The 69,477-nt window shown below is 54.2% G+C and overlaps 2 protein-coding genes across 4 annotated transcripts; one reads left to right on the top strand and one right to left on the bottom strand.

Moving 5' to 3' along the window:
- The first annotated feature begins 14,442 nt into the window (after window positions 1-14,442).
- Window positions 14,443-37,906, top strand: FAM131C (family with sequence similarity 131 member C). 2 transcript variants are annotated; one of them, XM_074933851.1, is made up of 7 exons: window positions 14,443-14,581; window positions 25,546-25,664; window positions 29,452-29,487; window positions 30,562-30,655; window positions 34,965-35,147; window positions 35,762-35,872; window positions 36,393-37,906. In XM_074933851.1, exons 1-7 carry the CDS (start codon window positions 14,557-14,559, stop codon window positions 36,740-36,742), a joined length of 918 nt encoding a protein of 305 aa, XP_074789952.1. In that variant the 5' UTR covers window positions 14,443-14,556; the 3' UTR covers window positions 36,743-37,906. The 2 variants fall into 2 exon arrangements, with proteins under 2 accessions (XP_074789952.1, XP_074789953.1); XM_074933852.1 differs by lacking the exon at window positions 14,443-14,581 and adding an exon at window positions 26,374-26,488 and having other exon boundaries at window positions 25,554-25,664.
- LOC141974284 (chloride channel protein ClC-Kb-like) lies at window positions 34,582-65,189 on the bottom strand. 2 transcript variants are annotated; one of them, XM_074933849.1, is made up of 20 exons: window positions 65,085-65,189; window positions 57,259-57,472; window positions 56,035-56,163; window positions 53,706-53,834; window positions 52,598-52,737; window positions 51,818-51,895; window positions 51,556-51,634; window positions 47,841-47,966; window positions 45,589-45,673; window positions 45,060-45,161; window positions 44,429-44,513; window positions 43,707-43,880; window positions 42,634-42,703; window positions 42,141-42,251; window positions 41,563-41,776; window positions 41,031-41,164; window positions 40,440-40,540; window positions 39,665-39,748; window positions 39,409-39,495; window positions 34,582-39,201 (listed from the first exon to the last, which is right to left on the bottom strand). In XM_074933849.1, the coding sequence occupies exons 2-20, from the start codon at window positions 57,377-57,379 to the stop codon at window positions 39,154-39,156; spliced, it is 2,097 nt and encodes a 698-aa protein (XP_074789950.1). In that variant the 5' UTR covers window positions 57,380-57,472; window positions 65,085-65,189; the 3' UTR covers window positions 34,582-39,153. The 2 variants fall into 2 exon arrangements, with proteins under 2 accessions (XP_074789950.1, XP_074789951.1); XM_074933850.1 differs by having other exon boundaries at window positions 38,213-39,201; window positions 57,259-57,416; window positions 65,085-65,176.
- Between the last annotated feature and the right edge of the window lie 4,288 nt (window positions 65,190-69,477).

Raw genomic sequence — 69,477 nt, 5'->3', positions numbered from 1 at the left:
CAGACCGGAGTAGCAGGGGGGATATGGGTCAGCACTGAGGGGTAGCGGCAGGGCTGGGGCGGTGGGGTCCCCAGACCGGAGTATCAGGGGGGGATATGAGTCAGCACTGAGGGGCAGGGGCAGGGCTGGCACGGTGGGGTCCCCAGACCGGAGTAGCAGGGGGGGATATGGGTCAGCACTGAGGGGCTGGGGCAGGGGCAGGGCTGGCGCGGTGGGGTCCCCAGACCGGAATAGCAGGGTGGCATATGGGTCAGCACTGAGGGGCAGGGGCAGGGGCAGGGCTGGCACGGTGCGGTCCCCAGACCGGAGTAGCAGGGAGGATATGGGTCAGCACTGAGGGGCAGGGGCAGGGCTGGCACAGTGGGGTCCCCAGACTGGAGTAGCAGGGGGGGATATGGGTCAGCACTGAGGGGCAGGGGCAAGGCTGGCGCGGTGGGGTCCCCAGACTGGAGTAGCAGGGGGGGATATGGGTCAGCACTGAGGGGCAGAGCTGCCGCGGTGGGTCCCCAGACCGGAGTAGCAGGGGGGATATGGGTCAGCACTGAGGGGCAGGGGCAGGGCTGGGGCGGTGGGGTCCCCAGACCGGAGTAGCAGGGGGGATATGGGTCAGCACTGAGGGGCAGCGCAGGGCTGGCGTGGTGGGGTCCCCAGACCGGAGTAGCAGGGGGGGATATGGGTCAGCACTGAGGGGCAGGGGCAGGGCTGGCGCGGTGGGGTCCCCAGTCCGGAGTAGCAGGGGGGATATGGGTCAGCACTGAGGGGCAGCGCAGGGCTGGCGTGGTGGGGTCCCCAGACCGGAGTAGCAGGGGGGGATATGGGTCAGCACTGAGGGGCAGGGGCAGGGCTGGCGCGGTGGGGTCCCCAGTCCGGAGTAGCAGGGGGGATATGGGTCAGCACTGAGGCCCCTAGACCTTGCTGAGACGTCTACCCACCCCCCTGCCCGCCGACCAGCTGGAGTTCAGAGTCCTCATGGCACGGCAGGGCAGGCTTTGTTGCTCGCTGCAGATTAGAGCCGTGTTCCCACTGCAGACCGGGAGGTGGGGGGGGGGCGGGGGGGGGCAGGGGGCAGCGCTCCAGCCAGAGGCCTGACCTTCGAAGCTGCTTTTTCAAAAGACGAAAAGGGCAAAGGGCCAGAGTGCTCCAGCGAAGAGCGAGGCTGGGGAGGGAGAAGCCAGAGTAGGAAAGACCCAAGACACTGAGCCGCTCTCCAGGCACTACAGCCAGGCCACGCCTGGGCATCTGCTCAGCTTTGTTTCCCAGAATCTTTTCCTAGCCCAGAGGGGACTGAGCTGCGGACTCACCGACCCTGCCCTGGCCTGCAGGATACCTGTCATTCCAGCCCTGGCATCCTCACCCACACAGCCCTGCCGGTGCCCCTCAGTCCCGCCCCGCAGCCCCCTGGCTCTCGCAGCCCTGCCGGGGCCCCTCGATCCTGCCCCATGGCCCCCTGGCGCTCACAGCTCTGCCGGCACCCCTTGGTCCCACCCTGCAGCCCCCCTGCCACTCCACCCCATTCGCTGTCCTCCTCTTCCCTCCCAGAGGCATTCGCACTCGTGTGCTAGCACAAAAATCTGCACCATGTCCTGGCTGCTGCATAAGGGTCAGTGACGCTGGGCTCCTTTTCGTGGGCCACTATCCAGCTGCCATTGTCCTCCCCTTTTCCAAAGAGCCCTGTCAGCATTGCTCACATTCCTCACCAAGGATCAGCTAACAAGGCCCATCTCCAGGCTTTGATGTTGCAACCCGAGCCAGTTAATAGCATCCCTGTTTACATCTCACTGGGCCCAGACGGTGTAATTACCCTATTAGCCAGCCCTCCCTGAACCAAGCACTCCCTGCCCTTACACAGCCACCCCTGGACACAAACCAGCACCAGCAGTGCACAGATCCACCCTGCCTGCAATCACTGCAAGCTCCTCTTGCTTGGATTCACTAGACTCCATCTAGCCTGCCCCAGAGCCTTCCGCCTGTAGTCTTTCCTCCAACACTGTGGTTCGCAGGAGGGAGATGATACTCCCAAAGTCCCTCCCACCACCAGATTCCTGGTCCCTCTTCCATCTTTCTTTTAACATGGCTGTGTAACATACCGGCACCATGTGCATTAGATTCCAGTTTAGTGTCTGGGCCACTGGAAGATAACAGCTTACTACTGCAGCTGGTTAATGGAGTTACTCCTGTAGCTCAAACAGGAGAGGTCTGTGGTAATGATCCCAGGGTTCAGGCCCAGCTGCTGACCCAGGTGGGGATTGGTCACACGTGCACCACGGTTTATACCTAGAACACACTGACCACCAATGGGGCCCTGGGCAGCTGCTCTGGAGGAGAGCAGAGAGCAGACCCTGCCTTGGTTAAGGGCCAGACTCTTACTAGAGATGAATAGTATCTTAGTAGGGCTATCTGTGTGCTGACATCAATGGACTAAGGTGTATCACAGTCCAACCCTAGGATGGGGGTTTCAGAAGCACCTTAAGGAGTCAGATGCCCAGCTCCCACTGGCATTCAATGGGATCTGGGTGCCCAACTCCCTTAGGCACCGTTGAAAATGCCACCCAAAGGCTCCCATTTCTGAATGGGTTTTAGGCCCATGTTGCAGCAGTTTGGACCCTGGAATCGGAGTTGTTTGGGTCTGAGATGTTGGCTTGGACCCATCTCTGGTTTCAGGCCTAGCATGAGCAGGGCAGAAGCAGAGTCCCAGCCCTGAGTCAAGACAGGGTAAAGCTTTGGGTAATGGGGGGAAGGCACGGCATGGGGGGGAATATTTCACCCAGCAGGAAAAGAAAGAGCAGCTGAATTGTCTTCACTGGGACCCACCCCTAGTTGGCCCAGCCTCCCAGCCAAGCAGCCAGGGTCAGACAGAGACCATGCCAATCAAAATCAGACCTGAAATGGCTTAAAACAAAATCAAATCCCATCGTGAATCAAATAGCAAGGCCAGAACCGGGACGCACTGCTCCTTAGTGTTTGCTCTTCTGCTGTTAATGTGACTTTGGCACCACTTCTAGTCAAAGAGGGGGAGCGGAGAATTTTGCACATCGGTAAATCTGGCTAAGCCCCTACCACCAGCCGCGGGCTTCCACATTCTGCAGGAGTTTTGCAGCTCTGTGTGTTGCACTCTATGTGGCATTCCCACAGTGCCTTCTAGCAGAGGATCATTAGCACTTCAACGCTATGGCAATGGGCTCAAAAAGGCTGCTAAAACTAAGCAACAGAGTAGATGCACTGGTTTCATTTAAACTAGTTTAGTTAATCCAGTGCAATGTTTGGGTGCAAACTCTCCTACTGGTTTAAAACCGGTTTTCCTCAATAAATCTCCTAGTGCAAGCTAATGTGATAAGAGAATCCACCTACAAAGCTGCACCAATTATAAAAATCTCACCTTTAGCTCAGCTGGTACAACTTTGCACCCGCACCAGTCTACAATGGAACTGCAAAGGACTATACAAATGCTAATGAAATAAGCCTCAACCCAAGCCGTGAAATGGTATCACCTTAGGACAGGTGGGGACTTTCTGATTAGCCAAAAAATGCCATTTGAGGGGCAACCCGAAACTATTTCTCACCCCTCTCTGATGCTCTGGATTTGCCAGCAAACCAAAAAAATCAGCTATTTGCACAGCTCTGCTGCAGAACAGAAACTGTCCGTGACTTAGTTTCTCTCCCCTGGAAAGCTGTGAGGACACTGCTGGGATCTGAACCCTGTGACTGGGTGGCATCCACTCCCGAGGCCCTAATCTCGCTTTCCTTTCTCCCGTCACTCTGTTAAACCTTCTGAAGGACAGAGCCCAGGAATAACCAGCCAGCAGCACAAAGGAAGGATGCTCTCAACGGACCATGGCAGAGAAGTGAATTTAATGGGGGGCAGACTGGGGCCCGGAATCCTAGTGCTCTGGACACGAGCGTGTTTGGGGCTGATCATTTCAAACACTAACACACACGTTCTCTTCCTCTCCAGCCTGGCCTTCGCCCCCGGGGGGCACGAGACAGCAGTGGGGTTGAGCAGTCACCCCCCGGGAATAGAGGCTGCCAGGACAGTCACAGCAAACCCCTTTACCACAAGGGTCATTTCTTTAGTGCAACAGCACCCCCTGCTGGTGAAATCCAGGGACTGGCTGGCATTCAGGGCACTCCCCTTGGTGAGGCTGGGTCAGGAGAAGCTTGCAGAGAGGCTGAGTTTTGCAAGGCCCCAAAGGGCAGAGGGGCAGTGTTATCTAGCAGCTAGAGCAGGACACCTGGGTTCTACTCCTGGCTCAGACATTGAGACAGGGCCAGAGGAAGCCACTTGCTCAAGATTCAGGTTTCCCCATCTGTGTAAGGGGAATCCTGCCAGTGCAGGCTGAGCGTTAACCCATTAATGACTGTCAAAGAAAAGTTCCTATTATTGCCCGGTCAGTGTGGGAGTGTTTCCTACAGCGTGTGCCCCAGCAGTTAGGGCCTGGGCCATGCCCACAAGTCCCCTGCTATGTCCCATCACTGCGTGTGTAGGTCTGGCTTGGCCACCTGGCTGGAAGGTTCCTGCCTCCAAGAGGAGGGCAGGGTTTCAGTGGGAACAGATGGGCGAAGGCTAGTTTTGGATCATGCTCAGAGATCTCAGAAAGGGCCAAGCTCAGGTTTGCTGATAAATCAATTCTGCGGTAGGTCGGGCCAGAGCCTTGGAAACTTACAGCCCCCATGGCACTCCTTAGAGAGAGGGACACAATCAGCTGCATGCAGCGGGGCTAGAGTGGAAAGCAGGTTCTGACCTTAGCAAGAGCCTCCACCTCTGGCAAACACTACAGGGCAGATTCTCAGGTGCATCAGGAGGGGACCAGCAGGAAGCTGGTTACAGCTCCTGGATTCTCTGCCTCAGAGCAGGTTAAAGGTCCTCAAAGAATCAATCCTGAAGCACTTACATGAGAGGAAAGTGATCAGGAACAGTCAGCATGGATTCACCAAGGGAAGGTCATGCCTGACTAATCTAATCGCCTTTTATGATGAGATTACTGGTTCTGTGGATGAAGGGAAAGCAGTGGATGTATTGTTTCTTGACTTTAGCAAAGCTTTTGACACGGTCTCCCACAGTATTCTTGTCAGCAAGTTAAGGAAGTATGGGCTAGATGAATGCACTATAAGGTGGGTAGAAAGCTGGCTAGATTGTCGGGCTCAACGGGTAGTGATCAATGGCTCCATGTCTAGTTGGCAGCCGGTGTCAAGTGGAGTGCCCCAGGGGTCGGTCCTGGGGCCGGTTTTGTTCAATATCTTCATAAATGATCTGGAGGATGGTGTGGATTGCACTCTCAGCAAATTTGCAGATGATACTAAACTGGGAGGAGTGGTAGATACGCTGGAGGGGAGGGATAGGATACAGAAGGACCTAGACAAATTGGAGGATTGGGCCAAAAGAAATCTGATGAGGTTCAATAAGGATAAGTGCAGGGTCCTGCACTTAGGATGGAAGAATCCAATGCACCGCTACAGACTAGGGACCGAATGGCTAGGCAGCAGTTCTGCGGAAAAGGACCTAGGGGTGACAGTGGACGAGAAGCTGGATATGAGTCAACAGTGTGCCCTTGTTGCCAAGAAGGCCAATGGCATTTTGGGATGTATAAGTAGGGGCATAGCCAGCAGATCGAGGGACGTGATCATTCCCCTCTGTTCGACACTGGTGAGGCCTCATCTGGAGTACTGTGTCCAGTTTTGGGCCCCACACTACAAGAAGGATGTGGATAAATTGGAGAGAGTCCAGCGAAGGGCAACAAAAATGATTAGGGGTCTAGAGCACATGACTTATGAGGAGAGGCTGAGGGAGCTGGGATTGTTTAGTCTGCAGAAGAGAAGAATGAGGGGGGATTTGATAGCTGCTTTCAACTACCTGAAAGGGGGTTCCAAAGAGGATGGCTCTAGACTGTTCTCAATGGTAGCAGATGACAGAACGAGGAGTAATGGTCTCAAGTTGCAATGGGGGAGGTTTAGATTGGATATTAGGAAAAACTTTTTCACTAAGAGGGTGGTGAAACACTGGAATGCGTTACCTAGGGAGGTGGTAGAATCTCCTTCCTTAGAGGTTTTTAAGGTCAGGCTTGACAAAGCCCTGGCTGGGATGATTTAACTGGGAATTGGTCCTGCTTCGAGCAGGGGGTTGGACTAGATGACCTTCTGGGGTCCCTTCCAACCCTGATATTCTATGATTCTATGAAAGCAGCCAGGGGTCCCTGTTTTAACGGGTCTCAGTTGGTTATGGTCCCTTAGTGACCATTTGCCAGCTGGGCATTGCCAGAGCATGCTGTGCTCCAACCATGCCCCCTCTCCACCCTGGCGTGCCCTACACCAGGGGAGGTGCTGGTTCCAGAGAAATGCCAAGCAAGGGGCTTGCAAGTAGTTTCCGCTTTCTTGGCATCACTCTGGTCCTGTGTCATTACCCCTTGGGTGAGGCTGGTGCTTTACAGAGCTATAAGAGACGTGAGGCTCGCCCCAAGGAGCTGATCACATAAAGCCCCAATCCTGCAACCAGACCTAATAGCCCAGGCCCCTGCAACCCTCGATTGCTGGATCAGGGCCACAGCCTGAGGTGACCCAAGGATACATGGGGAAGACTATGCTGGAAAGGCCCACGTCTATTCGCTCCCAAAGACACCAGGGAAGGAGCATTTTCTCTCGTAAACAGGCTTCCAACCCAGCGATGCTTCTCTTCCCAGACCGACGATGATTCAGGTGGGGTCTGCGTGGGTGGGTGCTTGGCCGGCTGGCTAGGTGTGGCACAGCTGGTGCTAGGAAAGGAACAAGACACTGTTATTTCCCTAGCAATTTACTCAGGCCCAAACGAGGAATTGCCTCAGGCTGGTTTATCCTGAAGTATAACTATACAGGTGACACCCACTGGGCTAGGGGAGTCACTGCCAGGGCTACAGCTGGGGTTTCTGGCCACTTCCTGCCTAGGCTAATGTCAGAGTTTCTTTAGGGTTACCATATTTGAACATTCAAAAAAAGAGGACACTCCACCGGGGGGGAGGGGGGTGGATTTGCTCCTGCCCCCCCATCCCCGGCCCTGCCCCAAGTCCACCCCTTCCCCATCCCCATCCCAACTCTTTCCCCAAAGTCTCCGCCCCAACTCTGCCCCATTGGGCCCTTCCCCAAATCCCTGCCCTGGTCCCGCCTCCTCCCCTGAGCGTGTCGAGTTCCCCCTCCGCCCCCTTCCCTCCCAGCCACGCAAGACAGCTATTTTGCGGCGCAAGCGCTGGGAGCTAGGGGGAAAAAGTGGGCACTCTCTTGAGTGATCATCATTCACTCTCTTTCTTGAACGATCAATTCTTCTTTGGGGAAAAAATAATAATGGCAAAATCCTGGACGTTTTTAGATATTTAAAAATTCCTCCCAGACACTGATTTAAGAACCAAAAAGCCAGACAGGTCCTAGAAAGTACGGACGTATGGTAACCCTAATCAACTTGTATTTTCATAGTTGTGGCAAATTATGTGGGGGTCATACCATGGCGCGGGGGTGGGGGACGACGATGACAGAATTCAGACTTATTGACAATAGACATTGATATTCAAAGAGTTACAGCTTTGTAACCATTATACACAAATTGCAGGCAGTGGCATTGTAGCCATGTTGGTCCCACACTATCAGAGCGGTCAGGAGAACCTGACAAAGAGCTCTGCGTAAGCTCGTCTCTCTCACCAACAGAACGTGGTAAGTAAGAACGGTAAGGGATTACCTCACTCACCTTGTCTCTCTAAAGAGCACAAATTATCAGCAGCACAGGTCAAAATATACAAAGTAAATATCCTGAAATCAAGTCCTAATAAATTCTCAAGCATCAGTTTTCTTACTTTGCCTTTCTGTAAATTTCGATGATCGATGGAAATATTTTCTCATCGTTTGTGTGCGTGGTGAAATCAACGTTTACCAACACAAATCTAATCCTGCCAAGCCAAGGTACAGAACAGGCTATGGGAACGGTCATGTCTCTGGCTGTCTGCACGTATAGGAGGGAGTGCATTTCTCACTGTGTATTTGTGCATCTGTTTGTGGGAGATGGGGTGCTTAGATCTGTGTGCTCTGATGGCTGTGTTTGTGCGAGTTTGCCCCTGAGAGCGTGTGCATCTCTCCTTGTGAATGGGATAAACGCCATCCCATTCCCACTGCACTAAATCTGGGCCAGACCCTGCTTCTCACCACATGGAGGCACTGGTGAGCACATCGTGGAAATCCCACGCCTTAGTGCCAATGGGCTTGTCCCCAGAGAGTTTTATACTTCAGTGTGATTTTAGCACAGACGGAAGGTGCCAGACAGACAGCCCTAGAGAGCAGAGGCCTCAACTTCCACTGCTGCCCCTGCTCTGTGTTTATGCCCCCCCACCCCGAGGCATGATGGGAGATCAAGCTCTGTGGCCCAATAACTCCTTGATCTCTTCCTGGCGCTGCCAGCAAAGGGGCCAGTTAACGCACGTGGGGTTGGAGGCTCTGTCTGGTAGCCACTAGACTCCAACAACTTTCGGTCACGACCGGGGCTGGATCTGAACCTGTGGCCTAGCAGCCACAGGCTCCACTTCCATTTCCAGGCCATGCAGAGGGCTTTGCGAAGGGATGCGCACATGCCCGGGGCCTAGGGCTGCCTCTAGTTTCTGGTGTGGCGTCCAACCTGGCTTGACATGACCCAAGAGATGGCCCCTCAGCCACTGCTCTCAGGCCATTATCCCTTACACCCTACCTGCCAAAGCCAGACCCCTCACCTTTGGGACACGCGGTGTGCCAGCCTCAGCCCCCTCCCTAAGTCTAAGCCCAGTGCCCACAGCCAGAGGCAGATTCGGGGAAGAGAGGGAGCTCCTGGTGACAGGGAGCGATACCATCAGGCTCAGCAGCTCCATTGGGAAACCCCCTCGTCCCCGCTGTGCCGGTGCCAGGCTCCTCGTGCCAATGCGTTTCGTCCAAGCTGCTTGCCAGAGGGAGGGTCTGCTCACCATCACCAGCCACACCACCGGGTCTGCCCCCCTCGCCAGGGCCACAGGGAAAGCGACGCTGGGTCGCCTCTCGCTATTTGAGGACTGACACAGCAGAAGAGACAGAGCAAACTATTGTTCTCCTGGTGAGGAGAGAGAGAGAGAGAGACTTTACCTCCCCCTAGGTACAATCCAAAGACAGGATTCAAGCCTCATGAGCTCTAACGGACCATGACAAGCATGCAATAAATTAGCATTCATGAACGTCCCACCTGAGATCAGGGCCCCGTTGTGGTCTGCGTTACACAAACAGTGAGAGAAAGTCGCTGTCCCCTGGAGATCACAGGCTGTAGAAGGGAAACATGCACAGACTGGAGAAGTAACTTGCCTGAGGAGGTCCCAGAGCAGAGCAAGGAATAAACTCCAGGTCTCCTCCCGCCAACGTGTGCTCGATCCACTAGGCCAAACTGCCTCTAAACCATGCTAGATTCAGATCCAGTCTGGCAGAGTAGCCCAGGGGATCTCACTCTCCCCAGCCCGGAGCACACCTTGCCACTGTGCGGCTGAAACTGGCAGCTTTAAGTTGTTGGACACTGTAACAGGTCACAGACACCGCCACAGCGCCTTCTGCTGGTCATCTGGGACTTAGCTCGATTCCAGCACTTGGAGCGCCACCTGCTGGCCAGTGTCTCTCCTGCCTCAGGCCCCGTGTCCCTCCCAGACCCCAGTGCCCTTTACCTCAGGGCTCTGCCCACAGCAGTACCCCCCACACTCTGGGTCTCCCCTCCCCAGGGGAACCCCCAACCTTCTAAGCCCACCTTGTCTCAGTGGCTACTGCCAATCATCATCTAGCCCCCTTTCTCTGGGGCAGGTGCAGTCTGTAATGGCCACTCATTATCAGCAAGGGGGTTGGAAGTGCCGCCTTTCTTGGCCCAGCTGCCTCCCTGCAGCCCCAGTACCTCCTTTGGCCTTCAGCAAGGCCTCAACCTGGGGACTCACCAAGCCAGAGCCCCCAGCTCTGCTCTGTTCCAGGTACCCTGTGCTCCCAGACAACTAGGTCCTTCCCACTCCAGCCCTGGAGTGAGACTCTGTCACCTGGCTCACAGCCCTTTTATCAGGGCCAGCCGTGGCCTGATTGAGCTAGCCACACCTGGGGCCAGCTAGCCAGCCAGCCTCCCTCAGCTGCTCTGAATCTCTTTTCTAATTGGGTCCCCACCACAGCCCTCTCCAAGGGCTGCTTTTAACCCCTGCTCTCCTGGAGTGGGGAGCCGCCCCACTACAGACACCAAGTAATTCTATTTTAAAAGTTACTAAAAATATTTAGAGGAACAAGGAATGGTAGGCTGGCTTTAACCGGCTCTTGCTCACTGCCAGCTCAGGGGTGCGGCTTTCCCTGTCCAGTCACAGGAGTTACCCGAGGGCCACCATGACCAAACAAATGTCACATTTATTAACTGGGGCTATTTTCGTACGAAAGAGAGCAGGGGAGCCAATCAAACACAAGCCGACAGAATACAGGCGCTGGAGTGGAGACTTCCGTTACAATCTCAGCTGTCTCTCTGGGGAGAGCTTAACGGTGATTGCCGTGAGCAGGTAACGGCCCCTGGGGGCGCATCTCTCGTGGTAAGAGAACGCCCAAGTCTGTTGTTGTGAATCCATTCTTTCGTGTGTCGTCAGCCAACTAAGAACGTTCACTGACGGGCAAACGAATTTTGATTTGGGGCCAGTGGACCTGCTGGTGATTAATAACTAACCAGCCTGATTAGAATTGGGAACGTAAGCAGTCTTAACAGCATCCTGTGACATTGAAGCAAATGTTTAAATCAGTTGCTTAGAAGAAGCCATCGAAGGAGCTGTGTTTGAAAATAGGTCAATTATAAATCTTAAATCCACCTGCATTCTACTAGGTCTCTTTCCCAGCGTTTTAGCCCATCTCCTCTCCAGGAATACCTAGTATGACAACATTTCAATAGTCCAACAAAATCGTTACAAGAGTTTGAAGACCCTTTGCGGCGTCTCAGTTAACTCCCTCTCACCAACCCACGCCAAAGTCTTAGGGAGGTTTCCCTTGAGATGGTTTCTCTGCCTTAGCCACAAGCCCATCATTCCTCCCCTTTGTCCTGCCACAATGAGCTGCTGCTAAAGTCAGCTAGCAAAACTAACCCCCCCAACCCTCCTAGGGTTGAGATCTCACGTAGGGCTGGGCAGAGCTCACTGCACTGAAGGAAGGGATCCATCCCCAATCTAGTTTCCCAGCACAAATAAGTTTCCTGGGTCCTGGTCACACGTGGTGTCTGACATTTGGGCCTTGGCAGAGTTTTGTTAGCATATTATTAGGATAGTGGTTTTACATGGCATGGTTGTTTAACACAGTGCAGCCAGAGAGTCATCTGGAGGGAAGGGGGCCCAGAAATGGGCACACAGGGGCATGCAGAGCAGTGACTCACCAGCCAGCACAACCCCCCCACAGCTGGGCATGGCATTCCAGGATGTCCTCTGCTGACATCCCCACACGACAGCTGCTCCAGCCCTGCACTGATCCGCTGCTCTCCTAGGCAGCCCTCCGGCCAGCTCACTTATAGCCCCCCCTTTCCAGGGGGGGACAGAGTTCCACCACCCAGCAATCCAATAACCTCATGCCAGATCTTCGGCCCAATTCCGGGCTCAGTTCCTTACACCCCTTGAATGTGGGGGGCAGGGTGTCACACAACCTTTCTCCAGGGCCAGTTCTAGGCCAGGGACCTTGTAGCAAGCCACTGCAGTCCACTCCCTCAGGCTCCTGGCTGCCTCCCTGGACCACTTCCAACCTCAGCCTGTCTCTAGGCCCTTTTCCCCAGCTCCTACCTGGGCAACCTCCTCCACAGACCCTTCACTCCTTCCCAGGCTCTGCAGAGCCCCTTCCTGCTCTTGGACCAGGCGCTGCCTGTCAGGGATTTCTCCCTGGAGGGCCAGCTCCTGTCTGCCTCTCCCCAGACTGTCAGTGTGTCCACATCTGTCCACCTGCCATTCACCATCACTCCCATCAGCAGGGGATCCTCAGACCAACTCTCCTCCTACTTCCCCCCAGTCCCCTGGAATCCTTCCTTTATTAGCCACCAGCTCCCCTCAGCTGGGCCTGGCCCACCCTCCAGGTGCAGGCAGGTGCACTGAGTGCCCTCCCGCTCCAGTTAACTCTTTCTCTGCCAGTGCGGAGTGCACGCCCCATCACCAGGCCCCCAGGGACATTCCCTCCCTCTGCTTCTGTGAGGGCAGAGTCACAGCTGGAGGGGGCAAAAGCAGTGTCTTCACCCCGCCCTGAGACGCCAGCAGGGCAGAGCCAGTGGGCTGAGGTGGGGAAGGGTTCGGGAGAGATGGCAGAGATCAGGGCAGTTCCCAAAGCGGACAAAAACAATGAGGAGTCCGGTGGCACCCTAAAGACTAACAAATGTATTTGGGCATAAGCTTTTGTGGTTAAAAAACCCACGTCCCAAAGGGGACGTTTATCTGCTGCTTGTCACTGGCCTTTGTAACCTGGACACCCCGACGGACCCTGGCTACTCCCAGATGCCCAAAGCAGCAGCAGTCTTAAAAGCCCAGATCCTCAAAGGTATCTAGGTACCTAACTCCCATTGAAATCATGCACCTTTGAGGATCTGGGCCCAAGAATTTGTTTTCCAGCTGCGCTTGGGTAGAAAGCATCACTCCTTGCATTCAGCCATGGACCTCATCTACTCCCCCCGGTCACGATGGTGTTGAACTCAGTATGTTTCTAAAATGCTTTGGGAGGGAAAGAGCAAATTATATTATCAGTCAGAACACCGGCTGCCTGCCATGTTCCTATTGGCCAGACGCGCCTGGCAGCAGTAAAATGAACACACATTGTTGCAACTGATGTTCTACTTAGTGCCTGCATGTCATTGACTAGCCTGGAGACAAAGCTGTGCAGGGCAGCTGCTAGTGCAAAGTGGGAGCTTCTAACCTGCTTTGACCGGCCTTGAGATTGCACTTGCTGGAGTTTCTATTCTACAAAAATTAAAAGCCAGATCCTCATCTGATGCAAATCAGTGTCTCTCCATTTAAGTCAGTGGGCCAGATCCCCAGCTGCTCTAAACTGGCACAGCTCCGCTGAAGTCAACGGGGAGTTTCACCAGCTGAGGATCTAAGTATTTTGTTAAGGAGAAAACTGGCTGGTGCTTTGCAACTCTTCAGCCCCCAAAGCACTACTGCCAGCCTCGTGAGTCCAGGTCCCCCCAAAACCGCAAGATTGGCTTAAAAATCATGATTTTTTTAAAATAAATGTGGCATTCTTTATCTTTGCCTTCTGCTTCCGGAGCTTTTAGGGTGCATTGGGGTCACATTTCCAAATTTTCCTCTGCAACCAGGCAGGCTGGAAGCTTACTAGAAACAAAGGAAAGCTGAGATTCTCCTGGCTCCGGGAGCTGGGGCTTTCAGAAAAACACCACGTATCGCAAGACTCTCAAGAGCTGGCAGTACTGTAAAGGGAATTTCTCTCACCCTCTTGGGCCAGGTGACTTAGACTGGAAATCTCATAAACACAGACTATGCCAGAAAATCTCCAGTGCTGGCTGCCTCCAGAGGGCTGTCCATAATCCAACCGGGGGCAGGGAGGGGCACTGGTTGCTTAGTCCTGTCTTGACACAGAGACCTTGGTACAAGCAAACAACCCCCTCTGCCTTCCCTAGGAGCCACCACATTCAGCAAATCCCCCGCGCACACACACACACACACACACAATCCCTCTCCCCAACAAATACCAGACCCGAGGGGTGAGCCGCCCTCTTTGCTCTGGAAGCAGCAAAGTGCAACTCACTGGGCAGGTGCGGGGAGTGGAAAGCAAACTCGAGCATCAAGCCCCCCCTCCCCCCTCGCTGAGAAGCCACTGCCCCCAGGCCCTGGTCACTCAAGCCCCCATCCCGCATGCTGATCTCAGCAGTCGGCGGAGACAAGTGGCAGTTTTGGGGGCCCAGCAAAGTGGTTCAGTCACAGCTGGGGGCGGGAGCGGGGGGGACTGTTGTTACATTGTCAGGAGCCTGTTTGTAACCCCCCTCAGCATCACAGCCGGCTCGGGGAGGGCAGAGCCTCTGAGCCTGACCCTCCTTGGACTCAGGGGTCAAGGCAGCGCCTGGGGTCAGGGCAAGGAGAAACAGGCCCGCCAATGCTGTCAGGGAATGCAACAAGTGGGCTCCTCTCCACGGGCGGAGAAGGACAAAGGGCCCCTCACAGCTCCCCGGCTCCAGCAAGCACTGGAGGGGAGAGCAGCCAGGCGAGAGGGGAGGTGGCTAAAGCCCAGCTAATCCCCCAAGGAGCCCTGACTGGCAGAGAGCTGCCTTTTCTTCCCCTCTGTGTGTGCACGTCCGTCTGTCTCTCCTCCGCGCGCTGCGCCGCCTGCCTCCTCTTCCCCTGCGGCTCGCCGGAGACAGTGCCACAGTCCCCTGCAAACTTGGGGAAGGGGGGAGCAGGGGAGGAGGAGTAAGCGAGCGCCGAGGAGGAAAAAATCAAACAGGGGGGGTTTGGGGGGGGAGCTGGGTCTTCTGTCTGCACCTTGGGCAGGCGGCAGAGCTGGCTAGGGAACAGATGAGCTGGGGAGAGAAGAGATGAGCTTCCAGCTGTCCAAGAGGGGGCTGAAGAGAAGCCCCGCATGATGGGGTCCTGCGTGTCCCAAGGTGAGTGCCATCCACCGCGGAGGGAGGGGTGGGGCAGGGGGGCTGAGCCAGCCAGGGCTGGAAGGAGAGGGGGAGGGGAGAGAGCCGCCGACTCGCACCTGCCATCCAAAGGCAGCTGCTCTCCAGCCCAAGGATTGTTTACTTAGTGTCTGCCTCCCCATGGGGGTCTGCCCATGCCCCGCCTTGCCAGCCAGCCCCTCGGACGTGTGTGTTTGTGTGTGTGGGGGTGTTACTGAATGTAACTGAGACTCAGGACAAGGAGGAAGGGAATGGCTTTATTCCCTGCTAGCTGAGGGCTGTTGGCTGGGGGTGCAGATCTGGGGGTGGGGCATTTAGCTTTTGCCTTTACTACAAGGCTCCCCTCGGACACTGGCTGGAGCTTCACTCACGTACTCGGTAAAAATCCCCATGCTCCAGGGCATAAACAGGACACTAACTGAGGCGGGTCAGGCAGAAACCTCCCCTAAAGGCAGGTTGTTCCATCTGTGTCCACTAGGGGGTTTCTTGCACCTTTGTCTGAAACAGCTGTTTCCAGCCACTGTCTGAATGGAGCCCTGATCTGACCCGCATCAAACTCCCAATCTCCCCCTCCCAAACCCCAGCCTCCTGGCATCTCGGTCAAGCCCTTCACGTCAGCCCTGGTCCCAGAGCAGCCTCTGCCCTGCACAGCCAGGATGAGACAGAGACTCTGCCACGGCAGCTCCTGGCTTGCTGCATGCAGACAGTCAGGCACCTGTCTTCCAACCCCGGGGCAGTGACAACTTGCCACGTCTCTGGGACAGTCACTCAGGGAGGAGCAGGCAATAAAGGGAGGCATTTGGTGCTAGGTGGGAAGCCTGGGGGAAGCGAGCATCATCAAGCTAGAGGTCCCAATTGTTTGCACCAGTGTGAGTCCATTGAGATCGGTGTGATTACTCCTGATTTATGCCAGCATACACAGGATTAGAATTGGGCCCAGACTCTTTCTGATGCATTCCCCAGGGTGATTTCAGATGGTAAAACAGCCCTGAAGCAACCTGGGTATGGGGTTACAACAGGGGAGACAGGGTTCTGGGTTCTAGTCCCACAAACCCTGGCCAGTTCTCAGCTTCCATGTGCAACTTGTGTTGAATTCAGCCCAGAGAGTCATATTTTTCTAAGGAAATATTCCCTTATAACAGAGGCTTTCATCCTAAAAGCTGCATTGCAAAGCAATTTGTAATGATTGTTTCATCCCACGCCAAAATGCAGCCACCTCTGGGGTACAGTGCTCTAATGGTCCAGCAGTGCACATCGCCATGGAGAAGGGGACTATATCCAGCTGCACACTGGGACTAGCCTCCTTGTGCCAATAAGAACCAGTGGTGAAGACCTTGGGTCTTTGGGACTCCATAACGCACAAGGAAAGCCGGTGTCGGCATGTTTTCCCCATGTATTACTGGGCTGCTTTTTAAAGTGAGTCAGGTGTTGGTGAAAGGTTGGAGCCTCTTTGGTGATTGGGACTGGTGGGCAGAGCCCATCAAAGCAACGGAAGGCCCTCAGGCAAGGGAGGGGCCCCAGGGCCCAGAAATCAGCTGAATACTGGGCACAACAAATGAACAAACCAGGATGGCGAAACAAGTCACAGGGGCAAAGCAAGGGATCCAGAAGGGGACACGGAGCTGAGGACACTCGCACCCACCATGCCAAGAAGGATGCCAAGCAGAAAGTGGATGCTGCGCATAGGAACCCTGCCTGGATGGACGAGGGGCTGGAGAAAGGCTCCCACTGGCAGAGACCCCCCATCCAGCTCCCTCCTCCTGGACTGATGGACGATCATGGGGAGGTTGATGGGGAGGTCTTGGGCCCTTGTGGTATTGGGATGGGAAGGGCTTAGAGGAAGAGGTGTGGGGGGAAGAGCAGCCAGTACAGGTGACAGGCCTGTAGCAATAGGGAATTCTGCTTAGCTACAACACCTGTGCAGCGATGCCCTGCACGCTCCTCTGCCAACACGCCCTTGCCAACCCAGAGGCAGCCACTGGTGAGGGCGGGGCCCACTCAGGGACTTGGCTTCTCTCCTGCAGGCTGCCGGTTGTGCAGGTGATATGTAGGGTGTGGAAATCAGTCTCGTGGGAACACTCATGCCACGCCAGCCTTGAGATAGCACCAGCTTTTAAGTCATGACTGAGTTGATCTGAATTCAAACTAGAGGTGAAAGGCCTGTTACAAAGTCCAGGAGACACTGGAGCCAAATCAGACCAGGGCCAGATTCTCCAGAGAGCTCCATCAGCCAAATTCTCCGCGCCTGTGGAGTTCTTTTGACAACGTGGCCCCGAATGCACAGCTAGGCCGAGACAGGCCCTTGTCACTGCACATGTCATCTTACACTGTGAAGGCTGCACATCGAGATCAGCCTAGCCCTGAAAGTGACATGGAAGCCAGCCATGCCTCCCACGGAGCCATCGCCAGTTTCCGTTGAGTCATGTATGTTGGATGAATCGCTTGGGATCTTCACAGCCAAACAGTGCAGGTACAAACAGTCCGCATGGCCGGGCTTTTCCATGGTTGTATGTCTCGGCGCGTGTCCTCCTTTGCTTTCAAGGCAGCAAGGGGACAGCTCGCTGTTGGCTGCTGGCATGGTCCTATCACACCAGGATTCTTGATAGGGCCTCAGCTCCAGGTGGCCCTGGGTGACAAGGACAAAGGGGTCCACACTCGCACTGAGCCTCCCAGGAGCATCGTGAGGGGAAAACTGTAAATATCTGTGAGTCACTTAAGTGGTGTAAGTTTAAGGGAGGCAATGTGGCCTAGTGGACAGAGTGCTAGACTGCACTTCAGGATACCAGGGTTCTAGTCGTGGTTCTACTGGGTGACCTGGGGCAAGTCATTGCCCCTTATTGTACCTCAGTTTCCCCCCCTGTAAAATGGGGGCAATGCTACTGATCTCCTTTGAGATCTACATCTCTGTCATGCTACCTGGGGTAGGACACCCCTAAGAGCCCCAATCTCAGGTCAGACTCACAGAATTCAATGACAATAACCAGCCTGATAAAAATAGTCCACTTTTCCAGTTACAACGGGATTTCAGAAAATGCAAATCCACCCAGATCAACACTGGCCCAAAGAAGAAGGAAAGCCAACCCAATTTTTCTTTTACATAATCCCAAAACACCAACATTTTGCAATTCCTTTTAGTGGGTGGTTGTTACAGACACTTCTACTTTCACACCCACCCACCCACATCAGAGCAGACGGATTAGATCTGGTGCGGTTCAACTCCAGGGGGAGCTGGATGTTTAAATGCTTCCACTCCATTTGGAAAGCTCCAGTTTCTCTTTTAACCAGATCCAGGCACACTTATATAGTTATAGATGTGTGTGTGTGTGTGTACACAAAAGCCTTAAGTGCTGCCGAAACCTGCAGAGGAGAGACTGCTTGTGGAGAAGCAAAGCCTTTGAAATGCCCTTGGTTTGCACCAGACCCCATGGTATTGTGCATATACACCCCCTATACACTCACTATAAATATCTGTAGAGAAGAGGAATTTTGTTCTCCAAGGGCAGTTAGCGTCAGCCTGTGGCATCCTTCCCTAGATGTGGCCTTGTGAGGCTGGGCAGGAGTGGCACACTGTACTTGTGTCTATGACTCACCACCCAGAACCGTCGGTTACACTTAACAATATTACTGTCTGCAGAGCCTGTTAGGTGGAGGATGCCGACATGTGCCAGGCAGCTAGGGCTCGGCCCGCTGGGAGTCTGGGGGGAGATTAGTTGCTGGGGAGAAGGATGTGGAAAGGGAGAGCTCTAGCAGGCTTGTTATCACGGGCTGCAAGGTGCAGCTTGCAAAGGAGCCATGGAAAGGGACTGGTAATACACACAGCATGGTGTTCTCGGCTGTGCCACCAGGAGCCAGGCTATGCAGGGGGCCAGAAGCTGGAAAAGAGATTTGGCATAAAATTTAAGTAAGCTTCATAACACCTACTTCTTAGCTAGCACTTTTCACCAATAGAGCTCCAGGCACGGTACACAGGACGGCAGTCTCATTATCCCATTTTACAGATGGGAAAACTGAGGTACAGAGCAGGGGTGGGACTTGCCCAAGGTCACCCAGCAGCAGAATTGGGACTAGAACCCAGATCTCCGAAAGCCCAGTCCTGAGTTTGTGCTCCCAGAATTGAGAAATTCTCCCCTTCTTCTCTGACGTGTTTTCCAGAGTGGGTGACTTTATCACAAGATACCATCTCCACTGGGGAGATTTCCTGTGTTTGTAGAGCGCCTAGCACAATGGGGCCCTGGTCTGTAGCTGGAGTTTCCACCTGCTATGAAAATACAAATAATAAATACTAATAAAAAACCCAATTCAGCTAAGCTGCTTAGAGAGCCATCACGTGGACCCCATTTGAGGTGGTTCAAGGAGTCCTGATCTGTTCAGACTTCACCAATTTCCAGACGACTGAACCACTTGCAGGACCAAGGTGGTTTTGACCATTTGCATATGGGAGCCATTCACAACCACTTTGCTGCAGTGCATGAGGCGTAGGGCGATCAAGACTCCCGCCCCGTGTGCATTGCCACTCCCACCTGTTCGCTTCAGGGACACAACCACGTTTTGCTCCCATTCGCCCTGCAGGAGCCAGCACAGGGGGAGCTGGATTCAATTCTGCCTCCCGCATCATCCCCAGAGCTGGCCACTCTATTCCTATCAGCCCCATCTGTGCAAACCCATTCAAGACAAGGGGGCTGCCTGGGTGTAGAATTTGCCAGCTGACCCTTTGCAACTGGCGATGGTTGGGGAGAAGGATGAGAACCCCCAGCGTGACTCTCAGAGCCCGGCAGGAGTTTGCAGGGCCGGCAGCTAGAAAGACCTCATCTCTTTACTCTGAAAGGGGACACATTTGGTCTGGAGTCACCGAGCCCTAGATCCGCAAAGGTATTGAGGTGCCTGAAATTTTCCAAAGTACCTTTGAGAACAAATAAACATGGAGCCTCACAAAACCCTTTATATCAAGGCATGTCTCTGAGCAGAATCACACTTGAAAGCTAATTTCCTGCATCCATTATATTCCTCCCCACTGTCAGGCAGCCAGGAGCATCAGAGTCAAAGCTGTGAAAGGGCTGCACTGTCTGAGGGAGGACAAGGGCTTCCTGCTGAGGAAGCTTCCAGGGTTTCAGCGGGGCAGGCAAGGGCCCTGAGTTGAAAGCAGGTGCCGAGGGGGCAGCTGGGCATGAGAACATGGTTTTCAGGAGGAAGTGCCAATGGCTTCTCAGGAACTGGGGATAAAATACATAAAATCAGCTGTGAAAGGCAAGGCGGCCTCCCACCGGGTTCTCAAAGCGGATGAGATTTTTAAGGTATGAGGTAGGGTGACCAGATAGCAACTGTGAAAAAACGGGACAGGGGGTGAGGGGTAATAGGTGCCTATATAAGAAAAAGTCCCAAAAAACGGGACTGTCCCTTTAAAAACGGGACATCTGGTCACCCTATGAGGCAGATGTTGAAATCAGATGGAAAATGCAGCGGGTTGCAGGGCAGGGTTTGCTCTGAACAGTGTCTTATCGACTCTAGGTGGCTTCATACGTCATTGTAGCCTGGACCCCCATGCCCTGGCCAAATCCCAGCACGGAGAGTTGTTCTAAGCCTGCCTAGGTTCCCTATGTAGAAGGATACACACAGGTTCATATACAGACCGAGGCCCTGTCTAGACTAGGGTCTGGAAGGTGTTAGTTAATGTGTTAACAAGGCAATGTGCAGTCAACGTGTTTTAAACTGGCTGAGTTAAAGCCTACCCCGTGTGAGCTAACGCCTTCCAAACCCAAGTCTAGACAAGCCAAGGCCTTCCCTGTTGCACCCATGAGCGCCTGGCCCTGGTGTGCGTCATGCACATGGCCAGAGTTGTCAAACGTAGGGCACGTCGACCCCATAATCAGAGGTGCGATTGCAGAGTAGGTTGACATAGCTTTGATCTGCCTAGCACGGCTGAAAATAGCCATGAAGATGTAGCAGCAGGGGCTCTGGCGCAGCCTGGTCGGAACTCCGGATACATACATACATTTCGGGGCCCTGCTGGCTAGATCACAAAGGTAGGGCAGGTATGTCTACACCTACAGGAGGGCCAACCCCAGAGGTTGAAAAATCACGTGTCAGGCTCACCAGAAATCATGGCTTGAAAATCATGAGATTATATAAAAATAATAGATTTGGAGCTCTTTTTATTTGCCTTCTGCTTTTTGAGCCTTTAGGGGTCACATTTTGAAGCTTTTTTCGCAGCCATGAGTGCTAGAAACTTACTTTTTCTTTAAGAATGAAGGCTGAAATCATCACAGATCCACCTGACTCCAGGAGCTGGGGCTTTACGGGAAACAATAATTATCATGAGACTCGTGACAAAATCACGAGAGTTGGCAACGCTGCACCTGCCTGCACTGCTTCGCCCCTCTGCACCCTAAGGGGCTGAGCATGCAGACGCTCACTCCGGCGGTGTCGTGTTTACTTCTGTGAGCTAATCCCAACGGAGCCAACGGGGGCTGCTCCCAGCAGGCAGTCATGGGACGGGGGCGTAGGAGTTTGCGAGGCCTCACAGATCCGAAGTTCATCAGAGCAGGGAGCTTGTCTTCTTGCATTGGCCTGCAGAGCACCAGGCACGGCAAAGGTGAGACAGAGATCATAACAGGACCAGATGTGGAGAAGGTGCCTTCTGAGCTGGCTGGGGTGGAGTGCGGGTCCGGGAGTAGGGGACACCTTCCCTGAGCAGGTGGATGAGGGTGGAAGAGAACAGGGCCATGGGCTCCCTTTTCCAGGCTCAGCACAGTCAGCCGGGTCCATCAGCAGCTCTGCTAGTTTCCCGGGCTGGATAGCTGCGGCCCCACAACACGCTCTGAACACGCCACACCCGCTGGGCTAGGAGCACAGGACCATGCTGTGGAGACTGTACATCCTTAGCCGATCCTCTCCCTAGCAAATCCCTGGGAGCGCACGGCCGGTGGGGACGGAGGCAAAACTGGTTGTGCACTCAGACATTGATGAGCATTGCTGGGGAAGGACAAGGCAGCACAAGGCCCTGCCCCATGCTAATGCTGAACACAGACTGCTCCAAGGGGGCTTGTGAAGAGAGAAGGGGACGTAGTTGTGGCCTTTTTGCTTCCTGAGGATGGTTAAACTCTGTCCCTTTGAAATATCTGCTTGTCTCTGGTTCTGCTGGAGCGCTCCTTGGAGATCCTGGAGACGGAAGCTGTCAGCACTCTTCGGTCTTTAATTGCAGCAGAGAAGGTGTCAGAGCTTTAGCAAAGATGCGCTTGTTCCAAAGCGTTTGCCATGCGTTTGACTCAAATGCCTGTTTGCCACAAAGCAAAGCCAACCGGTTTAAAGAGTCTGAACAAAATCACCTCCCTCCCCCTCTGTTAATCAGCTTTTACTCGCATGACACTCCTGAGGCTCGGATCTGACCAGGTCTCCAACCAGACCTAGTGTCGCCCTGGAAACCTAGAGTAGGCAAGACCCGAATTTGGAATGCAAAATAAGCACCAAACAGGAAAAATCCAAAGCTGCCTTCCAGGCCTTGTGTCCATCCCAGCATTAGAGGGCTCAGGGCCCAATTATATCTCCTAACGCAGGTCACCTTGAAGAGCACAGGCTCTTGCAACGGCCTTTGCCCATCTCTGTTACACTTCACCTCCCTGCCTGTCTTCCTGAGCTTTTCCTGCTGCTTGCCTGGCTGTGCAATTTATTTTGTGGGCCACAAACACTGCTTTACAGCGAGAGCTGGCGCCTGGCATTTCCCACGAAGGGCCCTTGACTTTAAAATTTGTTCTCCTCTTGGTCCAAACTATTGCAAATGCACTGATGTGCAGGGAATCGTGGTGTGTGGATGGGCTTTCTTGGCCTTTGGGGATGGAATTAGCGATGGCTGGGAGCTGTCTAAGTGGGCTCGGGTAATTCTCCTCTATTTGATTACCCTGGCGTGTGGCTACACGGGTCAGAATTGTATCTGATGTATCTGTTGTATGGACCAGGTGTGTCTATTGCTGTCCTAGCTCCCAGAGCTTTAAGGGCAGGTGTTTTCTCATCATCATCAGCCTGCCCACACGATTAGGTGTATCAGGCAAATAGCCCAATTACTCCCATCCTGGGCTCATTTTCCGATCACTTTTATATTTGGGTGCAATAACACTCCTTCAGCCATTATCGTGCTATGCGGGTGCTCTTGTTATACAGACAAAACTGCACAGGATCGTTCCAGGGGACAAGACAAGATGTCTCGTTTATTATAATAACACAATTGGATTTAAGACCAATAACTAATATCTAATACCTATGTATACACACACACACACACACACACACACACACACACACATATCAAATGTTCTGCAGCTGCTAGATAGTTACCAGTCCTGAATGTAGCTTGAATTCGTGGCTTGGGTCCGTAGCTTGTGGCGGCTAACTGGCCAGGAAAGCCGAGCACAAGGAAGGGCTGGGTCTCTGTTGGGCGCGCACCAATGCCCTTCCATGTTGGCAGCAGAATGTTACCCTCCAAAGTCTTCCATCTCATCCATCCTTTTTGTAGACTTTAGTTTGAATCCAGAGTTTACAGGTCTTGCTGTGTCACGCGGCCTCTGGGTCAGGTGTGACTGATCACCCGTCAGTTGCAGACATGACTTTCAGCCTGGGACCTGGCTTTGATGTTTTTTCAATTGTACTTTTGCTCTTTTCTTTTGAGGGTGGACTCTTCTTGCTTTGTCAGGCCTGCTGTCTGCATCTTCAGCCGTTGGTGTTTACTCTTTATTTCATCAGGGCAGGCTGGGGCTGGAGGTTGATTCCATCATCCATACATACCTCATTCCCACATCTAAACTACACTAATCAGATTACAGCCGGGTTTTGCAAAAATGAAGTGAGCATTTTAAAAGGGAGTTTGGAACAAGTTAAAATGGAGTTTGGATTACACCATGGACAAGGGTAAGGAACGGCAAACAGGGAGCAGAAGTTACAATGTTGAAGCAGTGCAAGTTTCAGCTATTTCAGCAGCAATTGGATTGAAAGTGAAACTCAATTAGCCAGTTATTGGGGTACCTGGTTTTATGAATGAATGTAGTTTCATTCATCATACTTTACTTATGAAGTTATATCAATAAAGTGAACAATTAAAAACAATTTCATTGATCAGTTCTACACTCTAGGTTGGCCTCTCTGTCTCCTGCCCTGGCGTTGCCAAAGAAACGCCTGTTTAGGGAGCCATTATTGGGCATTTGTAAAAATGTTCCAAATCCATCCATCCTTTCTTCTGTAGCACGAGTGATGTAGGTAGTTGTGCCTGGTCTAGGCTCTCTTCATTGCTGATTCTATCACCTGCACACAACGCTGTTCAGATTGCACTAGAGGGACTTCTTATATTTCCAGGACTTTGCTCCCTATAGGACACGTAGGACGTTGGTTCTAAGGATATTGTGTTTGGCATTTTTGCTAATTGCATTGAACTTCCACCTGTGCTGAGTTTTTCACATCTGGCACTTGCTTGACCTATTCCGGACTTTCCATCAAACATGCAATCATCAGGAACGATGCTGCCCAGTGAAGTAAATGTATTAACGGTTTTCAAGCCTAATTAAATACAATAAGCTTGTCAATTCTAATCATTATTGATTAGCTGCACTGAGGCAGCGCCTAGAGGGCCCAGTCCTGTGGTGCGAGGTGCTGTACAAACACAGAACAAGCCAAAATACAAACCGCCCGGTCAGCTCTTGAGGGAAGGGCTGGGATTACTAAAGGGCACTGCGGCAGGAGGGAGGGAGGTGGCCATTCCTGCCAAGGCACACTCCTGGCAGGCTGTGCCTCAGTTTCCCCATCTGTAAAGTGGGGATAACAGTACTGACAAGGGGCTTGTGAGGCCGAACCATTAATGTTTGTGGAGCACCGTGTGGCTGTCAGCTGGCAGGGGCAAGAGAGGAACACAGGGAATAGATAGATACAGTATTAAGTGGCATAGAAGCCACTGCGAGAGATTTGGGATGCCCATATTTTGATCGATAACTTAGGCATGTGTAACAGGCTCTCTTCTCCCCACTCGGGACCACCCAAAGAGGCTGGTTGCTTCCAAGTTTATAAGCACCTGTGTGTTATTTGTTGGATTTCCCCCACCAGTCCAGCAACATGCCATGGGAAGTAAACAGCCCCCTTTGCCCGCTCTCCAGAGATCTCAGGATCCTGTCTCCCACAGCCTCTGCTAGTCACCCCCCTTGCACTTCCTTCCTTGCCTTTACCTGTTGTCAGCTAGCAGGTTGATTGTTCTCTTTAGCTCATCAGCTTCCTACCTAATTAAACCATTGAGCACCCATCCCCCCAGTTAAATCCAGCCCAGGGGGGTCTAGCTAGTGCCCCAGCGAGCAGAACCCTGGGCCTGCTCTCAGACCCTAGCACTCTGCCACACCTAGTGGGAAATTTTCCATGTACACTGTTTTTGATGGAAAATTAGGTCTTCAACTAAACAAAATTTTTCACAAAAAGTGTCTGCTTTCCCTGGAAAATGGTGACATTTTGTCAAAAAGCTGAACGCCTGAAAACCAAAATATTTCTATTTGGAAATGCTGCTCCAGTGCCCTATGGGAGCTGGGTATTTCACATCCCCATTCACCTCTGTGGGCCAAGTTCCCCATCAAACTACATATCCCATGGGGCACCAGAACCATGGGCTCCCATGATGCACTGTGGTCGCACAGCATGCAAGGCCATGGTGCATCATGGGAGATGTAGTCTGGCTGAAGAGCCTGTCCTATAGAGGAGAATGGGGACATGAGGCAGCTGAACTACAACTTCCATGAGGCACCGCAGCACCATTTCCAAACTGAAAGATTTGGGGTTCAATTTTGGGCCAAAAAGTTGAAATTTTCCATCTCCCCCATCCCCAGTTTTCCAAGCATCTCTTTAAAAACTGCCCTGTAAATAGACACCGAAGGAGGGTTACCAGGCCCAGCACATCTCTGTCACCCATCTCTTGTCTCCTTCGGTTGCAGAATTCTTCACAAGTGCTCAGAAGGAATATTCCATCGCCAGCCACCCACAGTGCCCTCCTTCCACTCACCGTGACAGTCAGCAAGTGCCCGCAGCTGCCCTGGGGAAGGACAACAGCAAGGTAACCAAAGAGTCAGACCCGCAGGACAATCATCACAAGTGCTACAGGAATATGCAACATATGTGTTGTGACCCCTTCCAGCAGCTTGGCCTCAATGAGAAGAACAGGGTACTACCGCTGCTAGCTAGTGGAGTCACTTTACTAGCTCCAAAGAGCTATACCGTGCTGCTGAAGGACCTGGGTTCAAACCCTGCTGATGATCTGTGAGGGTGGCTGTTATAGCTGACTTCTAGTTGCTGTTTGGCAAACAAACCTTGAGGCTTGTGATGCTTTGGTAGAATGACCAGATGTCCCAATTTTATAGGGACTTGTCCCGATATTTGGGGCTTTTTCTTATATAGACACCTATTACCCCCCACCCCAATCCCGATTTTTCACACTTGCTATCTGGTCACCGAGGGTGTGTGTGTGTGTGTGTGGGGGGGGGTTTTAAACATTTCCCTGCAGCCCGAAAGGTCACTCTGAGGGTTCTGCCGGCACGTAGTGTGGATGACTCAGGGAGGGGAAACAGGCGGGGGAGCCGCTCACCCGTTCATGAGGGAATGAAAGCTATTATAGACTACGGGCTGTTCAGTGGCCCATGTAACAGCAGCTTGGTGACTCAGACAAAGGCCAAGTGGCCAGGGATCCGTATTTCCTGTGCTTATTGGCAGCCTCTCCGTGAGGCCAAGCACCGACCGGGCCATGTTATTATTATTATAACATCCAGGATCCCCAGTCAGGACCCAGGACCCCATTGTGTGAGGCGCTTTACAAACCCGGGACGGAATGACAGGCCCTGTCTTAAGGAGCTGACAAGCTAAGCCATGGAGCCTTCCCCCCAGGTCAGCACCAACAGCACTACCTTACCCTGTGTGCGTGGCAGAGGAGGCTGCTGCTACCTGGCCAGCCCAGTTCTGGGTTCAGGGCGGTCCATCCATTCACCAAGTGTGAAAGGGCATTAGAGAGGTAGTGCTGTCTAGCAGCTAGGGCCCCTGCCTAGGAATCAGGACACCTGGGTTCTATTCCTCGCTCTAGCACTAACCTGCTGTGTGACCCTGGGCAAGACCTGGGTAGCTGCTTTCAACTACCTGAAAGGGGGTTCCAAAGAGGATGGCTCTAGACTGTTCTCAATGGTAGCAGATGACAGAACGAGGAGTAATGGTCTCAAGTTGCAATGGGGGAGGTTTAGATTGGATATTAGGAAAAACTTTTTCACTAAGAGGGTGGTGAAACACTGGAATGCGTTACCTAGGGAGGTGGTAGAATCTCCTTCCTTAGAGGTTTTTAAGGTCAGGCTTGACAAAGCCCTGGCTGGGATGATTTAACTGGGAATTGGTCCTGCTTCGAGCAGGGGGTTGGACTAGATGACCTTCTGGGGTCCCTTCCAACCCTGATATTCTATGATTCTATGATTCTAAGTCACTTCCCTGCTCTGTGCCTCAGTTTCCCCATCTGTTAATGACCCTGACCTGCATTCCCGGTGACAAGCGCCATATCAGAGCTGGGTGTTGTTACTACTGCTCGACACAGTCCCTCTGTGCCAGGGACGAATGTGCTGCAGGGTAAACAGCGTGGAAAGAACACTGGGGGAGGAGTGGTATAAAGCTTTCACTGGCCGCTGTTTAGGGCACTGTGCAGGTTGTTCCAAACAGCCCCCAATCTAACCTCCACACCAAGCAACCTCCACTTCTGTTAATATGTTTTAGGAATAAGCAAAAATTGTGCCTCAGTTTCCCATGAGTAAAACAGAGACAATGACACCGAGCTGCTTTAGAAAGAGCTGGGGGTCCAGCTGTCCCGCTCCGAGGGAAAGAACAAGCCAGTTTCATACAGAATGCTGTCTATGAAACACACCAGGGTTTTAAGCTGTGATACCCCGGAACTTACACAGACGGCCCCTGCCAGCAGCCCCCACCCACCGTACCAGAAAACCTCCCATTAGTTCTTCCCACGGCCCAAAGCCCACCGTCCTTTGTGGCCAAAGTTGCAAAGCATTGTGGGATATTTGTTTGTTTATTTTTAAGGCCGTGAACCAAAAGCGAGTGAGAACTGTTGCTGTAGAAAGGGGGCATTCCAGGCCCATCTCGCCAGTGGTGTGCAAGGCGCCCAGATCCTGTGGTGATGGGTGCAGTAAAAGACCAGATGGATTAGACAGACATTACCCCTGAAATCTGCTGTGGTCAAGGTCTGAATACTGCCCATCCTACACCTCCAACCAGTGTAATTTCCTGAGGGGAAATTCCACTTTTATGGTGGGGGAAGAAATAAAAATCTTGTAATTAAAAACCTACCCCCAAATTCAGACCTTTTCCCTTATATGCCTGTAATAAAAATAATCCCTACCACTTTCCATCAGCCAATCTCAAATTGGTTTACAAAGAAGGTCAGGATCATTATCCCCATTTTACAGATGGGGAAACTGAGGTACATGGTGGTGAAGTTACATGCCCAAGGTCACCCAGCTGACCAGTGGCAAAACCAGGAACAGAGCCTGGGTCTCAGAGCATGGCCACACTTTGAGCTGGGGCTTGGATGGATGTGTACTTAGGGCAGGTAGCCTCTCCCACCACTCATATGCTATTTTTAGCAGGTTGGCTCAGTCCGAGCTAGCCTGGGTATGTCTCCTCCAGTTGGAACGCACATCTCCTGCTCGAAGTGCAGGCATACCCTCACTCCTGTGCCCTGCTCACTAGGCTGTACTGCTGTTCCCACCTCCCCGCCCACTCGCTTAGAGAATTGTGTAGCTTTGTGTCTTTCAGACAAGCTGTCTGAATAAAGAATTATCCATTTCTCATCACAGTCCTGGCCAGACCGTTGAAATGCGATTCTATCTAGGTGCTTATATGTGGAGTATCTCACAAACAGTCAGGAGTTTACCTTCCCGGCACCCCTGGAAGCGAGGAAAATGATTGCCATTGTTTTATAGTTGGCAGAAAGACTCCAAGAAATTAAGTAATTTGCCCAGGGTTAAGCAGCAGAGCTGGGGAACTGAATCCACAGCATCCCAGTGAGTGTTTTAGCTACAAGCCCATCCTTCCCACACTGAAGACACTGCTGACTGAGGCCTGTCAAGCTCATCCCAGTAGTGACCCGGCACAGCAGCAGCAATCGCTCCCACACCTTTCAGTGAATGAACCTGATTTCAGTTTTAAAAGGCAGAGATTTGGCTATTGCCCCCCCCCCAAGCCCTGACACCCGTTGGGCTGTTTCCCCGGACAGGTTAATTCGGCTGTTCATGGGGTTCAGAGGCACTCAAACCCATCCCTGAGCCCCAGGGGAGAGGAGAGTGTGGGGGGAGACCCTGCTGGCTGATCTGGGCGGGCGGCTGCACTCCTGGTCCAGCCTTTAGCCAGAGGATGCACAGGGGAGGGGAAGGGGTCATGAACAGAGAAGAGGGTGAGGACGCATAGAACTGACACTGCTTGGGCTCCCCAAGGTCTCACCCCAGAGCCCCACAGAGAGGGAAGGGCAGCTGTTTAATAATAATTTTATCACAGTAGCACTTGCAAACCCGGGTTAAGGGGGAAAACAAGACAAAAGCAGTGACTTGCTGGAGTGGAGAACAAGGGAATGGGGACAGGAGGGGAATGAATAAAACAAGCCAGGATGAAGGAAGACAGAAGAAGGAGCCACTGTGTTAGGCGCTGTACAGAGAAGACCGTCCCCTCCCCAGTGAGCTGCATTGGGCTACAGGAATCTTGGTTTCCCCTCCAGCCCGTGACAAATCTGCAGCAAAAGGGGGGCTGTGGCTGGGGAGCCCTGGGTTTGGCACCGGTTTTAATTCGTTTCCTCCCCTGTATTTTAGGAAAACCAGATGGATTTCTGCTGGGACCCTCTGCAGGTCAGTATGGGTTGGGTGGCCCTGAGGGTATTTTCTGCTTCTACAGTCTGGGAACCCTCGGCTGAGCTCCTGGGAGAATGCAGGGCAGGGGGTGGCTGAAGTGGTGCCCCCTAGTGGATGCATGTGGTGGCTGCCATGCCAGAAGCTGTGCTTTTTGGGGGAGGTTGTCCAGGTTGGAAGTCCCTGGAAAACTGTGGCAAGTGGAGGGGGTAGGTTCAAGGTGATCACATCACCTGGCCTTTGCTCAGCTCCAGCGGGGATGTGGAGGCTCTGGTGGGCCACAAGGCCGGCACAGGGTCCTTACACTGAATGGGAACAGTGGGCTTTCATGGGATAGTAAGGTCCTGCAGACCCTTGCCGTCCCAGGACTCCGTGCCAGGGTGTAGAACCAGCCTTGTTGACGGGACTCAGCTGGGAGGTGCCTGGCGGACACTGAGCATGCCCCCCGCCCCCCCAAAACCCACCGCCCACATCTCTGAGTTTTGGAGGAGTGGCTCAGCAACAAAGATAAGTCTACTCACTGGCCTGCAGGCTGGGAACTTACTGCTTTATTTAACTGCAACACACCAGAGCATGGGGAGGAGGAGCGGGGGGGAACTAAGCCAGACTTAATCGGAAAGTAAGGGAGGTGTGGAGCGTGGCTCCATCCCATAGTACTCTGTGTAACCCAGTTCACCCCATGATGACCATGATTAACTACAAAAAGAAAAGGAGGACTTGTGGCACCTTAGAGACTAACAAATTGGTTAGTCTCTAAGGTGCCACAAGTCCTCCTTTTCTTTTTGCGGATACAGACTAACACAGCTGCTACTCTGAAACCTGTGATTAACTACAGTTGCCCCTGGAGTTACAAGCACGGGGACTTCTGCAACCACGTTTGCAGCAGCAGAGGGCACTAGACATGGTCCCACAAGCCCCCCTCACGAGTCCACAGCAGAATGCCACCCATCTCGTATCATGAGTCCTGAGTGCCCATGGCCTGCATGGGTCCCCTCTCTTAGAGATGGGGCTGGCTGAGGGTACCCGCTGACCCAGCCTGTCTTGCCAGCCTTTGCGTCTCTCCTCCCTCTGCAGAAATGTTTCAAGACATCCAGTGGGATCCTCTCCAATTCCAAATCCGGCTCCAGCGGCTACAACATCACAGCCCTGGCGACCTCCTCTCTGGTGGGTAGGTAAAGACCATCCCTCCCTCCCACCGGCTCCGTCACCCCTGAGCCCCAGGTTGGCATGACGGGCCTAGCACAGCCTCCCAGAGGAGCACTGGTGCAAAGATGCAGCACGGGGCAGCCAGGCCAGCCTTCCAGCCGAGATCCCAGCAGGGCTTCTCTGCCCCCCGTGTTGTCGGCAAGGGTGAATCCCGGTCTCAGAGGAGCTTTCTGACAGAGCAGTCGGGGTGATTCAGGTTTGCCTGAAGGGGTCTCCTCATTCTTCATTCAAATGGAGCAGCCAGTAGCCAAGCTGGTCTGCTAGAGCTAGGGCCTGATCCCAGAAGGAGCCTGATCCCACCCCCACTGAGGGGATGTCCAGGGCCCAGGCACCCATCCTCCCGCCGGATCGGGCCTCGGGCTAGACAAGAGCCATGCCTTGGCTCCGGGGAACAGAAAAGGGATTCTTTATCAAGGCTGCGGGATACACATAGCCCCTGCGAGCCTCTCTGACTCCCAGACTGGCTAGCACAGACCACCCCGCCTTGTGTTACCGCATGGGGAGCCCCTACATCCTGACCTCGAAGGCTGACGAGACTAAAGGGTCCTTAGTTCTGATAGGGGTAGGGCCACTGCTCGGTCTGGGTAGAGCCATCCAAATCCTCTGGTCCATGCCATCACGCCTTTCAGATCTCAGATCTGCCCATGGCTCTTGCAAGAAGCTAGCGCTGCCCATAACAACAAGCAGCCTCCTCCCCAGGCCAGAGACCAGCCGGACCCCACAGGCCAGGCTGAGCGGCTCTAATTGCCTCTGCACTGGAGAGGGAAGGGAGTTTATCTGCTTTCAGCAGCAGCCGCGACCGTCCCTCCCCCCCGGCGTAATTAATTGTGTGTAGTGGAGATTAATAAGGTGTTTGTTTCCATGGAAACCACCAACTGGCTGGCCCTGCTGGCCTGATTCCCTTTTCTCCACAAGGCCGGCAGTGCTGGAATCATGCCCCAGGCTGCCTGCCCAGGGCCCAGCTCCCAGAGCCACCGAGGAGAAAGGGCCCCAGTGCCGGGGACAGGACTATTCTGCTCGGAGCACAGCATGGGGTGGGAGAGGGGGCAGACATGGCTCCGGTCCATCCCCTCGGAGCATCACGGGTATCCGTTTGTTTACCTCCAAAACCCTCCCAGCCTAGTCCAGGCTCCCATCCAGCGCTGCTGGTGCCCCTCAGTCCCAACCCGCCTCCACATCCTACTCAACAGCTACATGGAGCCATTCAGGGAGCTGGTAGGGCAGCCCGGACACAATACCCAGGTCTCTCCGTGCCCAGCCAAGGGCAGCACCTGGATGGCAGGCGGTGGGTAAAGCTGGCCCAAGTGGCTGAGGGGATGCTGGTGGAAAGGGGGATCTAGCGTCTTCTCTATCATCCCCCTCTACTGGGGACACCTGGCCTCAGGTGATTGCACAGCTGCCCCTGGATGCTGTCAGACCCCAGATGACCAGGGTGGCAAAATAATGCCCTTCCCCGTCTACAGCTGGCCAGGAGATCATGCCCCATTCCACCAGACACAGACTTGGCCACATTGACCCCTACATTCCCGACCTCTAGGCCTGAGCGCTGCAATTCATTGTATCTAGGAATGGAGCCACATGCCCCGACAAAGCCCCAGATGATACAAAATACAGCAGCCCGTCTCCCTCCTGAACACAGAGTCTGGTTCAAGGTCTCCAGAGCCCTCCATGGGACTGGGACTGGGACTGGGACTGGGACTGGGACTGGGACTGGCCCTGGCCCCCTGGCAGTCGCCTCTCCTGCCATGGCCTCCCGCCGCGGCTATGTTCTACTGTCATCAATTAGCACAACAGACAGAACCTGCTCAGGAGATGACCCAGGGCAGACAGATTTGGGGGAACACTGCTCACAGCTGGGGCAATGCTGGGGACAGCACTGTGACCAGGGTTCAGGTCTTCAGGACCCAGAGCACCTGGAAATCCCATGAGACCGTGGGGAGCTTCCTATTGGCTTAGCAAGGGGGAAAAACCACAGTGAATTTTATGATAAACATGGTAAAATAACAGAAATTGTGATTTTTAGCAAAGTAGCAGGAGCTAATGATCAAGGGGGACTGGCTAGCGTGGGAGAGATGCTTAGCCTCTTCCTCTATCCACTTAGGGCTGGGCCAGCTGGTCTCCTAAACAAGCACATCACACTACAGAGAAAGCAGCTGCAGGCTTTTATTATCTGCTTCCCCAATTCGGGTGGGGCAAGGGCCATCCAGAGGCGTGGCCAATGCTCTAGCCACGCCCCTTCCTCGGATTTATAAAAGTGGCTTCTTTCTCAGCCATGACTGCGTATGATGGGCAGCTCTTCCTGTTTCCCCTGCTGCAAGAGCTCCTGGCAGAGTCCGAGAAGCCTGGAAAACCAGTTCAACAGCCCCCTAGTCCGAGTCCTGTGAGCCCGAGTCAGCTGGCACAGGCCAGCCCTGAGCATTTAATTGCAATGTAGACATTCCCTCAGGGGCTTCAGTTGGCTTTGGAATCACCCCTGGGTGAGCTGTCCAAAATTTTATCACCAGTAAACTGGGATCCAGCCCAAGTCATTAAGAGCAGTGACTATCTGAAGACTGGCCCATATGGAATGATGAGTTTGAGGAGTCTCAGTCCAGTTCCTAGTGAACTGGTGACTATCACCAGAGCTGGCACTCAGCAAAAAAGCCATCCAATGAATGAGCCCTGGAGACTGACTATCCCTCTGGCCCCAGAGGCAGATGCTCTGCTTGTGCTGTAGCTGAGCTGGGGTCAATGGTAAATAGCCGATCCAGCTCCTTGCACCAGTGCTAACTTCACCCTTGAGAAATTCTTCGTAGTGCAAGGTGGCATCTTCGGGCCCGGAACGAAAGGGTATGTCTACACTGCAGTTAAACACCCGCGGCTGGCCTCCCTCCTCACGAGGTCCCAGAGCTCAGGCTCTAGCCCGAGTTGAACGTCTACACTGCAGTCTGATAGCCCCCCCACGCAAGCCCCACGAGGCTGAGTCAGCTGACTGGAGCCAGCCGCAGGGGTCTAGTGCCTCTTGAATGCCATGATTTGCTGTGCTCTATTGAGGGTCCCGGTTAGATACCACGTCAGTGCACCCTCAGAGCGCTGCAGTGCTTGCCCTGCGAAGTGCCACGTAACTCCCAGCTCAACGAGACATGCAAAACTGCAGCTGCCTCAGGGGAAATAGCTCCAAGCTCCAGCCGTGCAAAAACCACTGCGAGAAGGGCTGCCACAGCCCTGCAGGGGGCGGTTTTGCTGGGAGAAAAACATTACCCCACATTGCCCAGGCAGGGGCACTTCACCATCCAGAAAGGGAGCCTGAGTCTCAGGTTACAAGAGAGGGGCAGGGGCGACGGTGCACTTCAGTTCCAGCCTGCTATCCCAGTCCACGGCATCCTGCAAGTAGCTCTGCCAGTGCCCCTCAATCCTGACCTGCAGCCCCCCGCTATTCCATCTCAGGTCCCACCCAGACCTCTGCCAGTGCCCCTCAATCCTGACCTGCAGCCCCCCGCTACTTCATCTCAGGTCCCACCCAGACCTCTGCCAGCGCCCCTCAATCCTGACCTGCAGCCCCCCGCTACTTCATCTCGGGTCCCACCCAGACCTCTGCCAGCGCCCCTCAATCCTGACCTACAGCCCCCCGCTACTCCATCTCGGGTCCCACCCAGACCTCTGCCAGCGCCCCTCAATCCTGACCTGTCTCCCGCTACTCCATCTCGGGTCCCACCCAGACCTCTGCCAGCGCCCCTCAATCCTGACCTGCAGCCCCCTGCTACTCCATTTTGGGTCCCACCCAGAGCTCTGCCAGCGCCCCTCAATCCTGACCTGCAGCCCCCCGCTACTCCATCTCGGGTCCCACCCAGACCTCTGCCAGTGCCCCGCAATCCTGACCTGCAGCCCCCCCGTGACTCCATCTCGGGTCCCACCCAGACCTCTGCCAGTGCCCCTCAATCCTGACCTGCAGCCCCCCGCTACTCCATCTTGGGCCCCACCCACAGCTCTGCCAATTCCCGTCAATCCCAAACCAAGCAACATCTTATAAATATCCCTCTAGATTCCTGACCAGCTCCTTAGGGAAGCCCCCTGCAGATATCCAAGCCAGCTGCTGTAGTGTCCCCTCAGGAGAGGATTGTGGTGAGTGGGGCTGGCTGGCTGGGGGCTGGCTACCACAGTGCAGATGCCCACCCAGCATGGACATGATCAGTCATGCAGGACGTTCCTTCAGCACCAAGTCTTGACGCGTTGATCCCACTGGTCTGAATCCCGCCCACTTCAGTCCAGCTCCTCCCCTGTCTCTGCTTTAGGGTTAGTCCAGACCATAAAGGACCACATCACCAAGCCCACCGCCATGGCTCGCGGCCGGGTGGCTCACCTCATCGAGTGGAAAGGCTGGAGCGCCCCCCAGGTGGGCTGCGAGCCGTGGCTGACGGAGGAAGAGCACTATTCCTACCTCACGGACGAGCTGAGGGAGGCACGCTTTGCAGCAGGTGGGTGGGCAGGGGGGAGCCACTAGGCCAATGACGCTGCAGGGGATAATCTGTGCTGGGGGCGGGGGCAGTGAATGCACCAGCACCGACTCCACTTGTACAGCGGCGCCCCCTAAAGGGCGGTGACAGAGCACTGCAAATGGCTGGGCACTGGGGCATCCCTTGGGGCAAATGGCAGGGAGCAGTGCCCGTGCCTTTGCCATGTCCCTCAGTTGTCAGCCGAATGGCAACCCATGCAGAGGACTCCTGGGCCTGACCTGGCTAGAGGTCCCTCAGCCTCACTGCCAGCCAGAGGATCCCAGCACTTTCCATACCGGGATCCCCATATCATGCCTCCCCCTGGGAGCAGGGTGCTGGTCCCGGCTGGAGACAGGGCACTGGACTGGATGGAGCGTGGCTGGATCCCCTCTGGGACCTCCTACGTCCCGGCGATAGAATTCCGCTGGTTTGCCAGGGGACAAGCCAGACTCCTCCTGCAAACACTGTTCTTCATCCAGATTCGCTCTGATTTCAGTGATGCCAGATTTACCTTGGTGTAGCCAGGTTCAGGACACGGCCCAGTATCAATCCCCTCCCCTTGTAACCTGTCTTTGGTTTCCCATGGTCCTGCCCAGGGGTCGCTGAACAATTCGCCATCACCGAGGCCACCCTGAGTGCCTGGTCCTCACTAGACGATGAGGAAATGAATTACGGGGACAGCTCCCAGGAGATCGTACAGCTTCAAGGTACCTTCCCCCTTCTCTCTGCCATGAGCAGCCCTGCAGGGCTCCTGGTGCTCCCCAGCCCTCCCTGCATGTAACAGATTCAGGAGGGTCCCTCGGGGCCATCCTTGCTGGTGACCTGCATCAGTCAGGTGTGGATCCCTGGCTCCATGTCTGTCATCTTGTTCCAAGGAGGATGTTTGGGCAGCTGGGGCCATGGAGCACAGGGGCAGCCTGGCCACCCCCCCTCCCCTGCACTAGGCCAATGCTGCATCTCTGGGGGATCCCCTTCCACAAGCCCAGAGTGACACCCGGAGCAGAGGGCAGGACTGGGGCCCTGGATGGACCGAGGACCCAGCAACTCCAGCTGGAGCTGCGGGTGATCAGTGCCTCAAGGAATCAGGTGTCTCAAGCTGGGCACCCAGGATTGGTGGCCACTCCCGAAAGTGTTGACCTTGCCCGTTCTCCAGGCCCTGCCAGCTGACAGTAGCCTGCCCTGCTGAGTCCCCACAAACACTCTTCCCCTCCCTGGCTTTGATTTCAGACCTGGAGAGCATCTACCTGCAGGAGAAGCTGCTGCTGAGTCCCCAGGTGATAAGTAGCCCCAACCTGGAAGGCAGCCTGCCCGCCTGCTCCTCCTCCACACACACCTCCCCAATACCCTGGGTGCACTCCGGAGTGGACAGGTGGAACTCTACCCACCCCTTCCCCGGGGCTCTCCCCTGTGGCTCCCCCCAGACCGGGAGCTCCCAGGCAGACAGCTCGGAGAAGGAGCAGGCCTGCGTGGGGAGAAGGCAGGAGGGCATGACCAGCGTCTGCCAGAAGCGGCTCAGCAACTCCCTGCACGATGTGGACAGCAGCTCCCTCTCAGAGGACGAAGTGTTTTATAACTAGATCTCCCACCCCTCCTCGGGACAGGAAGTGGGGATGGGGTTGCCCTGAGGATGGAGCGAGGGGTCCTGCGCAGAGGGCTAGTTCCAGCTCCCTGGATGCTGCTGGGAGCAGTGATTAGAAGCTGCCTATTGGTTTGACACACTATGGCAAAGCACCACCAAGAGCATCCCTCCTAACAGTGGCCGCTGGGGCTACCTGGGGGGCTGGGACTGCCGGGCCATAGGCAGCCCTAGCCCTTTAGAGGCGGCATTTGCTGGACTGTCGCCGTTTGCACCAAGTTTGGGGATTAGATCGATTTTCCTTCGGCCAAGGCTGCTGATCTGCTTTGAGTAGAATCGCTGCAAGACCCAGACATGTTCCGTCCCCCGGTGGGTTCCCCGAGGGCTGGGACAGCGCGGGGAGCCAGGGAAGCATCCGATCCGAGCGTGTTCAGTGTCTGTGCTTCAGGTGGGAGTCCATCCGCGGCGCTCCCAGCTAGCCACGTGAGCGTGTGGTCTGTGTGCAAGCCGGCACGCGATGCTTTGGCTTCTTGTCTTGATGTAGTTGGGACGAGCTCCCAGCTGGTTTAACATGAGCGCGTCTCTGTGCTTCCCCCTGCAATTCCAGCTCGCTGCAGAGATGTGTTCTCAAGCCACTTGGGGCCAGGGGCTTTGGCGTTTGGCTAGTGAGGGGCTGGCTTGTACTAGGAAGTCACCCTGGTCTCTGAGGCTGGGAGTTTCAAAGGTGCCTGAGGGGGTTAGATACCCAAATTCCATCAAGGCAGAGGGATGGGGGGTGTCTAATTCCCATAAACTCTTGCAAATCCCAGCCTAAAGGCGGAAATGCTACAAACCCAGTCAGTTTGGTCCTTCCTCTTTACAGGGCCATAGTTAATTTCCAGGGCCCAGCTGCCATGTGGATGCTAGTTACGCCCCACACCAACAGCCATGCCCCATCACTGTGCTGCAGCCTTGAGGAGGGCCGGGACACATCACGGTTCGGGGACAATGGGGTTAGGTTCAACCTAGACTACATGACAGGCCCTTCCTCCAAACCCACCCCCCACAATTGCTGTGCACAGCTGGCTTTGATTCTCTGATCTCAAACGTTTGGATGGCTCTGTGGGCAGGCCCTACGGCTGCCCCCACCCTCCCTCGGGCACATACCATCGTTCACCCATTTTGGGAGGGGGATAGGAGGGAAGGGGGAATGGTACAAATGAGAAAAATCTCAGCTAGCCCACTGGGGGCGGGGGGAATGGGGGACAGGTGAATGTTATATTTTAATTGAAAAGACTTTGTATGTTGGCACCGCTACGCCTGGCACCTCTGGCAGCGTCCCACCCCACCCCTGCATCCTGCAGGATTTCCTCCCATGCAGGGTGCTTCTTTAAAGGGGGGGACTGTAAAGAAGGCGGCTGGTATGTGCAACGACTGTCACTTCTGGGAGCCGCTGCCTCCTCTTAGGGCTGGCCTGCGTCAGCGGGGGCAAGGGGAGGGGTCCCCCGGGGGGGGGCGGGATGCAAGGGCCGTGACACCTTTTCCCCTCCATGGTCCGTGTCCCCAGAGAAATACAAAGGATCAATAGCTCCGCACCGGCCGGCCCTCATCTCTGATTTACAGCGCGCCGTGAGTGGGAACAATGGATTTCAAAGGAGCCCCCCGTCCCCTGCTGTGTAGGCCACAACAGCCTGGCTGCCCTGGGGATGGTCTAGGCTGAGCTTCCGCTGGGGACAGGCAAGGGGTGGTCTGGCTCCTCAGGGCTTGTGCAAGCTTGTTTCTGACTCAAACTGCACCCTGGCAGTTAGGGAGTGATTAAAGGCAGCACATCACGTTACAGGAGAATCCAGCGCAGGCAGGTCTGTGATGAACCCAGACGTACACGACAGGAACTGGGGCCTTTCACTGCCCGAAGCGCAGGCCCCTGCCCCTTGAGCTCAAGGAGCATCTCTTCTCGGGCTTGCTAAGTAGCAGACTCTTGTCCCACTGGGCCCAGCCCTGAGAGGGCAGCAAGCACTAAATTCAGGATGGTGCATGCACATTTCACATTGCACTATGCACTGCAGCCTTGGCTTGCCCTCTGCACTGACAGTCTGTGGCCCAAGTTGTTTGTCCCTGTGTAGCTGTGTGTTATTATGTCTCCAGGGTGGGTGAGGGCTGCCAGCGGCTGGCAGGCTCCCCGGGGCAGAGAGGTCCAGGTTTTGCCTCTGCTCTCACAACCGTGGCTCCTTGCGGCGGGAGCAGGAAGGGCGGGGGAGCTTTCAAATCCATTTCCATTTATAAAAAATAATTGGGGAGACCCACGTGAGAGGCTGGGGCTCCTGCCAGCCCTGCCCCCCTGCTGCTGAGATCTCAGTGCCCCAGCGAGATCCCCTGTCCCACGCTCCGCTGCACAGAAGGGGGAAGGGGCTGCTCTCCCAGGCTCCGAATTGCTCACTTCAGCGTCTTCGGATTTGCCAGGTCTTCAATCGCCTTCTTCATCTGGAAGAGAAAGCGGCAGGTGGGCAAGGCCATGCCCCCGCCTGGCTCCAAGCTCCCCCCGGCCCCAGGGAATCGATAGCCATTGAGTCACCTCCTCAATGCCCATTCCTTTCCCAATACAGGATGGGTCCTTGAGCCCCTGGCCAGCAGCTCTCCGGTCAGCCCTTCTCCCCCAACCCCCGATTCCTCGCTGGCCCCAGCCCTTACCTCGCGCCGAGAGATGGCGCCGACGAGCCGCCCCAAGGAGGTGATGAAGACACGCTGCATGCTCAGCAGTTCAAACAGGGTGTGAGCCTGGAAGGGAATGAGAAGCGAGTGTGACGTGGGAGGGCAGCGCCGTCCAGATCTCGGCAGAGCCCTCCCCCCGCTCGTCAGTTCCCTCTTCACATGGAGATGGCAGGGCCTACACAAGCCTGGAGCTGCCCAGAGCCCTTCCTCCCAGGCCCTCTTCCCGCCCAGTTACCTGGTGCAGAGATGTCCGAGGTGACAGCTGGAGGGTTATTGGCTCGATGGTGCAGTCGTCCCCCAGCGTCCCGTTGGAGCGAGGCTGTCGGGGAAGACAACGGGGGGGTGGGCATTGACAGACCTGGGGAGGCCATCGCAGTGGTACCGCTTTCGAAGAGCACTCTCGGGGGCGTGTCCCACCCACGCGCTGCCTCCCATGGGGACAGGACTCGGTGAAGTGCCTTTGCGGTCCGATACTTTACGGATTGCAAGGTGCTGCCCCTTTAAGCGGGTGGAGCCTCAGCAGTGGGTGTGGTCTCAGCAGGGTGTCAGCGGTGATATTGGCGTAGGGTTGAACGCCCCCACAAGACTCTTGCCTGGGCCTCGGTGTCAGCACATCGCAGCCTGAGGCACTGAACCCCCCACTGCAGACTGGTCTCTCCAAAGGCGTACGGCTCCGGGAGGGCCCCGGGTGTGACATGGAACCACCCAGCGGTCTCGGAAGGAAACTGGGACTGACCCATGGTGGCCACCTGCCATGCCCTTGCTAGACTGGAGCAAGCGCCCTATGGACTGCACTGAACAATCCGTCCCGGGCTGCCGGGACCGAAGAGCCTCTCCCATCACTAAGGTGGGGCTGACCGGACAGAGGGGACGACCTGCAGGCTCTAGCCCAGGGATCTCACCAGTTCCCTCCCAGGTCTCGTTCCCCTAAACCTCCACCCGCTCTGTGCTAAGAGCTGCTGGCTGGAGGGGCCATGTGGGCCGCAGGGGGATGAGTTCTCTGAACCTACCTTCTCCCCTGGCTCCTGGGGGGACAGCTTGGCTTCATCGTGGGTCTGGAGGTACCTGATCAGCTCAGCTCTTTGCACCATGCCCACCAGCATCAAAGACTCTGTGGGAGAAGGAGACAGGAGATGGGAGGAGGAGCTGGATGGGTGGCTCAGATCCCTGGCACTGGCTGACCACTTCATGGTCATGGGCCCAGGCTGATGGCACATCCCTGCCCACCATGAGGGCTGTGTCCAGGGAGGCAGCTCCATGCCGTGGGCTCCGTTAAGCCATGGATGCTCCTCCACCAAGGTAAGGCTGCTCATGTCACTGGCTTGCTCCCACCCGTCCAGCCCGGGGCCCTCAGTAGCAAGGAGAAATGCCAGCCATGTCAATCAAAGGGAACCGCTCCAGGTGCTCCATCCCTGCCAGACTAGGAAGCAGGCTTGTCTCTCGCTGCCCAGGTCAGCAGGGCCCAGCTCCCGGGGAAAGGGAGAGGGGCGGGGGAGGGAAGGAGAGACAGAGATGGCCATGGGGCTGGGGGACAGAGAGGACAAGCGGAAGGGCCAGCAGGACCCGTGGCCCCGACTCTGGGCACTGTGCGGCGTGGTAACCTGTGCTCTCCACAATGGGGTACTCCAGGTCGTCGGTAGAGGTCACAACACTGAGGATCTCCTCAAAGCTGGCGCCCTTGGCCAGGACTGCAAAGTGGGTGTTCATGAACTGGTCAGTGGTCACCCTGTAGGAGCTGGGGGTAGAAGGGCCAAAGGTCAGCCAGGAAAAAGGGGAGAGAGCTCTCCTCTGACCCAGCACCGAGGCCTCTGGACAACCATCACCATCGGGGGGCTGGTGTAAGCCAGAGCCAGGAACCTCAGACTGATGCAGGGATGGCGTGGGAGTTGAGGACCCTGTGGTTGATCTGTTATTAACCCACGGTACGCCAGGGCTACTCTCCTGCCTCAGCTCTGTCTCTGTGCCAGGCGCTGCATTCGCTACCCAGGCGGGGTGGTGTGGGCCTCCCTCCCCTCCGGCTCTAGCTGCCTGCCTAACCTGCCCCTCTTGCACCGCTGCCAACCCAGCGCCAGGCCAGCAGAGATGCCCCTCCCAGGGGCAGCCAGTGGCAGCAGCGTCTCCCCAGGGGCTCACCCGATGTGTCGGCTCCTGATCCGGGGCAGATAGGGCAACTTCTTCACGATGATGGTGCCGTCGTAGAAGGAGGGCTGGAACTTCTGGGCTATCGCGTTGGCAACCAGCACAGCCAGGATGACGGGCAGGATATGGGCAATCTGCCCAGTCACTTCAAAGGCCAGCAGGGCAGTGGACAGGGTGTGGGTGACCGAGCCCGAAAACGCTGCCGCCCCTGCCAGAAGGACAATACAAAGGGCACTGATCTCTCAGTGCTGTCCAGCGGGGGGATCTGCCAGGGAGCTCGAGTCCAGCTCCCAGATCCTCCGGCATCATTCTCTCAGGCTGTCATACCTTGCCAGCCATAGCGGAGCTGTGTCCAGCCCCCCTGAGCTGGAGCTGGGCTCCTAGCACACCAGGCCTTTGGGAAGGGAAAGGAATGGGGGAAGGCAGAAAGATCCTGGAGACCACCCCAGAAATATGGGGTAATACACTAAATTCTGGAGCCACCCTGCAAAGGCACCTACCACTGCAGTCTCATTGGTCATTCAAAGCCTCTCGCCAGGCTCCTGAGTTGAGGTCCCATGCTAGAGACTTACCTGCCAGTGCGTAGCCTCCCGGAGTGATGGTGTTAACTACACCGTCCGACTGGATACCATGGGGGAAGAGAAAGGCGACCACTTCCCCCACCAAACGCCCGATTGCAGCGCCTGGGAAAACATTCACCACTGGAATCCAGCCACTCGGATCTAAAGGTCAGGGACTCAAGTTCCCACCTCCCAGTGGGCCCCTCTGGGACAGAAGCGCAAAGGCCCAGGATTTGTTGAGTGTACGTGCCACCGGAGAAGGAACCAAAGTTCCCAGGAGCCAGGGGTGGATCTCGCTGATCTAAGCACTTGCTGCTTTCCCCTCTCTCCACGACCCTTCTGCAGGGCAAGGGCTCTGAGTGTCGAGAGATCCCAGCAGCCTCCTCTTAGCTCCGAGTGATAAAGGGCTGGTCCAGTTGGCAGCCCTTATTCCCTGTTATGGTAATAAGGACAATCAAATGGTCCGATCAGAAATGGGTGCAAGGGCAGGGTGAAGCGGTCTCACCGTATACAAAGAGCGGCATGAAGTATCCAGCTGGCATAGGCATGGTGGTGGCCAAGATCAGCATCCAGAACTTGAACGAACGAGAGAGCGGGAGCAAGTGAGACATCCACCCACGTGCACCCACTCCAGCCATCCCTAGCCCGCGATGGTGGGGGTGGGGTGTCTAGCCACCAAACCAGTTTGCAGAGTCCTCCATCCAGAGGCAGGCCCTGCTCTGCACATACACCCTGCACATTACCACGTCAGGGTGCACAGCCATACCCTCATCGCCCAGAGGTGACAGCTCTGCCAGGGGACCCAAAAGGAAGCCTTCCCCTGGACTGACTAGGAGGAGCTGTGCTGAGCTGGTCTCAGCTGACCTGGCCAAACATTACATGGGAGATCTGGTTCTTCTGGCCCTCAGGTCCTTGCCAGATGACACAGAGAGGGAGCACAGGAGTTGCTGGCTACACTTCCCCTTCATAGAATATCAGGGTTGGAAGGGACCTCAGGAGGTCATCTAGTCCAACCCCCTGCTCAAAGCAGGACCAACCCCAACTAAATCATCCCAGCCAGGGCTTTGTCAAGCCTGACCTTAAAACCCTCTAAAGAAGGAGATTCCACCACCTCCCTAGGTAGGAGGGATCCATTATTGCATTGGCTGTGAATCAAACCCAGGTCAACTGCTTAGAAGGCAGCTACACTCACCACTCTACCACCAACACAACTGGTATAAATGGCAAGATTCACACAAGAGTAACAGGGACATTTCCTCAACAGGAACCAGAGACTTCTCCTCCTAGACCCTTCACGAGGGCAGTCCCCCTCCGTCCAGTGCACATGGCACAACCTTGGAGCCCTCTGGTTACGCAACAGGAGCTGCCACCTTGTATCCCCTATCAGACTCCACTGGGTCCTTGACTTTCCTCTCCCATCTCTGCTCCACGGAGGCTGCATGTTCTTGGCTCTCCCTAAAGGATCTAGAGGTCGATCCAGCAAGGGGCTGAGCACTCCCAGCTCCACAGAGCACTGAGGTTCCTGTAGAATCAGACCCATGGTACCCATTCTCACGGAGACCTCGACAGGACCAATACCTTCATCACCAGGAACAGCGCCAGGCTGCCATAGATGGTGATTCTGGGCTCCCACCACTCAATCCACAGGTTTTCAGGGTCAACTTGAGGAGGCCTGGCCAGCGATGCGTTCTGGGACAGAAGGCCCCACGTCTGGTTGTCGAAGAGGGAGGTGAGGTGCTCCTTCATGCTGAGCTGGGAAAGGAGACAGGTCGAAGCACTTCCCCGCACAGGAGGAGGAGACGCTGTGAATCACTATCGTACTCAGACATAGTCTGATTTTCTTATCACCCGCACTGGTGTAAAGCAGGAGTAGCTCCATAGATAGATGTCAGGAGAGTGAGGGCGTACAACTGGCCCCAGCCTGCTATACCTACTAGCTGTATTAAGCCTGGAAGACCAGACTGATGGAAAATACAGGCTTCAGGGGACTGCTGCCCTGCCAGAGGGATCTTGGGTGGGAGGCAGAGAGGACCTAGGGTGTGGGCTGAGGAGTCTGGAGACAGGAGCCATAAATGCAGCCAACCTGGGGAGAAGGTTGGAGTTGGACTTTAGTGAGAAGATGACAATTTACTTTGTTAGTAAAGCCAGACCCCAGGAAGGGGGGAGTTGGTCTCTCCACAGTGTCGCCTGTCTTTCAGAGCTGGTTGGGAAAGGCTCTTGCTCTCCACCCTGGAGTGAGTGCTTAGATCCCCACTGGTCAGAGAACAGGCGAGGGGATCCCGAGATAGGCCAGTACTTACCCTGGATGCCATGAAGTGCCCCAGGCTGGGAGGGAATGTGATGGAGGCGAGCAGGAGGGCCACCAGGGAGGAATAAATGGGCTTGCTGAAAAAGACAGATCAGTGACATGTAACATCACACGGCGACCCTGGAATGGGGCTCTCTGAACTACAGGGGAAAGGGAGGGTCAGGGAGATGGCAGGTCACACAGGCTGGGTAGCCAAGCTGCAATGGGCCCATGAATTTTCCGCTGGGGTGAAAAGCCAGCAAAGATTCTGGAGCAGGAGGGAGGTTTCCTTTCCCTCCTGCAGCAGAGGAGGAGGAGACAAACCACCCCCTTGTGGGCAGCGCAGGAGCCGAGCAGGCAGAGAACGCTCCAGCATGGAGCCTTCACTGCCAGCAGTTGGTTAGGAGGGAACAAATAGTCAGGCACCTGCCAGTGCGTCTTGGGGACTGACCTAAGGGACCAGGATGGATGTGGTGGGAGATGACATCCAGGGCAGCACGGAGGGTGCTGGAGGGACAAGGAGGGAGACAGGGCCTGGGCAGAGAAGATCTTCGGCCACACACGTGGCTTGCACGCCTCCCATCCTGCTGCACTTTGGGAACAGCCCCCACTGCCGAGAACACCCCTCCCTCCAGAACACCTACTTTGTAGCCAGCAGCTTGGCAGTGATCATGTTCCTCCGGATGTATCCCAGGAGCCAGCGCTGACAGAAGAGATACGCACAGCTTAGAACCCCACAGATCCCCCTGCCGAGAGAAGAGAACGAAAAGCAGGAATTACCCCCCACTTCTCCCCCGAGAGCAGCCGGCGTCCTCCAAGACAGTCAGAGATCTGCACACAGGTGGATTCAAGGGTGATTTCATTACCAGGCATATTCATGGAGTAGCATAAAGAAACCATGAATGTAGCTATTCCTAGGTTTGGCTAGTGACTATCTACGGCACCTCCCAGCTCTTCATAGATTTCATCCTCACGCACCCGGTGCGGTAGGGCACTGCTTGTGTGTCCGTTGTATAGATGGCAGAGTGTTGCCTCAGTAACTTGCCCACAGCAGCTGCAGGTTTGCCAGGCCCCAGGGCAGCAAGCTATCCACTGGGCTGTCCCCCCTTCCTTTGAAAGTGACACCTCTGCACCGAACAAAAGAAAACCAGACCAGACTGGGCCTGCTCTTACCCGAGCACCATGAAGAAGAACGTCTCTGGGAGATCAAAGGGGAAATCAATCTTAAAATTGGTCTTGAATAGAGCAGTGATGGTTTCTGAGAGAAAGAGTCAAAAGTCACAACCATGGACACCCCAGGCCAATTCGACACGCGCCCTCCAGTTCTATTAGCATTAGCCACAGGAGCGGCAGAAGCACCCTGAAAGTGGAGGGGCCATAGGCGTCCGAACCGTGGCCCCGTCCCTGCCTTGCCCCTTCCCCCTGAACCCCTGCGCTCACACTGCTTCTTCCCCTGAGGGCCGAGGCCCGAGGCCCTGCTCCTGTGCCGTCCCTTCCCTCCAAGACCCCGCCACCCTCTTGCTCCTCTCTGCCCTGGTCGTTCACTCTTACCTCTGGGAAAAAGGGGGGGCCGTGGCCACTGGCCCCCGTTCTGGTGCCCTGATTAGCCAATAGGGAGCCGAGTGTATATCACAGACTCCCGTGGTGGCGGCAGCAGCTGGACTGTGCCAGCAGACTGGCCCGAGTGACACTGGGACGAGGGCAAACCAGAACCCAGCCTCCATGATGACATGATATTTGCATCCCCAACTGCGCAACAAAGAACGTTACCTCCTGACCCCGAGCCCGGAAGAGCCCACTCCACCAGTGGAAGATGATTCCCAGCCATGTGTCGGGGGGATGCCACCAGCCCTCCTTCTTCCACAGGCCCCACGGACGGGTTCTCAGAGCTCGGCTCTGAGGCTAGGGCACCAGCCCAAGCCAGCCAGCAGTGTTGGGGGTTAGCTTGGCTGGTTGCTTTGGATTTCCAGGTGGAGCTGGCATCTCACAGCCTCCTAAGACATGCTAGCAGCATCCGGCACTCTCCCCCGCCGGGTCTCTAAACTGATCCTTTCGGTGTGACTCAGACTCTGTCCTGTTCTTTGACAGTTTAAAGGCCAGGGGAGAAATGAGGTGACTTGCCTGCTCGCACACAGCTCTTCCCAGGCACCTCAGCCGTGACCTGCAGCCCCCCCATCTCAGCCCCCTGTTCCAGTCCACAGACACGGCTCTGCAGATGCCACTCAACCCTGACCTGTGGTGGCACCAACCGCGGCCAATCGGGCCAATGGCCTGTGCTTTTATACTGCGAACAAACAGCCGTTAGAGTCTGGCCTGGCAGAGTCATTTCAGATCCAATGCTGCAAATTGACACAGGTTACGAGCCTCATTCAGGCTGCCTGGGATGCTTTTGGCTAACACTACAGGTGGCTTTATCAATTTTTTTCAAGCAGGGCCATGTCTGAAATTGCACCGCTGGGGTCCAGACCATGCTATAACAGACCATGGTTCTGTCAGCAGCATCCAGGACATAAACGATGCATCATGCACTGTTAACAAGCTGATTTTAGCAGGATACAGGACCAATACTCAGCCCAGAGCCTGCCAGGCTGCTTTCAAAGATCAGTGTCTTTTGCTGGGTTGTTCTGACCTCAGTCAGGGGAAAGATGAATTCTTTTCTCATCCAGGATTTTGTTTAAAAAAAGAAATGTCATTCTGCCTGAATGGAGCACCTTTCATCCTGATGGATAGCAAGCACTCTGCAAACTACAGACTGCTTTACAAAGGAATCTTTCAACCACCATTAAAATGCAGCCACTTCTGGGGTGGGCACAGCACGTGACAAAAGCACACCCACAACACTTTTGGGTAGGGAGTGGAGAATACCGTATGCAAGGTGCAGGAGGTATATAGTAAGATAGAATGTAACTAGCTGAGTTCCTTCCCCTTATTCCTTCTGATTTAAAGAGGACTCTCATCGCTTAGGTATTGCGGAGCTGGAACTAATAGGACCCACCCAATCTGACTGCCAGTGTGAATCAGCAGAATAACTCTGCACTGTAGCTGTAGCTCCTGACACAATCTCCCAGCCAAGGTCTCACTTCCAAGTTCTGACCCAGACTGATGCTGCTTATTTCATAGGCTCCCAACACAAGGCGGTAGGGCCGGTAGCCTGGAGGAGGGATATTTCAGTAGGGTGACCAGATGTCCCGATTTTATAGGGACAGTCCCAATTTTTGGGTCTTTTTCTTATATAGGCTCCTATTACCCCCCACCCCATCCCGATTTTTCACTTTTGCTGTCTGGTCACCCTATATTTCAGGGATGGGGCAGCCCAGCTGTGCACATGGATACCCATGTGTGGTTTGAACTTCTCTTCACTCGTGGGCCATCCCATCAGTCCTGGTGCCCCGCTCCGATGGCTCAGCCAGCGCCGCTCCCTGTACCTTGTTCACTGTTGAAGACGGCGAGCAGGCGGAACATGAAGGCTCCGCAGGTGGCAGAGAAGAAGCCCCTCCAATAGTCCCTGACCGCAAAGTGGGATGACATCACCTCAATGCTGAACAGGACCCCTGGGGAAATAGAGGTCTCAGGTTACTAGGATGGCAAATGAGAGGCAACAACTCACGTTAGGCATCTGAGCAGGCCCAGGGTGAGCTGGATGCAGACAGCAGCCAGAGCAGACCCAGACTGAGCCAGGTGCTTGTGCCTTATCTCCTGGCAAACTCTCAAGTGCTTATTAAACTTTATGCCCTGGGGAAAACATACAGCATCAAGGGCCCAGATCCTCACACCAGGAGTCTGGGCCATTCACAAAGAGGCCACTTAGACTCCTCCACCTCCAGCACCGCTGATGATGGTGTTACGTGATGGAGAGGAGATGCTAATCTTTGAAGTGCAGAGGAGTCCCCCAACCTGCTGCTGTGAGGCCACTGCCAATTTGGTGTCTCAGAGCAAGGCATTGTGCGCTCTCACCCTTGGAGACTTTATATTGGTTCTTTCTTTGTCAGTTACTTTCTTTAATCTGAAATAAATGTAAGCAGTGTCAGGATGAGCTCCACCCTGACATCTGGTGGTGAGGTGTGGCAAGTTGTGGAAAAAAAAACTTCAGGGGCTGATCTCATTTGCATAGGCACACCCACCCCGCCTAGACTGAGGCCATAGCTGCCCAAATGGTCACTTCGGCTGCTGTGGGATCCCCAGTGTCTCTGTTATTGGGGCAGGAAGAATAAATTGTTATTACCCTGATTATGGGAACTGTGCTTGGAACTGTACTTGGCCTTTTGCTATGATGGAGGGACTCACCATCAACTAAGTAGCACTCGCTAGGCAAGGGTCATGGGTTCCAAAACTGTGTGAAGGGAGAGAGACTTGAGACAGGTATTAGTACCTGGTGGTGTGGGCCCCTTTGTGAGGGCCTGAAGCACCAATTGCACCTCTGTCTCTCTCCACTGTGGAATGTCAGAGCTAATTTTGGGTCTATTAAGAGTCTTGCTACAGGTACTGTGCTGCATTCACTTTGGCCTTAAGGTGCACCAGCACTAAGGCCCCCACTACTATGAGCTGAAATCACTAAGAGCTGAAATCACTGAGCACTGTGTCAAGTAGTGGGGAGCCGGAAGATCTAGAGTGCAGTGGTGTGTTTGTGAGACGGCGAGCTGAGCAGAACTGTTTGTGAGATGGCGAGCTGTGTGGAGTGGAGCTGGTCGTGGTGGAGCGGAGCAGTCTGTGAGACAGCAGTGTGTTCGTGAGACGGCGAGCTGTGCAGAGCAGAGCTGTTCGTGAGACGGCGAGCTGTGCAGAGCGGAGCCATTCATGAGACAGCGAGCTGAGCAGAGCTGTTCTTGAGACAGCGAGCGGTGCAGAGCAGAGCCGGTTGTGGTGGAGTGGAGCCATTCGTGAGACAGCGGTGTGTTCGTGAGACGGCGAGCTGAGCAGAGCTGTTCGTGAGACGGCGAGCGGTGCAGAGCGGAGCCGGTCGTGGTGGAGCAGAGCCCTGTGGGGCAGTCAGCTTCAGGACACGTAAGTTGCCCCTTTTCCCCACACACAGGCACATTTTAGCCAGACTGGGGAGTAACACTATGCAGATGAACTTTTGAACTCTGAGGCTGGACTTTTTGGACTTTGGGTGATTTGTGGATTGCTGGACTCAAGAGACGTTTGGGTGCTGGGACTCAAGAACCCGAGGGAAAGGGGCATGCCCCAATTTGCTTGGGGTAGTTTTTTTGCTCATGGGTTATGTTATGAATCCTGTTGGTGCTGTTTCCCCAACATAATGCCACATTGTTTCTCTCTGTTATTAAAAGGCTTTTTGCTACACTCAGACTATGTGCTTGTGAGAGGGGAAGTATTGCCTCTTGGAGGCGCCCAGCGGGGGTGGTATATATTTGTCCCAGGTCACTGGGTGGGAGCTCGAGCCGGTTTGCATTGTGTTATTGGAATGGATCCCCTAGATATTGAACCCGGCCCTTGTTGCTGCCAACTCTGATGGGCAGAAGGGTTACATAAAAGTCCCTTAGGCTGAGCAATACATAGCTGCTGTCAGCATAGGGGGAAAACACAGCACTGGAGACATAGCAATGCAAGAAGGGACTGATTTAAAGAGTCGTTCCATTGACATCAAAGGCCTTTGGAGCAGGCCCTCGGATAGCTCCGAATCTATTCTGCATCTAGTGACAGAAATTCCAGCAGGGACATTGTTTCCACCTGCTGCTGCTGGAGATCTCAGTTCTCAGCTCTTCTCCTCAAAGGACCCACATTAGGGTGTATACTGTTGAATTTTAAAAGGGGTTTTACAGAACTAATACACATAGAAACATTTCCCTGGCTTTCCAGGTAGGGTCATCATGGTTTTGCCACCTGGTTTTCCTTCTTAAGAGACATCTCACCTTCCCGGGGGCTCTCTTCTGGGTAGTCCCATTCGCAGTTCAGGGCAGACATGAACTGCCATTTTGGCCAAGGTGCCATTTTGTTCTGAGTTACTGACTCTCCACAGTAACAGGATCAATTGCTATTCATTTAGCAACAGCAGAAAGGGTGTGAAGACAACAGGAGGTGAATTCCTACCTCCCTGCTGGCTCCAAAAGCACCAGCCTTATAGGAAAGGTAAGAGGGAAACTGGCAAGGTGGGATAGGGTGCAAGGAGCACCAATGGGAACAGAGCGAGGCAGAGCAGAGCCAGTTGGGGCCAGGGCTGCTGTATTGTTTGGCAGCAGGGTTTGAAGCCAAGATTTTCGGCACCAAAGAACAGATCTTGACCATGTGAGATACTCTATTGGCTAGCACCAATAGAAGGCTGTTATCCTCTGTGTCAGGGGTTCCCAATGGTGGTACACATACCCCTGGGGGTACACAAGGCATCTTGGGGGGTACGCAAGAGCTTTAAAACTCTGTGGGAATTTGTTATATAAAACATGGTAATTAACATATTTCAAGATGTACCAATGAGAACACAGATACACAGAGACACTGATGTATCGAGCCCTCCCCTCCAATCACCTTACCCCACAGGTTCAGTTGCCCAGCAACAGCCCAGTCTAACTGAGCTCAGAACTGAGGGGGGGTGTTCGGCTGTATACGTTGCACTATAACTATATCTGTACGTAACAGTGACGTATGGACAGGTGGCTAAAGACACTGGTGGTAAGATGACCACACAGAGTATCAGTGATGAGAAGGGTAGGGGTAAGGAGGCAGCCGGTGGTAGCTCCGGCAGGCGGTACGGGGGCAGCCGGTGGTAGCTCCGGCAGGCGGTACGGGGGCAGCCGGTGGTAGCTCCGGCAGGCGGTACGGGGGCAGCCGGTGGTTGCTCCGGCAGGCGGTACGGGGGCAGCCGGTGGTTGCTCCGGCAGGGGACACCGGGGCCGTCGGTGGTTGCTCCGGCAGGCGGTACGGGGGCAGCCGGTGGTTGCTCCGGCAGGGGACACCGGGGCCATCGGTGGTTGCTCCGGCAGGCAGTACGGGGGCAGCCGGTGGTTGCTCCGGCAGGCAGTATGGCGGCAGCCGGTGGTTGCTCCGGCAGGGGGTACAGCGCAATAAGAAAAGTTTGGGAACCTCTGCTGTGTGACCCAGCTGGTGAGGGGAGGCATCACACACTCCACCAGCATGTGACACTGTCCCCACCCCTGCCACCCCCCCGGGTCATGCCATTTGCACTCTTACCGCTAATGGGAGCCCCGAAGACGGTCGCGACTCCCACAGCAGCGGCTGCCACCAGCATCTCCGTCTGCTTGCTTTTGTTCTGGAACGGAGACACATGCAGAGCAGGGTGGTTTGCCTCAGACTTTAGGACTTGCAGGGAGTCCCACTATGCTGCCAGCGGGGATCAGTCGATAAGGGCAACCCTGGGGAGAGGCGTGTATTACCCCCTCCCTGAGTCCCCTCTCGTCTCACCAGCAGGCGGTGGCCCCATTCTCCACCTTACCTCATACTCCCCAACGACAGACATTCGGATCTTTCCTAAATACGCTGCGATCATGCTGGAGAGGTGCACAAAGGGGCCCTGGAGGAGAGGAGGAGTTGGGTGCTCAGTGGTTTGCATGAAGAGCAGAGACTCTCTAAAGGGCAGTGGCTTCCTTCGAGAGTCACTTGGGAAAATGAGCTGTTAAACAGCAAGCTGGTCTCAACCTTAAGTGCCACCACCCCACTCCGACATGGGCTAATTCCCATCCACCCGCCATTGCTGCTCATCCACTGGATGGTTTCCATCTCCGTTTGTTTGCTGCTCAGAGAGGAGGGGCTCTCGAGCATGTTATAGACACACCCCTTCTCAGACCCAGAAAGGCCCTCTGGTTCTTTGCACATATGTCTGGAGATTCCCGTCTCTTGCTGGACTTGGAATCTGTTGACACGACCTGACTGAGACACACCCTCAGATATCAGACAGCTAAAGAGCGGCTCCGTTGCCCTGAATCAGGGTCAGATTCCTAGCTGGTGTACATCAGCATCGCCCCACTGACGTCAATGGATTTGCACCAACTGTGGATCTAGCCCTCCTTGGGACACCCCAGCAACTTTTGACTTCATCTCCCTCCCAAGAGTTGGAAGGGAGTCTCCTTTCTGTACTTTTTATATTATCCCCGATGGCCTACACCGGCCTGGTCCTTCAAGAGGAACCACTTGAGGGCAGCATGGCAGAGTCACCAGCAACCAAAACGTCTCCTCAACCTTATTCAGCTGTGAGACCGAGCGGGGAACACTTAACGACTTTGCCGAGGAATATGGTGCTCCCACATGCGAGGGTGCAGGTCAGCCCCACCACTTTGGCTCCAAAGTTTTTAATGGCCAGGTACTCCTCCAGCATGACTCCGGTGAGAATGGTCTTGAGCTCTGGGATGCCAGAGCCTGGAAAAACACAAAAACGTAGGACACACCAGAATGCCAGCAAACAACTCGGAGAGCCAAGAGTTAACGGAGGTGAAGGCATTTGTTAGGAATGTCTGGATCTCCAGTTCTGGGATTCCAGTGGTTCTCCAACCAGGAACCCAGCATCAACAAGACCAAGGGGGTGTATTCTGAGTTGGGTACTTGCAATTCAAACCAAATGACACTACATCATCCAAAAGCAGAGAGATGCTCTGCTTCTATCCAAGGTGTTTTCCATATTTGTTGGGTTCCAGGGATTAAAAAAAAAAAGCCATCTGTTGCTTGCTATAGGGCAAAGACCTTTGTGCACACCTGACACTGAGAGCCAGTGAAAGGTTCCCTGGGGTCAGCCCTGGAGTCTGAAGTCCTCTGTTTATCCACCAAGCCAATACAATATGGGAAGCAGCAGCACAAACTTCCCACGCGCAGCCCGGCCAATGCACTTCAATGCATCAGACCTGGGGCATGAGAGGGGAGTTCAGTTTCAAGGCCCTTCCAGTCCTTGACCTGTCTACTGTGATGGCCAACAAGGGACTCACTTAGTGCTAACCGTCGTAGGATTTTTGTGATGTGCACATCTGTCTCCAGCTTTCTCCACTCTGTAGGCCACACGCTAGGAGATAGACCATCTGATGGACCATCTCCCCAACGCCCCATTGCTTAGTTCTCAAAAGTGGAAGAACCACTGCATTTACTGCCCACTGGGCTGCACTGTCCCCATCAGACTGCACTGTCCCCATCATGATGTTGGTCAGCGTGAGCCCATGGTGCAACAGAAGGGTCACCCCTGAAGCACTTGATATCAGGATGGGTAGCCAATAGCCTGGAACTTGACTCCAGAAGAGACACCAGGCTGGTAAGGAACTATGGGGCAAAGGGATGATTCTTATTAATCAGACAGCTCCTCTGTGACCTGTGAGCCTCGAGTCTGAGCACATCGGACTCACCTCCCGAGTGTGGAGTGATGCTCTGAGAGAAGCCAGTGGAGAAGGCGGACAGGGCAACCGGGTACATCGTCCAGGACAGGTATTTCAGCAGTAAGTGATCCCCGAGCTCCTGGTAAAGCCACTTGTGTGCTAGAAAATGAGTAAAACAGAGATGAAGGAAGTGATGTAGCAAAATGGACCAGTGGCCTAACGAGTGCAATATCTTGCCTCCCTTCACAACACAACAGACCAGTTCTGCATCTGTTCTGATAGCCCACATACGACACACCAGAACAGAGCGACGGTCCAACTGTTCCAATGTCCCACCATTCCAGATCATACCAATGGCCCAATCCCAATTCTGGGATCCCACCTCCTGCCACACCATAACAGATCATTGGTCCAGCTATTCCAGTTCACTCCTTCCAACAGTTCTCAGTGGCCAAGGGAAGATGGTAATCCCATTCAAACATCTAATTGTACAATAATATCCCTTGGAGAAAGACGGGGAGATTCTTCCTGACCCCCATCTGACAATCTTCCTATGCCCTGAAGCATGAGGATTGGCAGTGCTTGGGTTTTTACCCCACCTAGTGTAACCTTCAGATTCCATTCTAATTTAAGTGTGTCCAGTGCAATAGTGCATCTTACTAAGTTGTTTGCCCCACTAATATCCTATTGCAGTGAGTTCCACAGGTTTATTATACAGCATCTAACTCTTTGGTTTTGTGAATGCTCTTCCTGCCTTTCATTCACCACGGCTTCCAACTCTGTGTTCCCTGGAACATTACCCTACATAAAAACATGACACCAAAACAAACTGGGATGGGTTGTGATAGGACGGTCGGGAGAAGGGAAGAAGGACCGGCAAAGGGTGGGGTAGGAACAGTCTCTATGATGAGTTCGGCCGCAGGGTTTCCTGTGGCCAACATACTCTAAGCTTTTCATGTTAAAAATCAATGTCAGTGGCCCTAGAGTGTCTGTGGAAATACGTCGTATACATGGGGCATCCTTCATCTGAACCCTCTTTCTATTGCCCTTTCTTGGGGCCACACTCCACGCTCCTATCTGAAACCCAAATCCCTCTTTCCTCGGCGCTGCATAGGGGCCCGCTCTGCCCAGCTGCTGCCTTTCAGAAAACAGACTGGGGCTGCACAGGACAGGCAGCTGAGGTAAGCAAGTCGCCACACTCCATAGAGTTTGTTCGTGCCATCATTTGCACAGGCAGGGTAGCTGGAATCCACTCCAGACGGGCTCAGAAATTCAGTCTGGAATCTCTCTCCCACTCGTTGTCTCCTCCTTCACGTGGAAGAAAGAAAACAACGTGGATTTCTGTCTCCACCTGGAATGGATTCCTTGGGGAGGATAAAAGCCTCTTTCAGATTTCTGTGCACACCCGGGGTGGATCGTTCTGACCGCACTGTGGGCATGACAGTAATTAACCGAGATACACAAAGGAGCTCCCAGGGTACTGTTTGATCTCATGTGAACTCCACTAGGTGTCAATGTAACCTAAGTTTTCCCTCTGGGCATGGACTCTGGCTTTGTGTATTTTACCCGTCAGTGTGGGCTGCTAGGGTTCAGCCGCAAATCCCCTCAGAATGGAGCATCAGATGGAACAGGGAAATTCTCGACTGCTTTCCAGCCACAGGTCCCAGTGGTGTGGGTGGGGAGGTGTTGCTGTGCTGTGGAGGGGATGGAGGGGGTAACTTGCCCAGGGTCATGCAGTGAGTCGGTGGCAGGAATAGAACCCGATGCTCCGGATTCCTAGTTCAGTGCCCTACCCACCCAACTCCTTTCCCTAAGCTTATACTGTTTGCTCAGCCAGTGATACCCTGCATTGAATTCTGCTGTCATCCCCATGTGCCAGCATCCCCCACGGAGAACCCAAAACACAGATTTCCATGGCACAGTCGGTGAACCCCACGGAGACCAGCCAGGCCAGGAGCTTCCTCTCAAGTGATGCTGCAGTAGAGTCTTGCAGAACACCCCGTGCGCTCCTAGGACAGGCCATTGCCTTGGGGCTCCTACGTTCTGAGTAGGCAGAGGCTAAGAGCAGCGCAGAGGGAATTCTCTCCATGTCCAGAAAACCCCCACTGAGCACCTTTGGCCAGAAGGACTATGGGGCATTCAGGAGATGCATCCAGTGGAACAATGCAAGCCAAGGCCTGGCCAGGAGCACCTGAGTACTAATCCCATCTCTGATACTACCTCCTCCTCTGGCACTGTGGCCCCTCTCCCTGCCTCAGTTTCTCCAGGCGGATAATCATTCTGCTGTACTCGCTGCAGAGGCCGGGGTGCTTTGTAGTATTCAGCTGAGAGAAAGAGATCACAACCAGCCAATAGTTACCATTCGATACCCTGGAGACGGTGAAATCCATGGCGAAACTGATCAGCGCCATTATCAACCCCAGGAAAAAGAGGAAGTACCAGTCATCACCGACACGGAACAGCTGGCGCTTCACACACTCCAGGCAGCCTACAGGGGGCACCAGTGGGACAGGGTGAGTCAGACACACTCCGCTGAGGCTAGGTAAATCGCATGTTACAAGGAGGGTCAGCTAAACCCCACAGGGCATGAGTTTGATCATTGCACGGCAAATCCCCTTTCCTTTTGCCAAGGGACTGTAGCTAACCCAGTAAAAACCCTGGCCCCAGATCAGGGCCCAGGCACCAGGAGAATTTCCTCCTGCCTGGGCTCCTAGGGAAGGGTTTTTGGGGTTGCTCTTTTCAGCCCCCTTGTAAACAGAGGTTGCACATCCCTCACAGGAGGAAAGTGAGCGGAGCTGGTCAGTAGTGCAGGGTCTGGCACTGAAGCAGAAACTGATCGTTTGTTCTGCACTCGGAGGAACAGGTTCTCGGAGGATGGGAGAAGCACATAGATACTTTTCAACCAGCTCGGTTATTAACCAGGAAACAAAGTTCCCCTGTGGGGGCAGCTTTGTTAAGGCTGAAATATTCCATGAGTTCATTCCAAGATTCATTTTCAGTCCAGCTACTGCCAACGAGACCCACCCAGCAGCTGGGTTTTGTCCTTCCGCAGCTCTCTTTGCAGGCAAATGTCAAGGGAAAGGCAGTACAGACCGAAGGGGCACCTTAGAAATCCCAGCCGGATGTTATTAAATACAGCTGACCGGCAGCCCTGGATCAAACCCAGTGCAGTGATTTGGGGGCAGCCATTTGAAATCTAAGCCCAATTGGAGCAGCCACAGAACAACACAGGCAGACAGAGCAGGGAGACGCGCACAAGCCCCTAGACAAGTACGGAGTGTGGAGCAGGGGTTATTCGATCAAGTGTAGCAGAGAAAGGACCATCAGCCTGCTGGGGCCTGGCTTTATTAACACAGAAGTTAACAACGACACACCATAGAGTGGGGGCTTTAGGAACTGCAAGGCTCCAGCTGGGAAGGTGCCTGGGGCCCCACCCCAAAGTGGTACAGGTGTCACACTTGAGGGCCTGCTGGCAGAGGAGAATGCTGCTTACGCCCCATCTGGACTAGATGGCCCAGGAGGCCTTCGCCAACTCTGCCACCCGTGCTGGAGTAGGAGCATTTCCACGCATCTCGGCTCTTACCTCGGATTGTCCTGCGTGTTCTGGGCCAGGGCCTCCAGCTTTCTTCTAGCACGAGAATCCTCTCTGCCTCCTGAGCAGCCTGGTGCTCCCTCCGCACCCTCCAGGACCCTGCTGTCGCCATGGGCCAGCGATGCCTCCAGGCCAGGAGTAGCAGGTCCCTGTGCAAACCGGGTAAGAGGCGGTTCCGGGCTGCCTCGCCGTAGGGGGTTCTGGGCTACGGAGAGGCCCATGTTACAAAGGACGGCACGGAGCTAACCAGGAACCATTTCGCTATCAGCGACCATACAGCTTTGGCAAACGACAGGCTCGGCTGCCCTGGTTTGCATGTGTGGTGGGGCGGCCTACCTCCCCCAGCTGCTGCTTCCCCAACAACCCAGCCGTGGGGTACTGCATTGCTGGGTCAGAAACAGCCTCCTTATGGACCCTGGGCTGGAATTTGATGTTACACGGCTGCAAATCCATTCACTTCAATGGATTAATTCTACACTTACACTGGTGACACTGAGCCCTGGGTCGCTCCCCTCCCCGCTCTCCAAGCTTGTCTAGTCCCATCCCGTCCCCGTCCCCCCTCCCATCATCTCTGTTGTGGTGAAAACCTTCTCCTCTGCCCTTCCCAGAATCCAGAACAGACTCCCTGCCAACTCACTGACTCACCCTCTCATTTCATATCACGCCTGACGACAGCTTTGGCCCTGCCCGGATCTCTTGAGACAAAGTCAGTGGGACTTGGACCCTCCTTGGGGTGGCCTAATGCCCAGGGGCGAGCTTCTAAGACAGAATTTCGCTGGAGAGCGAGGGGTTATTTAGCTCTGCTGCACACCGGGAAGCAGTTTATAGGAAAGATCCTGCACCCAGGTAAAGCCGCATTGTGCTAATAATAGCTGATGTTTGGCATCTAGCTGGAGTGAGCGGGTGATTAATGTGTTGACGGAGTGGGTGACCTTGAGTTGCTAATGGAGTGAGACCCAACAAACGTGCAGACTCGACTGGAATAAATGCTCCCCCCATGCACCAGGCCCGTGAGGCCTCAGGGCATTCACGTGTTGTTCACAGGAGGCCAAGAAGGTCAAGTGTAGGACAGGAGCTTATCGGACAGCTCAGAGCTAGGTTTTGTCACCTGGACACAACTGCTGCAGGATCCCAGGAGAGGCCCCGTGGCAAAGGGACACAATTCCCTCCAGGCATCCCACCCCTGGCTCAGCTGCACTGACCACCTGGGGATGGAGCCAAACCTCTACCCCTTTGCTGCCCACTGTTCCAGGAAGCGGGTAAGCAGGGGCATCAAAACACTGAGCGTTGCTGATGTGTCAGGAGGGGGGCTCTTCCCTCTGAGCCAGCCGGGTAGCCCAGGTGATGTAGCTTACCCCAGCAGGTTCGGGTAGTCTGCCCAAGGCGGGGGGGTCTATGGGGATGTAGTCGAAGTCTCAACACATAGAATCATAGAAGATTAGGGTTGGAAGAGACCTCAGGAGATCATCTAGTCCAACCCCCTGCTCAGAGCAGGACCAACACCAACTAAATCATCCCAGCCAGGGCTTTGTCAAACCGGGCCTTAAAAACGTCTTAAGATCTAAGATCAAATGAAACCAAAAGGCATTTAGGGCTGGATCCTGCCCATCCCCTGACCCCCACTCACGCAGAGCCCCCCTGAAATCAACATGATGTAAGGTAATGCTAAATGTGAGCAGGGCTGGCAGAATCCAGCCCTTAATGAACCTTTATGACAAGGACATAAGTACCTGGATAGAAACCATCCTGTTTTGGGTTGCTTCAGGGAGGGCCTGGCTCTTGTATCAGCCAGACTGGGTTCACCTAATTCAGACCGCTCGTGCCATCCCTGAGGACTCAGCCCCTGTAGTTTCACAGCACAGAATCCGCCCCTGCAAGGACTTGCACCAACAAGGGTGCAGTACCAGTGAAGCCTCGGCACGGGGGGCAAATGTACAGCGTGTGCCATGCTGTGACCCAGCAGCCAGGCCCTTCACCACTGCAAGGCCCCAGTCTTGAAAGCAGGGGCAGCGGCTGCAGGAGTGGGCTGGGAGAGCCAGTACTGAGGAGGAAAGGGGGGTTCGTGGCTCGCAGGGCGGTGGTTGGTTTGGGGCTCTGACGGGCGTGGGAATGGGGATCAGAGGGGGAATGGGAGGGAGTAGAGAGGATTCTAGCTAGAGCTGATAGAAAAAACCTTTCGATGGAACGTGTTCAGTGTCAATTGCCTGGGACCCAATGGGAATTTTTCAGCAAAAGCTTCTGTGTTCATCAAAAACTTTCACCAAAAAACTGAAATCTGATTTTTTGTTTGTTTGTTTCCTGCAACCAAAAAACTAAAATTTCAGGGTTTTGGGTTGCTGAAAACTGAACATTTTTTTCAGGTTTTACTTTCTACGAGGAAATTTGTTGTGACAGAAAAAAGTGAAACATTTTGCAGTTTTGTCGAAATTTTTCATGGGGAAGAAACATCATTTCCCAACCAGCTGTGATCACAAGCCTTGTGACAGGGGAGCTCACTGGGCCAGGCTCCCTTTCGCCATGTAAGTTACACGAGCACAGACTCCTCTCTGAGCCTCTCTCCCCAAACTTTTCCATGCTGGTCTGGACCTCTGCACTTTTCATGATTCGCCCATTGCTCATTCGTACCTTAAAGATGAGTCTTTGTTGGGTGGGCAGGGGCAATGAACTAGCAGACAGCACCAAAGACAGATTATACCTGTCCGTGAAAGGAGCGGGGAGCCCTACAGGTGCAGGTGCCTGCTTTCAGCACTGCAGTCTTCTCCACGTCAGTCCTGCGTGGGAGTTAGGGGGGGACCAGCTGGTGGCCCTTGGAGATGCAGGAATGGGATTCTGTCCCAGGAACTCAAAACAGCTTCCCTGCATCCTGCCTTGAGCATTTCAGTGCACTCATGTGTAACAGCACTTTCTGATTCAGCAGATGTTCAGAGGCCTAGATTTGGCACTGGTAGGGGCTGTGCTCCTTTCTGGGCAGGACAGGGGCAAAAGTGGCTGTCTGCCAGCTTTGTTGGCCCAGATTCTGGGCCCAGCCATGACCAGTTTGTTGTAAGTTTTTGCTGCTTTATTACTGGGCACCTATATTAACACCCCCTGAAATTCATGGGGCAATTTGCCCCTCTAAGGGCTGTTGCTTCAGGCTCTCTGCAAACTCAGACATCACTGCATTGATAATACTCACTTCACCTTTCAAGGGTTTCTTCACAACCAGGACAGCTGGAGACTTACTGTTTTTTGTTTTAATGAAAGCTGAGATCCTCACATAGAAGATGGCACCTTCAAAAGCAGAGCTGGGTTGCTGACTAGGCACAACCCGGCCCCATTCAAGCTGGGGGAGAATTCCCAGGTAGCCAGTTATGCCATTTTTCCAGCTGCTTTGTGCCACCCACTGGAGTGGAGCGCCCAGGCCGGGGCCAGTATCCAGCCCAAAGCCTCTTTGACTTGCATCGATCGCTAACGTGCTGAGGAACCTCAGTTTTGCTCCACAGAGAGGAAGGGAGTCAACAGAGAAGAAAGAACCACAGAAAATCTGATTTCCTCCCAGCTTCCTGGAACTCATAACTAACTGGACCTATGGCTACAGCAGGAAAGGAGCCCCCAGCTGCCAGCATCTCCACCCAGCAAGGGTGGCCCAGAGGAAAGGCTGGGGTACAGGGGAAAGGGGCTGAGATTCTCAGCGGGTGTAAACTGGTGCCACTCCATTGAAGTCACTGGGGCTATGTCAGTTGGCACCAGCTACGGAGCTGGCCCCTAGGCTAGTGTCTGACAGACAGGGTCACCACTTGTGGTTTCGCCTGTGGGACTGACACCCTAGACTCGGAGCGAGTCTGCACTGGAGCTGGCAGGGGGTTCCCAGATTGAGGCGACACCCCTGCGCTGATTGAGCCAATGTAAGTGCGGTGGTCCAAGCAGCAGGAGGGGCTAGCCGCCCCGAATACAGGCCTATGGGGTTCAGATGTGCTCAGAGTCAGGGTGGTGAGCCCATCCCACCTCTCCTGCCACTATAGCTAAATTTTAGCATGCTAGCTCGATCAGACCTAGCATGGGCCTGTGTCCGGCAGCTGGGCATCTCACCCCAGCTCTGGGGAAGACACAAGGGCACCAACTTGGGGGAGGCCAGAAGCCTCCCAGGTGGAGCTCTTAACTACAGCCCAGCATTAGTGGAGAGGAGAGGTGCCCCTGGGGCAGGGAGCCAGTATTTTGTTTCCAAACAGAGGCAGGTGATTAAGATAAGAAAGGGCTGGTGATTAAATGAAGAGTATGGAAGTGTAGCCTTTAAAAGAGGAATCCCTCTGTGGAGGGGGGAGAGGGAGAAGGGTTGTTTTAGAGAGAACACAGGTGGGAGCCGGCTCAGAAAAAATACAGCAAAGCACTGAGCCCAGGTTATGTTCAGAAAAGAGGGAGATTTGGGGGCGCAGGTGGAAAGAAGGGGTCGGACCCAGGGCAGGGCTAGCAGTGTATAGAGAGGTTCCCACTCTACCTGTGATACTTATGTGGCCTCATCACCACAGTATCTGAGGCTGCACCTCACAATTTCTAACCTATTTCTCCTCCCAGCCCCTCGGTGAGGCAGAGCAGTGCTGTTATCCCCATTGTACAGATGGAGCATTGAGGCACACACAGACTAAGGGCCAGATTTTCAAAGGTATTTAGGCACCTAGTGAGATTTTCAAATGCACTTAGAAGGTTTGGTGCTTTGTAAACCCCATTAGAGATCTAGCTGCATCTTTGGGTGCCTAAAAACCTTTGAAATTGTGTCCTTAAAGCACTGGCCTGGGGTCAGACAGGAAGTCCATGGTTGGGGGTAGAACCCAGGTCTCTCAGGGCTAGCTCCCTACCCAGCAGACCAGCCTCTATCTCTGCTGCATGCTGCAAAAAAAAAGAGGATTCTGGTAGATGGGAGCAAAACCAAGGCGGCCAGTTCTCTGAGACTCCAGCAAACGGTCCCAGGACAGAGGTCATGGCTGACAGCATGAAAAGCAGCACAGAGGTTAGAAAGGCTGGAGAATGAGAGTCAGGTGAGAGGAGATCACTTAACTTCCCAGGGGTGGCAGGTTCTGCCCCAGGCTGGGTCACAGAGCAATGGCTACTGGGCAATTTTAACTGAACCATTTTGTTCAGTCATTTTTTGTTCTAAGTTTGAGAAAAGGAAGGAACGAGGAAGTGCCATGTAAGTATGTGATGTGTTTGTGCCTCAAATTCTTAGGGATTCAGCTGTATCCAGGCCAATGCCAGAACAAAGAACAGAAACTGCATCCAGAGAGTCCATAAAGTCGACAATTATTGTCACGATTTGTATTATTCACTGGGCATCATGTGTGTTCAGCACTGTTCAGAAAATCCAGTCCCTGAGCCTGTGCATCTAAGCTGTGTAACTCTGGGTAAGATGGCTCAGATATTGAAGTATGAAGCGTATAGTTATTGACCCCACACGTTATCACATGGTCACCGTGATGTTTACAGCGGTGAGTGGAGGCGCTGATGGCAATCCACGTTTTACTTCAGTAAGGGCTAGAAGATTTGACCCTCCCACTTTCTTTCTAAAGGAAGCACTGCCCAAAGCTCCTGTGCCTGTTTATTTTCCTTTCCTGCCTGCAGAGGCCCTGAGATACCTCAGAAGTCTCAGGGTTTTTTTCTTAACTTTAAAATGTAGAATTTTCTTGGTGTTTGGTTTTAAATATCCTCCTGTGAGAACCGCAACTCAGTCGCTGGAGTGTTGTGTTTAAGAGCCTTCTGGAAAGTAACTAGCCTTTAAACAGAAGTAAAAGCACTGTTTGCAACTCTGATTTCGTCATGAGTCTCGTGATAATTGTTTTCTCTAAAGCCCCAGCTCCTGGAGTCAAGTGGATATGTGATCATTTCAGCCTTCATTCTTAAAGAAAAATGAAGTTTCTAGTCCTCATGGAGGAGACTGCGGAGAAAGCTTCAAAATGTGACCCCCCAGGGCACCCTAAAGGCTCAAAAAAGCAGAAGGCCAATAAAAAGAACCCCAAATCTGTTATTTTTACATCATTTCATGATTTTAAAGCCAATGTCACGATTTTGGGTGAGCCTGATTCATGATTTTTTAAACATTTGGGATTGGCACTCGTGTGAAAGTGACTTGAAAGTGTCAGTTTCACTCCTGTTTGAGGTTAGTTTCTAGTCTATTATCTGTAGTGAGGTAACACCTCTAGACCCCAGGAAAGTGCAGTATAAACTCACAGGGCCTTGCCCTGTTAGGCAGGGCCGGCTCTAGGCACCAGCAAAACAAGCAGGTGCTTGAGGTGGCACATTTCAGGGGGCGGCATTCCGGCGCCGGCCACGCCGCCCCTAGAAATGTGCCCCCGCCGCCCCAGCTCGCCTCCACTCCGCCTCCGCCTGCTCCCCTGAGCGCACCGCCGCTGCTCTGCTTCTCCCCCCTCCCTCCCAGGCTTGCCACACGCCAAACAGCTGTTTCGCGCTCAAGCCTGGGAGGGAGGGAGCCGCAGGAAGCAATGTGTGGGGGGGAATGCGGCATGCCTGGGGGAGGAGGTGGGGCCGGGGATTTGGGGAAGGGGTTGGGAAGGGGTGGAGTTGGGGCAGAGCCGGGGGCGGAGGGGCACGAAAAAAAAGCTGGGGCAGCCAACAAATTTTTTGGCTTGGGGCGGCAAAAATCCTAGAGCCGGCCCTGCTAGTAGGATGTTTCCAAAGTTAAATGATCTATTCCCAGCTTGGTGAACTGCAAAGAAAGTGATAGAAAGGAATCTAGATTTTTCTAGAATTGTTTCGATTGTTGTATTCAAGAGTTAGTAACAAAGAATATACATTAACATTTTAAACCTAACCAGTGCTACTTAAGTGACTTGACACAAGATGTGAGAACATGTTAGTATTAGAACTGAATGGGTCTAATATTTATTAAATCCTCTTTTTTTAATATAGGAATTAGATAGTGCTCCTATCCGCTAATTTCTACGTTATCTGCAAAAAAAACCCCAACACCTAGAGTTTTCAGGTGCCTCCTCCCGCTTCCTCTCCGCTTTTTAAGGACAGACTCGTACCCAGTGTCAGAGATGTGACAAATGGCCATTAGCTGTGTCACTTGTTACTACCCTGATGAGCACTGACTGCTAACACACCCCTCGCAGTCCTTGCCCTTACTATCACGTTGCACCATTCACTAGGCTCTGAGGTGCCACAAGTACTCCTTTTCTTTTTTCATTGGCCAGGCTGGATTTTGGCCAGGGCACTGGGTCAGCAGCACCCTGAGCCTTGGGAAAAGTCCCAGAGCATCTTTCGTGAAAGTGAGGAGTCGTAGCCTTGGCCATGAGGCTTCTGCGGAACAGCAGCACCTTCACCACCCCGTAACCATGCCAGATTTTGCTTCGTTATTGGCTCCAAGGAGGAAAGAGCCTCTCCTAACAAACCACCAGCAAGTTCAATTTCATTTGTTGCCTGTTCTGGGCGCTCACCACTGTGACTGGATTTACCCCGCAGCCCCCCAAGGAAGGGAGCCATATTATCCTCCCTTTACAGATGGGGAAACGGAGCCTGGACAGACAAAGTGACTCAGCCCAGGTTGCCCAGGGTGTGAGATCTCCTGAGTCCCAAATCCGGAGCCTTCCCCGTGCCCACCCTTCCTCACTTTGGAGCTTTCTTATGTATCGACGTAGCCCAATCCTGCTTTGGCTGGGAACTCAGAGAAGATTGCAGGACAGTGCGTTGTGGCTGTATCAGTGTTTAAGAGCGTGCTCTGCAGCGTCACCCTGAGCCTGTCCTAGCCCAGCCCAGCCCTGGCCATGCTGAGCTGTAACGGCCCCCTTTCCAGGGATTTAGTACGCTCAGAGCACTACAGGACTCACCTGGGTGCTTCTCAGGACAGCTGCCGCCTCCGAAGTTCTGCAGGAAACTGCCTCCCAGCCTCTGCACTTGCACTGGCCAGGTACCACTGCACCAATCGCTGTCCCTCCTCCCCGCCCCACCCAGGCAGTTAGAACACAGGAAAGATTTACAGTCGCTATTCAAAACGTCCTTGACAAGTCAACCAGAACCACCTGGGCCGGAGTCAGCAGGAGCAGCAAGGGAGGGTTCGTTCCACTTGTGAATTTTTTGACGATACGGTTTTCCATCTCTAAACACCGCGTCATCGAAACGGAAATGTTCTTCAGAAAGGCTGATGTCGGCGAATTTCCCATTTCGAACACTTTGGGGCGGGGGTTGTTTCCATTTCACAAATTTCAAAACTTCAGTTTTTCAGGTGAAAGTGACCTGATTTTTCTCCCCCCCCCCCCCCGATTTTTGGTTTGAGAAAATTTTCAAGATTAATTTTTTTGTCCCACTTTGGGATTGGAAATTTTTTTGGCATCTCAAAAGTTCTTATGGGATGGGAAAATCATTTCCCACCACCTCTAGCTAGGAAGATCCCAGGGAAAACTCTTGGTAATGTGGCCCATTGCCTTCCATCCAGATCCCCCACAGAAGCAAGGTCACCTACCAGTCCTGACCCTTGCTCCGGTGGTTTTTTTTCCAATATAACTAGGATGACTGACAATTGGGGATCTGCCAGGAATCAAGAATCCGAATGTATTCAGCAACGCTAATGTGACAGATATCCACGCAATAGCAGTTCTGTCACACAGAGACAGCTCAGCTCCCCCTGAGTTCAGGTTCAGTTCTCAGGGAGGTTTTTGCTTTGTTCTTGTCCCTTTAGGAGCAGAGTTCAAGGTGTATTAAAGAACCGACTTGGATCAATGAAAAAGCAGGGGAGCCACTGCTCTAGTCAGTGTCTGCTCGCCACAGGGGCTCAGCACCTGTGAACATCAGGCCTTCAGTGTCTCAAGTCAGGGTCCCAAAAACCGAGCCAGAAATCAATGACTCTTTTCGAACATATTGGCTCTAACCACTCCGTGCCTCAGTTTCCCCACAATACTAACCTACCTAGTGAGTTGTGAGGCTTCACTCATGCATTGCAAAATGCTTTGAGCTTGCTCTGGAGTTCACGTTATAACTTGTTATTATTATACCTTAACCTGTCTACCCCAGGGAAAGGAAATCCACCAATGCTGTTATCCTAAAACACACCAAGAATCCAGCTCATGGCTCTTCCCCGTCCATGTCCCAGTCACCATGTCTTTCCTCAGCATAGTGCTTAACTCATGGGTTCCCGACCCCCCCCCCTTCTTTCTAGCTAGAGGGGAGCGGGTTCCTGGGGGGGTTTAGTAACTTGGGGTCGTGGAGTAGAAGAGTTGCGAGTCACTCATGAACCTCTTCCCACCTCCTCCCAGCATTCTGGGCTCATGATTCTCAGCGCAGAGATTCCAGGGCTGGCACCGGGCCGGCGGATCGGGTTCCCCATTGAGCAGGGAGGCGTGGCAAGCAGCCCAACAGGAGGAACTGCAGCCCGTAATGAGAGGGTGCTGACTGACTCCCGGGGGGTCACATCCCTTCTCGGGTGAGAGTGCCGCCCCACACAGGCAGAGATCAGTGATGGCTCAGGCACCACCTGATCACAGCCGGGAGCAGCTGCCTCCACAGACCAGCAGGGCCTAGCGCACCCCAGGGAGTGATGTGGGATCCGGACACCAGCCAAGCCCTGAATGGAACCAGATGGGCCCAAGATATGGCGTCAACACTGAGCACCAGCCGACCCTGAAATGCAATGGCAGCCCCGGGCCCCAACAGGGCCTGCAGTGTGGGGAGGCTCTCAAACTTCATTGCACCGCAACCCCCCTTTGGTCAACAAAAATTACTGCAGGACCCCAGGAGGGGGGATTGAAACCTGAGCCCGCCAAGCCCCGCCACCCTGGGGAAAGGCAGGGAGAGGGGGGATCCAAAGCCCCACCTCCCCAGGCCGGGGAGCCAAAGCTGAAGCCCAAAGGCTTCAGCCCCAGGCAGGGGGCCTGTAACCTGAGCCCTGCTGCCCAGGGCTGAAGCCCTTAGGCTTGGCCTTTGGCCCCAGGTCCCAGCAAATCTAAGCCAGCCCTGGCGACCCCATTAAAATGGGGTCATGACCCACTTTGGGGTCCCGACCCACAGTTTGAAAACCGCTGCTCTAGACACCACTAAAGCTGACGCAGACTCTGGACTCCAGCAATTTGTGCCTGGAGACTATGGTGATGGACCCTCTCCAAATACCCCAGAAAGATGTTCTCATGGTTCCCCTCTGAGCGCCTGGCTGGAGCCTTCAGTCCCCAGCCCTGGCCCGGCGCTCCAGCCAGTACCCGTCACACCATCCTGTACCCCAGTGCTCCAGCCAGTACCCAGCCCTGGCCTGGCACTCCAGCCGGTACCTGTCACACCATCCTGTACCCCAGTGCTCCAGCCAATACCCCGTCCCCAGCCCTTGGGGGAGAGGGGCAGTTAGTCCTGATTAATGCCAGAGACAGTAAGATCAGAATGAGGCCTCCTGACAAAGTCTCTTGGATTTTGTTCTGGGTTTGTACAGCATCTAGCACTCTGGGGATGTGGGCCATGGCTGGGGCTCCTGGGCAGGAGCCTCTCTCTCACACACACACACGCCACTCTCCCTTCCTTCCTCGAGAGCTTGGCTACAATTTTTAGCCCCTTAGGAAATAAATTTCCTCAGCACCTGGCAGGATGGATCTGAAACCCTGCAGCACCCGGGCGCATCCCTCCCGCCATCCCCGCCCACTCCTGCAGCGTTTTACGAGGGGCTGCCAAGCAGTGTGGGATGGCTGAAGTTCCTTATCCCAGCCTTTCAGATGCATCCTGCTCCTCCGGGGGCTGGTGCCGGTTTCTTTCAGTGGTGACCTGGGTGGGTTCAGTTCTCAGATGGTGGGAGGGATAGCTCAGTGGTCTGAGCATTGGCTGGCTAAACCCAGGGTTGTGAGTTCAATCCTTGAGGGGGCCATTTAGGGATCTGGGGCAAAAATTGGGGATTGGGGGTTGGACCAGATGACATCCTGAGGTGCTATCCAACTCTTATATTCTGTGATCACCAGTTTTGTTTTGGGAGGTCAAATGAAGCCTGCATCACTTGATCACAGAGCAAAACCATCAGTCAGCCCCAGATGTTCTCCAGCCTCGGTCTGGATTCACCCCAAACACCCACAAACCATGCAATAAGTCTGGCCTCACCTTCAGCTCCATAAAGAAACCCAAGATGTGGAGGAGCTGGGCCTGGTTTCAGCTCCAGGGAAGGGACAGGCCTGAACCGGAACCCCAGATTCAAACCCACCGGGGGATCTGAATATCACAGCCGGCCTTTAACTGCGTAACAGACTGAACAAAAACCCCCACTCAGACCTCGCCCTTTCCCCATGATATCGGGTGGTTGGAAATATCAGCTTTTTCCAACATATGTCCACACTGCACACGCGCGACAGCAGGGCTCGAGCTCGCACGCTACAAACAGCAGGGCAGACACGCAGCTCAGCCTCTCGAACCCAGACGACTGCCCGGGCTCCAGCCTGAGCTCACATATCCAGTGCTCTGGTTAGCACGCTAGCTGACGCCCTGCTCCTCTGAGTCTGTGGACCCAGGCTAGGAGGTTCGCTCCGCGCTGCAGGGTAGACACCCCCCAAGTGACTTAGGAGCCCAGGTCCCATTTTCAAAAATGATTGAGGGCCAATTTTTAAAGGCATTTGGGTGCCTAGAGAGCTGCCTTAGGCACCTAGTGGGATTTTCGAAAGTGCCTAAGTAGTTCAGGTGCCTGACTCCCATAGGCCCCTAAATACTGTTGCAGACTTGGCCTTTGGGTCCTTTGGAGCCTAAATCCCGTGAGATTTAGGCTCCTAAGTCTCTAATGACTTTTGAAATGGGACTTAGGCTCCCAAGTCACTTCATCCTTTCTGAAAATCTTGCCCCGGGACTACTCCAGAAGTAGGGCCAGCTCTAGGTTTTTGCTGCCGCCCCAAGAACGTGCTTGCTTTGCTGGTGCCTAGAGCCGGTCCTGTGCAGAAGTGAGCTCATCAGTGGGGAGTGTCACCATTATAAATCCATAGACACCATCTCACAGGCTTTCTGCTCCACAGGGTGTAAAGAACAGCCCGCAGGGCCTGACGACGGGTGATGGGCTGGGCCGGGGGCTGTCAGCGCCGAGGCTTGGGTGAGATGGAGGAGAGGCAGGCAGAGGGGAAGGGGGAGGTGTGTGTGAGGGGAACGCTGGCCTCAGATTATTCATCCGGGGCTGACACAAGACAAAATGCCCCCACCAACCTGTGACTCTGGCCCCAGCTGTAATTACTCAGCATCTGGATCTCCTTACATCCCCCCTTCCCCAGACACATGCGCGGC

This window comes from Natator depressus, chromosome 18, assembly GCF_965152275.1.
Source record: "Natator depressus isolate rNatDep1 chromosome 18, rNatDep2.hap1, whole genome shotgun sequence".
NCBI lineage: Eukaryota > Metazoa > Chordata > Testudines > Cheloniidae > Natator > Natator depressus.
Note: the sequence above shows the minus strand (reverse complement) of the source record. Positions and strands in the feature narration are given on the sequence as shown.

Coding starts and splice junctions, on each gene's coding strand:
- FAM131C (XM_074933851.1), top strand. CDS start 14,557: ATGATGGGGTCCTGCGTGTCCCAAG. Junction 29,488..30,561: donor TCTGCTGGGACCCTCTGCAG/GTCAGTATGGGT, acceptor CTCCCTCTGCAG/AAATGTTTCAAGACATCCAG. Junction 35,148..35,761: donor GGAGGCACGCTTTGCAGCAG/GTGGGTGGGCAG, acceptor GGTCCTGCCCAG/GGGTCGCTGAACAATTCGCC.
- LOC141974284 (XM_074933849.1), bottom strand. CDS start 57,379: ATGGCGACAGCAGGGTCCTGGAGGGTGCGGAGGGAGCACCAGGCTGCT. Junction 41,777..42,140: donor GGGAGGCTACGCACTGGCAG/GTAAGTCTCTAG, acceptor TCCTTCTGGCAG/GGGCGGCAGCGTTTTCGGGC. Junction 39,749..40,439: donor CCCAGGAGCCAGGGGAGAAG/GTAGGTTCAGAG, acceptor CTTCCCCGACAG/CCTCGCTCCAACGGGACGCT.